The sequence below is a fragment of the Lepidochelys kempii genome, chromosome 25 (genome assembly GCF_965140265.1).
Source record: "Lepidochelys kempii isolate rLepKem1 chromosome 25, rLepKem1.hap2, whole genome shotgun sequence".
Lineage (NCBI taxonomy): Eukaryota > Metazoa > Chordata > Testudines > Cheloniidae > Lepidochelys > Lepidochelys kempii.
The window spans coordinates 14,382,230-14,445,269 of record NC_133280.1 but is presented as its reverse complement, the minus strand read 5'-3'; the positions used below and the strand labels follow the sequence as shown (position 1 = coordinate 14,445,269).

The 63,040-nt window shown below is 55.9% G+C and overlaps 3 protein-coding genes across 4 annotated transcripts; all 3 read left to right on the top strand.

Moving 5' to 3' along the window:
* Positions 1–18,118: 18,118 nt before the first annotated feature.
* Positions 18,119–26,499, top strand: LOC140903145 (uncharacterized). Its single transcript, XM_073323991.1, has 4 exons — positions 18,119–18,588; positions 19,480–19,576; positions 25,091–25,193; positions 25,301–26,499. Exons 1-4 carry the CDS (start codon positions 18,259–18,261, stop codon positions 25,449–25,451), a joined length of 681 nt encoding a protein of 226 aa, XP_073180092.1. The 5' UTR covers positions 18,119–18,258; the 3' UTR covers positions 25,452–26,499.
* Positions 26,500–30,345: 3,846 nt separating this feature from the next.
* On the top strand, positions 30,346–35,513 carry LOC140903202 (uncharacterized). 2 transcript variants are annotated; one of them, XM_073324114.1, is made up of 5 exons: positions 30,346–30,946; positions 33,087–33,171; positions 34,250–34,298; positions 34,396–34,568; positions 35,106–35,513. In XM_073324114.1, exons 1-4 carry the CDS (start codon positions 30,632–30,634, stop codon positions 34,547–34,549), a joined length of 603 nt encoding a protein of 200 aa, XP_073180215.1. In that variant the 5' UTR covers positions 30,346–30,631; the 3' UTR covers positions 34,550–34,568; positions 35,106–35,513. The 2 variants fall into 2 exon arrangements, with proteins under 2 accessions (XP_073180215.1, XP_073180214.1); XM_073324113.1 differs by having other exon boundaries at positions 30,348–30,946; positions 34,396–34,558.
* A 13,490-nt stretch (positions 35,514–49,003) lies between these two features.
* CCDC194 (coiled-coil domain containing 194) lies at positions 49,004–55,868 on the top strand. The gene is made up of 5 exons (XM_073324171.1): positions 49,004–49,359; positions 51,557–51,653; positions 52,332–52,464; positions 53,126–53,255; positions 54,182–55,868. Exons 1-5 carry the CDS (start codon positions 49,030–49,032, stop codon positions 54,203–54,205), a joined length of 714 nt encoding a protein of 237 aa, XP_073180272.1. The 5' UTR covers positions 49,004–49,029; the 3' UTR covers positions 54,206–55,868.
* The last annotated feature ends 7,172 nt before the right edge of the window (positions 55,869–63,040 follow it).

Below are 63,040 nucleotides of genomic sequence, written 5' to 3'. Positions count from 1 at the left end.
AACATCAACCCAAACCAGAGGTGAGCGAACGGCAGTTAGAGCAGAACGAGAACATGCCCAGGCAAGAGATGAAACGGAAATCCAGACGTTTTCAAGCTGCAGGCTCCAGCCCAAGCTCTGCAGTAAGGCCTCCTGTTTTCCTTCTTGCTAGGGGCTAAAACCTCACGTAACTCATCCCCTGAACAATGGGAAGGAGCTGGGCCACAGAGCCACATTGCCAGCCATCCAACAGGCCTTGAACAAACAGCAGTGTTCTTAAAACACCACTAGCCAAGCCACATGGCAGAGTCCAGCTGGGATGACAAGCATCTCGGCTAAACCAAGCATCTGTTCCTCTCTGTGATCATGGAAGAAGGGTGCTTATTTCTGGTTAGAGACTAATGAATCCATGGGCAAGAGTCAGCCCAGGAAAATCTGCTTCCAATCACCCAGCGCTTCATGGCAGCCCCTGCTGCAGTGGGGTTGGCTTGCACCAGGCTCAACTCTAGGACCACGCGTGAGTCCTCATTAGCACATGCTGGTTCTGAGGTTCAGTTCAGGGAGTCACTTGCCAGGCTCCCTGGGGTGATTTATAGTGCTTCCTGGGTCCATTTGGGTCAGACACCAGCATCTTCACACTTCTATAACCGACCCTTCTCAGGCAGCCAGTGGGATTTGACCCCAGGCCTTGTGAAGTTAATAACACAAGCAGCTACCCCTTGAGCTAAAGGACTGTATCACCTAGGAGCAAGTGGTAGCAGGCTCCTAACTCCTGTGAGGGCAAGTGTAGGCCAAAGATCTCCTCTCTCTCTCTCCTTAATACTTAGATAATACATAGTCCCGCCTTGAGTGCAGGGGGCCGGACTAAAAGATCTCTCAAGGTCCCTTCCAGTCCTACAAGTCTATGAGCCATTCTTCCATTTCCATCCCAGAATAAGCACGCACTGGCCCATAAGCACTGTGAGCAAAGATCCTCCCCACTCACAAGCTGGGGTGGGGGGACCCTGGTATTGGGCGGGGCTCCATTTTACCTGGGACACCCACACCCTCCATTTGTTCACAGAAGGCAGATTCACCTTGCCAGAAAACACCATCCCCTCCTAGCATCACCTATGGCAGGGGGCAGTCAACCTTCTCCATCTGGGCACCCCATAGCTGTATGAGGCTGCCCTGTCCCATCTAGCCGGACTCCCACCAAGCAGCACGGACCCACTGACACCTGCTTGCTTCACCCAGGCTGAAACCCCCTGACCTACGGGAAGCCTCTTGGGGTTTTTGTACGCCTGGTGCCTTGCAGAGCCGCTCCCATTGTGAAGCCTAGTTAAGGCTGATTGAAAATACCCCCAAGACAACCCTCTGGGTTTCCAGTCATCATGATTTCAACTGTAGCAGGAAGCCTGCCCTGCATGCTATTAGCTGCTCTCTGTAAAACATCTATAGATCAAAAGTCATTACCAGCCTCTCATTAATCATGTTATTAACGGGCAGATCTCTGCCAGCAGTGAGCTACTCACTCCTCCAAGAATTCCCAGCTCTGTACACTCTATTGTAGATATAGAAGGAAACACGGCTTTCCATGCCCAACCAAAGCCAAGCGTCCAGGCCAATGACTGTTCGTGCTGATGGGTTTTGCAGGGTCTATCTGGAGTCGCTGAGATGGAGAAATGCAGATGAAATGTCTATGAGTTGGGATTGGAGACCGGGCTGCCTGTCGTCCACCCACCTGTCTAGCGTTTGTGCCCTGCGATGTTTTCCCAGTCCTGAGTGCTTGGAAAACTCCCAGCTCTCCTATTCTCTTGTTGCCGTTGGGAGCTCACGCGCCCCTCTCTGCATGGGGAAGTGTCTCCTAAATTCCCGTAGTGCCCGCTCCTTTTGCTGCTCCAGCCTGTGCCCATCTTGTGCCAGCATCTCTGACTCTCCGACAGGGCCCAGAGCTGTGTGCCCTCCACCCTCACTGCACCCCTCCAGGTTCGACACATCTCTGCCGAAATGCATCGTGTGAGATGCTAGGACACATGGGAAGGGGGCACCACAGCCACCGTGTGTGACATCACAATGCATCACAAGGACCACCCAGCCCACCGCTGTGCCAAGGCAGGGCTGCGCCTGGGCCCAGGGCACACTGGGCAGCAAACCACTGCTGAGGGAAGAAGCAGATGGCCAGCTTCGTGAAGCACGTCCTTGCAGCACTGAGCCATCACCTTTCCCAGCAGGCATAGAACCTGGGGGGACAGTCTGGGGGGCCGGTCTCTGCTTGGCTTCGCCCAAGTCCTGGTCAGGATATGGAGGGACATTCCCAGGCTGTTACCAATGTCATCACTTAGTGAAACAATGTCCTGCCTGGACTTTCTGCTGCATCTGCTGGACACATCGTGCTGCTGCCCACTGATATTGTGGGGGACGGAGCCAGGCAGCTTCCCCAGTCGTCACCTCTTAGCCATCTCGTTTCCAAGACCTACATCTCTGGTCTTCCTCTGCATCCCTGAGCCCACCCGCCCTTCCTCTCCTTCAACACCCATTGCTTCTGCCTGCCTCTGGCACTGACCACTCACCAACCTCTCCACGCAGAATAGTTCCTTGAATTGCACTGGTCCAACACACTAACACCGTCCTCCATCCAGTCTGCCCTGGAGTCGCCGCTCCCCTTCCAGGAGGCCTAGAAAGCCTGATCTCTCTCTCTCTCTCCATCCCTAGATCCTTATATAGCTAGCTAGCTGCCTATCTATCTCCTTCAACCCTAGATCCTCACCTGTCTATTGTATCTGAGTGCCTAGTAGTCTACCCTGCAAGGAAGAACATGCCGCTGCCGTGTTCCATGCCATCCTCCCATCTGTAAGTTGTGGGCAAGATCTTCCGAAAAGCTCAGGGGCACCTTTCCAAGGGCTCAGCTCAGGCCAGATTTTTCAAAAGAGCTCGGCTCCCAGCGAGGCCCCTAAAGGAAGAGCCCAGATTTCCCCATGTGCTAAGCACCCACCGTGTTGGACTCTTTGTAAGGATCTGGCTGCTCATTTCGGTGCCTAAAGGGGAGTGAAGCCTTGTGAAAACTGGGCTGAGTGTAGACTGTGAACTCTTAGGGGCAGAGACCTTTTCCTCAGAGCTGTCTCTACGAACCCGGTGCATTCTCTCCCGCAGCTACGAGTGAACATCCGGATGCATCCAGCTGCAAAATTCCACTCCGTCTGGCCAAGGAACGTGGCCCTGCTCCCCTTGCTCGATCTGGACAAACAGTTAAGGAGGAAAACAAACGCTTCCTAGAACATTGTTGAGCTGAGAGACCAGCGACTCCTTAACCTGATCCTCTTGCTTCTTGGCCAAAACAAAAGAACTCTCATTTTTAGCATTGCTCTGTGTTTTATGGAGTTAGTGCTCCCTCCCCACCCGCTGGCTATGTCACAAGACAAGGCTCACAAGCTTCATCTGGGCCAATCCCTAGGGTAAGCTGGACAGAGATGATACTGACCACCCAGGGCAGAAACCTGCAGCCGGGGAGTTGGAATCTTTGTGGCTTTTGGCTTCTCTTGGCTTTAACCAGTGTCAGGAGGGGGTTTTAATGAGTTTGGCTCTGTGGGCGAAGAAACCCCTTCACTTGGGAGACCTGGGTTCAATACCCAGCTACACCAGACTCCCTGTGCAACCTTGGGCAGGTCACTGAGTCTCAGTGCCTCAGTTTCCCCATCTGTGCAATGGCGATAATAGCATTGCTCTGCCCCACAGGGGTGTTGTGAGGATAAACAAGTTACAGACTAGGATACTGCAGTGATGGGGGCCATGCAGAAAACGATGACAGGTAATGAGAAAGCTCATGGGAGAGTCTGACTCGCAAGCAGGGCTGCTGTGTGCTGGGAGGAGGGCGGGATACCTGGCACTACACTCAGGGTCTGGCGGAGTTCAAACAGCTGTCAGGGTTTGACGCTTCTCGTGTATCAGTGATGGACTGTGTGGGCATGGGATGGGGGCGGGAAGACGCAGGCAGGGCTGTGACTGGGGTTGGTGGGTTGGAGTTTTGCGTGATTGTCTTTCCCCCAGCCCCTCAGGCTGGCCTGCTGGGAACCTGGGCAAAAAGAGAAAAAGCTGCAGCTCCCCAGAGCGGGAGGGGAGCACTCGACTGCTGGCTTCTCTCCCCAGCTCTGCCACATTCTCACTGAGCGACCTTCATAAATGTTTTCCTTTTCTGTGCCTCAGTTTCTCATGTAACATAGGGACGATGAAACTGGCCCCACAGAGAGGGCTGGAAGGTTTGCTTCTCTACTGTTTGAAAAGTGCTTTGAGACCCCCCCCCCGCCCTTGGAAGAGGATAGAAAAGAGTGGGGTCTGGATCCCCTCTCTGCTCCTTGAGAGCTGGATGGGGGTGGGGCCCAGGACAGGCCCTGTCCCTTCCTCTCACTAGATTCAAAGCTCTGCCCGCACAAGCCAGGGGCCTTTGAGCTGCCAGCCCTGAGGTGCGAAGCACCTTGCAGAGGCCAGCCAGGTCCCCAGCCGACCCCAGCCCCTGGTTCAGAGGAGCAGGGCGGGGGCAGCACCTTTCCTGGTTAAGGAAGGTGGGATGGTTCCAGCACGGCCCCTGCCCAGGCGAGAGCATGATGGACTCTCCTCGTTGGGCAGGAAGAGCTGGAAAATGGAGGGCGCTGGCGATCAGCGAGTCAACCCAGAGTCCAGCTGGGAGCCTGGTTTTCCCCAAGCCATTACTATCACTACAGAGAATTGCTGACTATGATTGTCAATGATTTGATCAAACCCACTAAGATTGTAGACTCTCTGGAGCAGCCATTCTATACTAATACATAGCTCTTCCCATCCCTATGTCTCCAAGTGCTTTACAAAGGGGGTCAGTATCATTACCCCCCTTGTGCAGGTGGGGAAACCGAGGCACAGAGTGGGGCCACCCAACAGGTCAATGGCAGGAATAAAACCCAGATCTCCTGAACCCCAGTCCAGAGCTCCATCCATTCACTTCATGTCTGTACAGCACCGGGAACACTCAGACACAAGCAGGTTAGGGCCAGATTTTTAAAGGTATTTAGGCATCTAAAGACTTTTCAAAATCTGGCTCTTTGCTACGAGACTCAACCACAGCAGAAAGGGCAAATATTTTTTTTTTTTTTTTGGCAAAGGACTTTAATTGAAACATCATTCTGTTTACCAAAAGAATCTTCCTGAATGTTTCACTCTACCAAATGTCAAGACTAATTCTAGGTTCAAGATTTTACAGAGAACATTCCACTCCCAGTTGCTTTTCAGATGTATTCTTCAGATTTATTTAAATCAAGTTATGTCTTAATATCTTAGCATCCCAAAGGACAAAATCCATTCCCATTTACCAATTTATTTTTGAGAACCCTAAATCATCCCCCATATTTAGATAATAAATAATAATCCCATTAATAAAACACCCTTAGGATGACAAGCCATCCATTTGACCAGAGGATTTTTAAAATTTTCCAGATGTTGAAAATCTGACTCAAAAACTTGACGGTCAGTAAATATTATTTTGCGGGGGAACGGGGGTAGGGTTCAGTTTCACAGCCACACGCTGTTTTATTGCATAACAACAATAAAAAGTTTACTGAAAGGGCTATTTTTAAGCGGCCTTTTAGAAAAGATTTCATGCCAGACAATAACATGGTGTCTTGCTGAAATTCAGAACACAGGACTACTAACTGCAGGCAGGAAGCCAGCTGGGGCATTTTAGTGCAACCTGTTCTTAATTATTATTACTGGGGACGTTGGTCTAGTGATTAAAAGGAAGGAAAATGGGAGCCTGGATTCATGAGTGGCTACTTTGATACATGGGGCTAATGAGCCAGTGGTGACCTGTGCCAAGGAGGCCCGATCCATACCAGCAGAAATGAAGCTTTCATGTAAATAAATAGTTTCAAACTATTTGCTGTAAAGAAATCCTTCTGATGCAGGCTGCCAGCTCAAGTCTCCAACCAGACAGCCTGAAACAATTGCTCTGAGAGGTAGAAGCAAGCTAACATCAGTCATCTCAGCAGGGACATTGATTCTGAAACCTAATGATGATGCCATTGTAACTTTCAGCGTGGTTAACTATGTCTCCGCTGCTCATAGAAGCGCAAACCCTGAGATACCCTAGAGAAGAGCTTGCTCAGAGTACCACTGACTTTCCCAGCCCAACTCTGAACCCTGACTCCAAAGGGTTAGCTACACAAAAAATGCTTCGCCGGCAAAGCCCCCTGGTGAAGACACAGCTTATACCAATAAACAGAGTTCTTTTGCCAGGATAGTTAAGCCCCCACCCTGAACGGCATAACGCTAGAACAGCAAAAAAGGCCTGAACTGCGTCTACACTGGGGCTCCATTGATTCCAGGTGTGCAGGATTGGGCCCTCCCTATGCTGTTTGTACACACACACACATACACACCACTCACTCTCTGTTAATTATTTGCCCCCCTTCCCCATTGTCTCATTCAGCTCACTTGGGTTCCCTGTTGGAATTAAAACAAAGCAAAGCGTTCGACCCATGGGTCAGGCAGGGAGCCATGTATGCAGCAGGGCTCGGGGCTGTGTCTCCTTTTAATTAGGATTAGCAGAGCTTTATGAAGCAACTTTCCATCAGGCTGGGGCAGGATGATGTGCTGCTGGGAAGGGCACCCTGCTCTAGGAACATCGCCCCACAAACCATAGCCCTCCCCAGGCCCCCCGAGTGCCGACACAAAAGTCTGTGCCTGACGTATCTTTCCCAGCACCATGTGGTTTGGGGGGCACTTTGGCTTGAACCTGCCTTCTTTAGAGATTTTTGTTTTTCATAAAAGAAGAAGAAATCCATTTTCCAGCCTAAAAAACCCAACTCGAATGCAGGAACCAATGACCTCCGCAATCAAACAGGCCCAGCTTTGAGCTCCAGAGTGTCTCAGGATACCCGGAAATAATGGCACCCCGAGATGTTCAGAGGGCAGCTTAGAGACTCAGGCTAAGATTTAAAAAAAATTGGGACCCAGATTTTCAAAGGAGACCAGTGATCGAGACACCCAAAAGGGGCCCAGTTTCCAGGAAGTGCCCCGCACCCCTCCCTCTGAAAATCCCCCTACATTAGTTTCATTTGAAAATCTTGGTCTGGGCTCCTAAGTCCATCCAGGGGCAAGTAAATCAGGGGCTTGGTTTCCAAAGGGGCTGTGCTGCCAGGCATTTCGGTGGGAGCAGCTGGTTGCTCAGCCCTGCTGAAAATGAGCCCACTTATTTAGGTGCCTAAATGTGGATCTGGGAGCTGACTGCAGCCCCTACCCCCCACCCTGGTTTTGAAAACTCTAGCCCTCCCTGCCACCCGCGCTTGCTAAAGGAAAGATCCTGAGTGCGGTGCTGTGGGGGTCAGGAAATTGAGTATAACTGGCCCAAGTTATCACCGCCCCAGTGGGTTCCCCTGTGTCCTTTCTGAGATGAGGCGACCCGCACTGGACACGGTAATCAAAGGGTAGGCGCCCCAAGGATTTATACAGTGGCATTATGATACCTTTTGTCTCATTTTCCATCCCTTTCCCAATCGCTTTTTGGACCACTGCTGTGCACTGAGCAGAAGTTTGCAGAGAACTATCCAGAGCAACCCCAAGATCTCTTAGAAACAGCTCACTTAGAACCCATCATTATATCTGCACAAACATCCTTCCTTCCTGCAGACCACTGCACAACAATAGACCACAGAGACATGTCTTCCTGACCCTGCAAGTAGCGGAAACTTGAAGACTTGTACCAGTCACGGTGGTCTGTGGCCCTGTAGAGATTACTGTCACTCTTTCCTTTGCTGAGCTTTGCCTTTAAAGCATCCTGCAGCAGTGAGTTCCATAAGTTAATTATTCCTTTGTGCAATGCTTGTTGTAAGATGGCAGAGCCGCAGTGCAGTTGGAGACACTGGGCTCTGAATGCTGATTCAGAATGCTCCTGTCCCTACCAGTCTTATTTGATTGCACATTAACTTGGGCTGAGATCAAGGGACTGTTACAAAGCGCCCAAGGATGAGCTCTGCATTTTGCTTGAAGAATCAGAGCTAGCAGGGCTGACAGGGAGCTCATGGTTCATCTGACCCTGTTTGATTAGCTGGTTCCCATTGCCCCCAATAGCCCCCAATTGTCAAATCTTGCAGCTCGCCTGGGCAGCTGGTTCTATGGTTACTATAGTCATAGCAACAGGGGGGCAAAGTCTCTCTTGGCAGAAGAGAATGGGACCATTATTGCAACCGCAAGTGTTTAAACTTCATGAGATTTTTAAAAAATGATCATAAATGTGGGGCTCCTTTTACTGGCTGCCTCTTTCTGACTCCCTGGGGTCGCACGCAGCTCACGCCTGCAAGCTTCTCTCTGCAACCACCAGGGCTGGAAACTTACTTTGCTTTGTTAAGCTGCAAGCCAGGCCCATTCACTGTGGCACTCTGTCCACAGCCATGGTGTCTGGGCCACGGGGAGAGGGGGATGAGCCTGAGGCAAGCCCAGCTGACAGAGGTAGGTATTTCAGCTCAGGCTGCAGGGGTTTATGATTTAAGATCCACAAGTCCCAGGGTCGATCCCCGCTGCTGACCCGGCATCAGAAAATAAAAGCCAAGAGTCTGATGACATAGCAAGACGCCGGGAGCAGGGGCTTTAAGAAACCCAACACATGTTGTGAGATTTGCAGGGCCGGCTCTAGGTTATTTGCGACCCCAAGCTCAGGTGGGGCTGGGGCTTGCAGGCGGTGCTTCTCCCAGCGCCTGCAGGGACTTCCCCACCTCCCCCGTCCGGCTGCGCAGAGAAGCCCTGATATAAGGGGGGGCACAAGGCAGCGCAGCCTCTGCTCGACTCACCTTCTCCTCCCCAGGATGCGGCTGGGCCCTGGCAGCTCAGCATCCCGGGGCTGGGGCTTCCCCTTCCCGCTGCACCCTTGCCCCATGTAAGTGGTGCGGCTCCAAGAGCGCAACTGCCCCGAGAAACAAGGATGGCCAGAATGCTGCCCCTGGAAATGTGCCACCCCCAGCACGTGCTTGCTTTGCCAGTGCCTAGAGCCGGTCCTGCGTCTCACGCTCACTCTGTGCTGGTTTAGATGACGGCATGAGGTGATAGTGAATCAAACTCATTGAATTAGTGTATAACAGGGAGCGGAGTCAAGCTTTGGGTTCACATAAACTTACTCCAGTTTGGTTAAATCGGTTTAAACCCCCTGTGCGGGCACCCTCATTTCAGTTTGAAAGCAGCTTATTTCAGTTCCTAATAAACTGAAACTAAACTGAAATGAGCCTGGTTGAAAATGAAATAAGATCATCCAAACAGTCTTCAGCAGCAGTGTAGCTAAAGTGGTTTAAAACCCACGATTCAACTCTGCATGTAGACAAAACTCTCAGACCTGATCACTTTTATCCCCTACCAGATGTAGCCACCGCCACCTAGTGGTGAGGAGACTTTCTCTCTCATTCCTGATCCCCACCATGCCGACCAATCCCCCATCATTTCAAAAAAATTATATATTTTACTCAGAGCACTCCACCCCATCTAACCACAATATTTTGAAATACTTTGGAGGATGGAACAATTATTATTGACTTTGGTTGGGTTCCCCCACCCCACCCCCTCCATTGTGCATTAAAAACTGTCTGCAGGAAAAAAAAAATTAAAAAAAGAAGAGAAAAAGAGAACTTTAGCACACGTACCAGGGAAAAAAAAGGGTTTAAATTTCACCACAACGGAACCAAACATTAAGTGAAATTCCGGACTGCGCCGCTCGCCAGCACAGGACAGGAATGTTGGCTATTTATATCCAATTTAAGAAAAAGCCATTTGTTTTACAACTGGGTTCGTTGGACCTCAGACAGAGTTGGATTTTTTACCCTTCTAAGTGACATGGTTTCTGGCAGCCCCGTGGGCGCGCAAAGGATTCAAAGTTCATTCCTCATGGTAAAAGCCCCTTTCACCCCTGCCAACTAACAGCCCCCTTTAAAAATTTCCTTCTGAGAGACTGGCGGTGACCATATGAAACAGGCCACTTTGCAAAAAAGAGGTTTCTCTCAGTGGATGGCTTGTAGCGGGATCTTAATAAGGTTTATGAGGCGCTGGCCAGGGACACTTTATCAATTCTCTGTCCTGCCACAGACTCCCTGGGAGCCCTTGGCCAAGCCACTTAGCCAGTACCTGCCTCAGTCCCCATGGGGACAACATCCTGCCGTGCCTCACAGGGCTGCTGAGAGGATAAATACTATACAGTAGAACCTCAGAGTGACGAACCCCTCGGGAATGGAGGTTGTTTGTAATCCTGTATATGATGGAATCTCCTTCAAGCCAAGGGGTGCAGCAGCACCCCTAGTTCCAGCACCTCTGTTATCAGTAAGTTTCTGGGCAGCCTGTCCCTGGGTCATCTGGATGCCTGAAGCGTGGTACAAAAGGCCCCTCTGGCCCCCTAAGCCCTGGCCCCATGGACAGCGATGGGAGACTGATGCAGAGGGACGAGTGCCCCTGGCAAAATCACCAGCACCCCTTTCTGTGGCATCTCCCCTTTCCCTCGAGGGCAGTCCAGCAAACGTGTGAGCAGCCCTCTCCGCAGCTGCAAGGGGAGATCAGAGCCAAGCCTCACCGGCTGCTGGTCGTTTTCACTGAGGAGAAGAGGATCACCTTTTCCACGGTACCCAAGTTCCACTTACTCTCCCCGAGATTTGTGCTCCCAGGGGCCAGATTTGGAAAGGGGATTCAGGTGCTTTTGCAGATCCCACTAGGTACCTCTGGGAATCTTTAGGGGCCTAAATCCCTTTGACAATCTGGCCCGTCGGGCCTAGGACACTTTTGAATATGGGATTTTAGGCTCCTCAGTCCCTTAAGGGTTTTTGGAAATGTGACCTCACGGCCCTCAATATTTGTTATCAGATAAAGTCGGGGCTGGGCCGTGGTTATCATCTGTATTATGGTGGTGCCCAGAGGTCCCAACTGAAATCAGGGCCACACTGTGCCAGGTGCTGCACAGACTCCCCCCTCCCCGGGCTGAGAGCAGGCCCCCATGGTGCAGAGCACTGCCCAGACACACAAGCAGGCAGGCCCTGCCCTGGAGAGCTCACAATCAGGGCGTCTCTGGTCACTACCATGCTACAAATGATAATAATTCATATAAAACAAGAGGCAGGGTGGTTCGTCCCTCTTTTGGCAGCTCGGGTACTGCTCTGACCCCCATTCCCAGAGCATCCGAGTCCCTCCCTATCTTTCGAGATACGAACTCCAGAGTTACGGACGGCTCAGTTGACCATTTGGAACCGGACGTACGCAATCAGGCAGCAGCGACAAAAGCCGAGCGAATGCCGCACAGCGCAGCATTGCGTTAAACAGTCACCAGCTAACAAAATAAAGGGAAAGTTTAAAAACAATGTTTGAGCAAGGGAAGGAAACTGCTTCTGTGTTGGTTTTGTTTCAATTAAGATGGCTCGAAGCAGCATTTTTCTTCTGCACAATCAAGTTTCAAAGCTGTGTGAAGTCAATGTTCAGTGGTAAACTTTTGAAAGAACCACCCAGACATTTTGTTCCGCGTTACGAACATGGATGGTGGAATAAACACATGGCAAGGAAAGGGTTAATGCACCAACAATGAAAACTAACGCCCTGGGGCAGCCTCCTCGCCCCCTCCTGGGACTGCGTGGGGACAAAGCCCATGAAGGCAGAGGGGGCGAGCTGGCTAGCGGGACAGGTTGCTCGTGGAACTGGGGACGGGTGCTGGAGCGAGTCAGTTCCCATTCGGCTCGGGTTTCTAATAACCAGGTCGTTTCTATCTGTTTAGCGCACCCCCCTGCTGAGCGCCTACCCTGACCCCCTGCAACACAGCACCCCACCCTGGAGTATTGGGGGCAACCGGCGTGCAAGGGGAGAGCGCCCCCTACTGAGCTCCCTGCCCCCAGCACAGCGCCCCCTAGTGCCACGCTGGTGCATCGTGGAGAGTAAGGCATGTTACAAAGTAGCTACCAGCCTAGAGTTACCAGAGGGTGGAAAACCCCATTCATCCCATAGGATGGGGCCACGGCGGGGACCTCACTCCACAGGCCTCCGAGGGGGAAGCCTGGAGTCTCCCACAGGGCCATGTACACTTCCTCACTGGGACGGCTGCACATTCACCTTGTGTTGTTGAAATGCAGCAGCCATTGGGCAGGCGGATCCCTCAGGAGCTGCCGGGGCTGCCAAAGCAAACACAGGCCGGCCCGGCTCAGCCCGGTGTCCAGTTACCACTAAAATAACCAGGAGGAGAATAACACCCCTGTTCAGATTGCAGGGGGCTGATGCAATTGTGTGTGGGGTGTGCACGTCTGTGCCAGTGTGTCTGAGGGGTGTGTATGTGTGTGTCTGTGTGTGTGATTCCGGGGGTTATTGTACGATCAGGGCCAGGGCCGGCAGGACAGGGCCCCACAGAGACCAGCCTCTCAGCCAGCCAGTCACCACGACTCGCTGCAAAGCCAATGGGACCGTCAGAGACAACGGGCCCAATTCATCACATCGATGAGCCAGAACAGCTACGCCTGCTTCTTGAAAATCTCTGGGCTGCATGGACCAGGATCCAGATGCATCAGCAGAGCTGGAGGGAGGGAGCCCAGACCCAGGAGAGTATGGGGATGCGAGTCAGGATCGAGGGGCATCGGCAGGGCTGTGGCAGGGGTCCCAGAACAACAGCACGTTGCAGGCAAGACAGAGCCGGGGTACAGGAAATATGGACAGGCTCTGGTGTTGCCACAAATATTAATATTGAGCCTCCCTCCTCGTGCACCCCCCTGCTGGGGCTGCTGCACACGGCTCATACTGGGACACCGCGACCCAGCGCCGTGAGAAATGCCGGGGGGAGGGGGGGGGCAGCCACTCTGCACCCGTCTGGCGGCTCTGCTCTGCTCCCTCCCTTCCACTCACTGGCCTGCACGGACCTCTGGTGGCCTTGTGCAGCCCTGCACGGCTCAGACGCAAGAGTCTGCGCTAACTTTTCCCTGCCTTCAAAGCCATCTGGCTGCGGGGTGGGGATATTAAAGATGGAGCCAACCCAGGCACCCACCCACCCCCCCGCCCCAAAGCCTGAAGGTGCCCAGTGTTAGACCCGACACCGCCCTGCGGTTTTGTTTTGCAGAACCAAGCCAAACGCAGCTTTGCTCTCCTCTCACAGGAGCCAGATGCTGCTGAGGGACGAGAGAAGGGCCCTGGTGTTTCAATTCCTGGCACCTCCCCGGGGCAGTCCCCAGACCTGCTGGGATCTGTGCCCCTGCAACTGGGGGATACGCAGAACAATCGCTACCCTTTTCCAGGGCCCTCCTGCTGAGGATCTCAAAGCACCTGTCCAACATGGGTGAGCCGAACCTCGCAGCACTCCCTGGGTAATCAGAACCATTAGCCCCATTCTACGGGACTGGAGGAGGGGGGGAACCACAGCAGACAGAGGGAAAGGAACCGGCCCCAGGCACACAGTGGCAAAGCTGGCAATGGAACCCAGGAGTCCTGGCTCCCAGCTCCTGGTGTTTTAACGCACAGACCACAGTTTCATAGAGTTTCAGGCCAGAAGGGACCATTAGCTCATCTTGTCCGATCTCCTGCATAGCCCCCGACATTAAATGTCACCCTCTTCCCCTGCATGGAGCCCAATAACGTGTTTGACTAACAGCTTCCCAGAAGGCAGCCGGTCTGGATTGGAAGACATTGAGAGATGGAGAACTCACCGCTGCACCCGGTACTGTCCGGTCTTCTTAATGGCTGCCCCCCAGCTACTGACCCTTTGTCCAGAAGGGGAAGAGACAGGAGGGAGCAGCGAGGGGCAAGCAGGGTGGTGGGAGGAAGGGACAGTGGCAGAGAGCAGGATGAACTGTGGGGATGGTCTCTCCAGCCATAGTCCCTGGCTGCAACACACCAGCACATGTCCCACCGTGACTCAGCTGATCCGCCCGGTGGAGCGGGGACCCGGACTGTCAACCAAGGGAGAAACCACCTTGTTTGTTTACGCTGCAGACTCCTTGGGACAGCGATCATCTGGCCCTGTGGCTGTGCGGCACCCAGCCCAACAGGGGCACTGATCTTGGTTCAGGCCTACTGGGATCCCTGGCCCTACAGATTTATCCTAACTGAGTTCAGCTGTGAGACGGGAAGGGAGCATCCCGACAACCTAGAGCGACCAGCGCTGATGGGAAAAGGGGCAAAGTGAAACACAGCAAAGCTGCGTTAGCCTAAGTAACGAGGCCTCCTGCGGGAACTCAGGGACCGCGTTATGATCATGCCTGGTGACGAGGAGACGTGTGGGACCGGAAGTCAGTGAACCAAACTGGGCACGGCAGAAGTTAGCACTAACTGGTGAATAAAACAAAGAGAGGACTGACTAATCTGCCCCCCACCCCTCTTTCGGGGGCCCTTACAAAGAGACTTTGGGGGCAGGAACAGGCAGCCCGACTGAGGGTTCCCAGAGGAGTGGGAGGCTGTCTGGCCTCTGCTCCCAGGATGCTGTGGATCGCAACCGTTCGCACCCCATCGTGAAGCCCCGACTTTGGCCAGCAGCGGGAACACCTGGCCATCACTGCCGTGCCAGCGGAGACTCCAGCCAGAGACAGGTGAGATTCCGCTCTGCCTCCCCTTCCCTTGGAGGTCCTTTCTGCCCCACGATTTTACTTCTCTCCCATCTCTTTCTTGGCTTTTCATCTGATCTCCAGGTCAGCCGTGCCACAGGGCATCAGCGCACCGAGACGAGATGACCCAGCCAACTCTGCCCACCAGAGAGAGGGGTAAAGGAGCAGGACCAGACCCACCCGATGGCATCCCCGACCAGGAGAAAAGCCTGAGCCCAGGGCAACTGCTATTGAGGCCAGCCTGCCAGCCTAGAGAATACACCCGTGATGGACCAGTCGCCCGGAGTCCTGAGAACATCAACAAAAGCTGGATTTCCCCCTCTTTACGGTTCTGTCTCTTCTCCCCCTGTCTGTCTGTCAAAGGCAGGAAGTTAACTATTCCTCACATCGCTAAGCTGAGCAACAGAACTGGCCTGTTCCTTCCCCCCAGGAAAGGTTGTCCAGCAAAATAAGGGATTCTAACCGATATCCTGTTTTCTTGAAGGGACTTGGACAGGTTTGGGTTAAGTTTGTTTCATATCGTTCAGTTTCGCTGTGCTTTATAACTCCTTTTCTCTCCTGTTTTCTACTAACCAATTAACCTCTAAGCCTCAGCATGAGTTTCTTAGTTTGTTTGCCAGGGTACTAAGTGGGCTAGGGACACTGTATACCAAACCTTGCATAATGACAGGTTTCAGAGTAGCAGCCGTGTTAGTCTGTGTTCGCAAAAAGAAAAGGAGGACTTGTGGCACCTTAGAGACTAACCAATTTATTTGAGCATAAGCTTTCGTGAGCTACAGCTCAGCATCCGATGAAGTGAGCTGTAGCTCACGAAAGCTCATGCTCAAATAAATTGGTTAGTCTCTAAGGTGCCACAAGTCCTCCTTTTCTTTTTGTGTATACCAAACCCTGGACCTTCGTTAACACTGTTTCATGCTGGACAGTGACAGGCTCAGGGGAACACCTTGGACTTTTGGGGACCCTTTATTCCATTTAAATTAATACAGCAGGCCTCTAGGTACTTGCAGAGAGAGATTCCCCAACGGAGACTCACCAGTGTGGCTGGGCACAGCATAGCCAGACCTTCCCCTCAGTCACCTCCTTCAGAGCCCTTCAACCCAGGGCTGATCTGGTTCTTCTAGTCACTTGGGCCCACGCCACGTCCTAGCCACAGTCTCACCCCTTCCGGGGCACCAGATTCCGCTGTTCAGGTTTGAACACAAAACGTACCACAGCCGGCTCTGCCGTGCCTCGGGCTGGGACCCTCGCACCAGCTCAAAGGGGCCAGCACTGACTCCAAGAAGCAGTGAATCCCCATAGGTTGAAGACTGAACTCACTCCAGCTTCTTATTGCATCCTCTGCTCCTCTCAGACCCAGGACAGAGACCCGCCCCTCATGCAGCCAAGGCCAGGTCGCTGTACAGGGGCTGCCTGGCCTCCTGCAGCCCCAGCCAGCTGCCCTGAGCAAGAGCCAAGCCCTAATGTACCGACTGCCCCAGCACCCCTGAGCTTCCTCCGGCCAGCTCCACCCTGCCGGACACCCCCAGGTGTAGCAGAGTAGATCTGACAAGGCTCAGGTGCTCCCATTAACCCCTTCTTAGGTCCAGCTCCCATGCCTGCCCTCTCCCGGGGGGGGGCGGGGGGGGGGAAGTTGAACAATCAGTCAGCCCCTTCCCCTGAAAGGGGAAGACACCCTGTGGCAGTACTGTTATTAGTTGTCTAGTGGTGGAGCCAAAGAGCCCCAGCAATGGGCCTGGACCCCACTGCGCTAGGGGCTGTACATGATAATAATCATCAATGCAAAGTCCATTATCTACCAAACATCCTGGCCGCCCCCAGCTCCTGCCAGGCCAACACCGCCAGCAGGCAGGTTGGCCTGTGGGGTTCTCTGCCACATAGCAGCCACATGCCGGGCGCTCCAGAACCAGGGGCAGTTCTAGCGGGTCTGGACCCAGCATTTCTTCCTCATCCACTCCCCCGAGCTGGAGCCCAGCCCCTGCCCATGGATCTGAGCAGGCTGGAGCAGGGGGGCTGGTTTGGGTTTTGGGGGGAGGGGTCTAAAGAGGGGGCTGGCTCAGCAGGGGAGGAGGAATGGCCTGAGGTTATTGTGTTTAGCTGTGGGGGAACCTGGGAATATTGGGGAGGTTTTTTTTTTGAGGGGGGGCGTTGTGTTTAAGAAAGAAAGAAAGAAAGAAAGAAAGAAAGAAAGAAAGAAAGAAAGAAAGAAAGAAAGAAAGAAAACTTTCTGTAACTAACAAAAGAGCCAACCAGCACCGGGCTCCAAGTCCACCAGTCCCTCCGCATCGCTCGGGCTCTCTCCTCTCCGCCCCCCTGGCAAGCAGCTTCTGCAGAGAAACGAAACCTAACAAGGGCGGGGGGGGGGAGGTGAGCAGGACGGAAACTAAAACTGATGAGCCCTGGCCACTTCCAGTGGATGTGGATTGGGGGTTTTTGGGCTGATGGGAAGGGGAACCACTTTCCCATCCTGGGGCAAGAAATGTGTGTTTGCAGTGGGCTGTGGCTGATGGTCACAGCCTCTCTGTGCCTCAGTTCCCCCCCACAAGGAAAGCGGGGATGATCCTCAACTGCCCCCCTCCCTGGGTGGGGGTTGAATTTATCCCAGCTGGTGACCATCTTGAGTGGGCAGCGTGTTATTAATTGATAATGTCCCATTATTGTCATCAGCATCACGCAGGAGGATGAGAATAGAATACAATGTGGCTCAGAAGAGACCCCAGCAGCCCCGGAAGTCCCAGACACAGAGACCCCAGGGGGCTGGTTCCAGGGGGCTGTGTGGCACCAGCTTGGACTGGCGCGGTTCCCAGCAGGGCACTGCATTACCTACCCCAGCAGCGCCTGTTCTGTCTGCATCTCTTTTCTCCCGGGGGAGCTCAGCACACAGACCCCTGCAGCACCTCAGGGCTTCTCACCCACACAGCACGTCCCAGACACCCGCATGCTGCCCTGGGCAGGGCTCCTCTCTCTGTCCCTGCTGCCCGCCCCTAACAGAATGGGGCACAGACCACAGCAGGGCAAAGGCTGGCCACTCCGCCACCAGCCTAGGGGGATGGCACAGTGTGCATGGAACCCGGTGCCAACCCCCCGGGCCGTGTGGGCTGCTGGGCTCTGCCAACGCAGGGGAAGGATCCAGCCGGGTCACAGAGCAGCCCAGGGGCCCCACCGTGTGCAGGAGGCACAAATCCCAGCCCCGGAGTCTGGGGTAGAATCGGAGCCAGCTGCCCTGTGTGGTAGCCCAGAGCGCTAGCCACCATGACCAGCTTCTGCAGCATGCCCCCCTGGTGGCAACTGGGGGAAGAAGTGAGACCAGGAATCAAACCCAGGTCTCCCCCAGGGCTAACCACGGTGCTAGCCCACAGCCCTGACCGGCTTCTGCAGCACCCGGCTACAGGGCCATCAGAACAACGGACGGGGAACTGGGTCTTCAGCCAAATGACGCTGACCTCAGTGCTCCCTAGCGCCCTTTAACAGGAGACCATGTGATTTTCTAGAAAGCCCCATTCTAGGGGGAGTCCTTCCTCCCCAGCCTGGGGAATCTGGAGCTGCACCTCCCACTAAGGAGGAGCACAGCACTGAACACTAGGGGGCCAGAGAAACTCTTTTGCAGGGAGCAGTGACTGGGCTGTCGGCTCAGTGGGGTTGGCACAAGGGCAGCAGCTGCATCCAGAGACACAGCGGTAGGAGAGGAATAAACTGCGGGGAACATTTGTCGCTCAACCTCCACCCATCTGAGTCTCTGGAGCGAGAGCTGATGGGGGTCGTGCCCAGGCCCATCTGTCTAGGGGCTGAACACATGGGCACCAAGAGTAAGAAACTTTGCGTCTGCCTGGTAGGTGCCTCCGTCCTCATATTAGCTGCCATATTAATCACTCTCACTTGCTGTGTGGTCAAGTGCCAGGAGCAGCTGAAGACCTCTGATCTGGATGAGAAACTCGCCAACCTGGAGGAGGACAAGGGGGCCCTGGAAAAGCAGCGGGACGGGGCGAGGGCAGAGGTCACGGCGCTGCGGTCGGAGCTGGCTGGCGCCAATCAGACCCTCTGGGAGACGCGTGGGCGCTGGGACTCCTGCAGGAGCCTGACGGTGGGTGCTTTGAATAGGGCCCAGGAGCCCCAGTCCAGGGTCAGGGTGGCACAGTGCTGGGGGCTGTGCAAAGGTGCTGGGCCCTGCCCTGGGAAGTTCACAGCCTAGGGACCTTTCCAGGCTGCTGCTGGGGTAGTGAATGTGCTTGTCTAACCCATCCCCCCGCCTCTCCCCAGGCACAGTACACAAAGTTTCTTTCACAGGCTCTGCCACCGGTGCTATGCCCCTGACTCCCCCCACAGCCGTTCTGGCCCTGGGCCCCCACACAGTGACATGCATCACCCCCATTGGTCCACTCATGACTGTTTCCTAATCAAGGACTTTGTCCTGTTGCTCTGTGGGGTGGGCTGGGGCCAGGGGCACCGGTCCAGCAGCTCACGTCACTTGCTCCCTGCTGGGGAATTTGAACCCCGCCTTGCAGGGGTGAAAGGCTGCTGCATAGACCCTGGGGGCATCAAGCGGCTTTTGTGACCAACATCATTTCATTGAATTCTCCGTATCTGTGGGGACGTGGGGTTGGGGACAGTGTATGTTTTCTGCCAGGTTTTAAAGAAAGCCATCCACTGAACTGGTGGAAGTCACTGGCTAAGCACCTGGAACCAGAGATGGTTGAAATGCTGAACCAGCTGTTGACATTAGTAGTCATTTCTGGACATGCAGAGGAAATATTTTCTTCTGTTCAGTTTATGCCCCTAGTTCATTCAAAGTTGAGAAAACAGCTGGGAGTTGAAAAAGCAGGAAAACGACACGTGAGGGGATGAGTTCTTAAATCTTAAAGGGCACAGTGGCCAGAAACGATCAGTTTCACACGTGGGTAAGGGCTTTCTGTGTTGCTTGCACACTCAGTGATAATGATTCCTTTTCCTCTCTCTCCCTCCTTTTCCGGCTCAGCATAACCTGCAGAACAACATCACTGCTCTGAGCAACAAAATCACACAGCTGGAAGCCAGAGATGCTGAGCAGGAGGCCAAGGAACAATGGTTACAAGGTGAAATGCCTGTTAGTTCCATGGGAGCTGGATGGCTTGGCAGAGATCCCTTGTGGGGGCTGGAGATGTGATGCAGCAGGGAGCGGGGAGTGCTGACCTGGGAATGTGGCAGGGGAGTTTCACTGGGGATAGGAGACCTGAGAGCCTGTTACCTGAGTCAGGAGGGGGTTGGGGGAGGTAACACCTCTTCCTGGAAACCGTGGAAAGCTGCCCAGGCCTGCGAGTAGCCAGCAGGGAGATGTACGCTAAACGCCTTAAGAGCGACCTGGTGGAGCTGTGCAGGCAGAGGGGGCTGCGCATTGGGAGGTCCACCAAGGAACAGCTGATTGCCCAGTTGGAGGAGAGGGATCGCTTGGATGACCCGATCTCTGCCTCTGAAGGAAGCCGCCCGGTGGACACAGTGTGGGCCCTGGGGCCTGACCGGGCTGGGAGGGGTCAGACTGCTGCCGAGGACATCCCGAGACCCTTCCTAACTATGCCTGGGGAAGGGGTTGGGGGAAGCCCAGCGAATACCGAGGGCCAACCCTGACCTAGGCAGCCAGCGGGGGATCCTCCCGGCGGAGCTCCCGATCCCTGGAGCAGAGGCAGCTAGAATGGGAGAGGGAGATGAAAATGAGGGAGCTGGAGGATCATGAAAAGCAGCATCAGCATGTGTGGGAGGAGAAGGAGAGGCAACATCAGCATGAACTGGAGCTGACCAGGCTGAGGAGCAGTGGGGCCCCGGCTGCGGTGAGTGAGGGGGGACCCAAGACTGCAAGGAGCTTTGGTAAGTGCTTCCTGGCCCAGCGTAAGGAGGGGGAGGACATAGACAGCTTCCTGACAGCCTTTGAGAATGCCTGCGAGATGCACAGGGTTGACCCTGCAGACAGGCTCCGGTTTCTCACCCCCTTACTGGACCCCAAAGCCGTGGAGGTGTACAGCCAATTGACAGGGGTGGAGGCAGGGGACTACGATCAAACAGGCCCTGCTCCGTGAGTTTGGGCTGACCCCCGAGATGTGCCGGAAAAGTTCCAGAGTCAGCATAAAACGCCTGAGGTCACCTACCTACAACTGGTCAACCGGATGCAGGGATATGCCCGCAAGTGGACAGCTGGGGCCCAAGCTAAAGAGGACCTGCTGGACCTAATCGTACTGGAGCAACTGTATGAACAGTGCCCTTCCGACCTGAGGCTGTGGTTGGTGGACAAAAAGCTAGAGAACCCCCAGCACGCAGGGCAGCTGGCCGACGAGTTTGTGAACAGTCGGTCAGGGGGTAGCCGGCAGAAGTCCCAAAAGAACAGGCCCCCCACGATGCAGAGAGAGAGTCACCCTGGGACCTCCCAGCGGGGAAATATGGAGAACCCCCTCCCAAGGGGAATGCCTGGTGTCGGGACCATCCGACCCACTCGAGGGGACCAACGTGACCTGAGCTGCTATCACTGTGGTCAGAGAGGCCACGTACGAACCCAGTGCCCCAGGCTCAGGGACAGACTGAGCAGACCCAACCCACCCAGGGTTAACTGGGTAGGGACCCAGCTGGACAAGGGGCAGATGGCCCAGGCAAGGGGGGCTGCCAGTTTACCATCTGCTCAGGAGGGAAGAGTACCCCAGCCAGCCCCGCCAGAGGGCTGGAGGCTCTGGATTCAGGGTGCTCGGTTTACAGGGTAGGCGCGGGGTTGTCCCTCCGGAGAGAGTGCCTTGTTCCCCTGGAGGTGGATGGGAGGAAGGTCAATGGATACTGGGATACGGGCACGGAGGTGACACTGGTCCGGCCCGCGGTGGTGGCCCAGATCGGGTGGTGCCCAACACCTACCTGACCCTGATGGGGGTGGGCGGGACCCCATTCAAGGTGCTTGTGACAAGGGTACACCTGAAATGGGGGGGCCAAGGAGGGCCCCAAGGACGTGGGGGTACACCACCATTTGCCCACTGAGGTTTTGATGGCGGGGGGAACCTAGAGGACTGGCCAAGCAACCCCCAGACCGCCCTGGTTGTGACCTGTAGCCAGAGCCGGCGAGGGGCACTGCACCCTGACCTTGGGGAGGGTACCACACCAGAGGCGCAGGACCCTACCCTGGTGGGGAGGCAGCGCCAAGGGGCACGGCTCAGAGAGGCTGTGGCCTCAGACCTGGCCAGTGAGAGGGAGCCGGTCCCCATCCCTTCCCCAGCCGCTGAGTTCCAGGCCGAGTTGAGGAAAGACCCCTCCTTGCTGAAGCTCAGGGACCTGGCTGACCTCAGTGTGGTAGGGACCATGAGGAGAGGCTGCCAGGAGAGGTTCCTGTGGGAGAAGGGGTTCCTGTACCGAGAATGGGCTCCCACAAGGGAAGTGGAGTCCTGTGGGATCAGGAGGCAGCTGGGGGTCCCCCAGAAGTATCGCCGCAGGCTCCTGTACCTGGCCCATGACATCCCCCTCGCAGGGCACCAGGGAATCCGGCGCACCCGGCAGAGGTTGCTACAGAACTTTTACTGGCCCGGGGTCTTTACCACGGTCCGGCAGTATTGCCGATCCTGTGACCCCTGTCAGAGGGTGGGGAAGGCCCGGGACAAGGGGAAAGCGGCTTTGAGAGCTTTGCCCATCATAGAGAAACCTTTCCAGAAGGTGGCCATGGACATCGTGGGGCCTCTCAGCAAGACGACCCAGTCGGGGAAGAAATACATTCTGGTGGTGGTAAATTTTGCCACCCGCTACCCCGAGGCAGTGCCCTTAGCTTCCATTGAAGCAGACACCGTGGCCGATGCGCTCCTGACCATTTTCAGCCGAGTGGGGTTCCCCAAGGAAGTCTTGACAGACCAAGGATCCAACTACATGTCGGCCCTGCTCCGGTGCTTGTGGGAGAAATGTGGGGTCCGGCACGACTGGGCCTCAGCTTATCACCCCCTGTCCAATGGGCTGGTGGAGAGGTTCAATGGGACGCTAAAGATGACACTGAAAACCTTTATGAACCAGCACCCGCAGGATTGGGACAAGTACTTACCTCACCTGCTGTTCGCGTACAGGGAGGTACCCCAGGAGTTTACCGGATTTTCACCTTTCGAACTGTTATATGGAAGGAGGGTGAGGGGCCCCCTGGACCTGATGAGAGACGAGTGGGAGGGGAAGGCCACTCCCCATGGAGAGTCAGTGGTGGAGTATGTCCTGATCTTCCGAGAGAGACTGGCTGAACTCATGGGCCTGGCCAGGGAGAATCTGGCCAGAGCCCAGAAGAAGCAGAAGGTCTGGTATGACCGCACGGCGCGGGCCCGTGCCTACGCCACCGGGGATCAGGTGATGGTTCTCACCCCCGTGAGAAAGAACAAACTACAGGCCACCTGGGAGGGCCCTTTCAAGGTTGTCAAGCAGCTCAATGAGGTAAACTACGTGGTGGAGCTGTCGAACCGGGCGCACCACCGCCGGGTGTACCATGTGAATATGATGAAGCTATATTATGCCAGGGGGAATGTGGTGTTGGCTGTGTGCGGACATTGGGAGGAGCAGGGAGATGACCCTTTGGTAAATATATTCCCTGAGACTGGGGCTGGCTCCCCTTGGAAACAATTCCCCTCTCGGATTAGCTAACCCCTGCCCAGCAAGCTGAGGTCAGGGGGGTGCTGCATCCCTACCGACAGCTGTTTTCCAACCAGCCTGGACGCACTAATCTGACTGTCCACCGGGTGCAGACAGGATTGCACCCGCCAATAAGATGCTCCCCCTTCCGAGTCACAGGGAAAACTGCTCAGGACCTGGAAAGAGAGGTCAGGGACATGCTGGCTTTGGGGGTGATCCAGCCATCTGCCAGCCCTTGGGCCTCGCTGGTGGTGCTGGTCCCCAAAAAGGACGGGTCGATCCAGTTCTGTGTGGACTATCAAAAGCTCAATGCCATCACTGTATCGGATGCCTACACCATGCCCAGGCCTGATGAGCTCCTAGACAAGCTGGGAGGAGCTTGATACCTTACCACCACCTTACAAAGGGCTACTGGCAAGTGCCATTGGATGTAGATGCCTGGCTGAAATCAGCCTTTATCACCCCTCTGGGGCTCATCGAGTTCCTGACCCTGCCTTTCAGCCTCAAGGGAGCACCGGCCACCTTCCAGCGCCTGGTGGACCAGCTACTGAGGGGGATGGAGAGTTTTGCCGTGGCGTATATTGATGACATCTGTGTCTTTAGCCAGACCTGGGAGGACCATGTGTCCCAGGTTAGACAAGTGCTGGACCGACTCCAGGGGGCTGGGCTGACTGTAAAAGCGGAGAAGTGCAAGGTGGGGATGGCTGAAGTATCTTACCTGGGCCATCGGGTGGGGAGCGGCCGCCTAAAGCCGGAACCAGCCAAGGTGGAGGTGATCAGAGACTGGCCCGCTCCCCACACCAAAAAGCAGGTCCAAGGCTTTATTGGGATGGCAGGATACTACCGAAGATTTGTGCCCCACTTTAGCGCCATAGCCACCCCCATCACTGAGCTATGCAAGAAGGGGAAGCCAAACAAGGTGGTCTGGACCGAGCAGTGCCAGGAGGCTTTCTGGGTGCTGAAGGAGGCTCTGGTCAGTGGACCAGTTCTGGCAAACCCAGACTTTGACAAGCCCTTTATGGTGTTCACCGACGCCTCAGACAGGGAACTGGGGGCGGTGTTAATGCAGGAGGATGAAAAGGGGGAGAGACACCCCATCGTGTACCTGAGCAAGAAGTTGCTACCCCAGGAGCAACACTACGTGGCCATCGACAAGGAGTGCCTGGCCGTGGTGTGGGCCCTCAAGAAACTAGAGCCCTATTTCTTCGGGCGACACTTCACCGTGTGTACACCGACCACTCTCCCCTGACCAGGCTGCACCAGATGAAAGGAGCCAATGCCAAACTCCTGAGGTGGAGCCTGCTCCTGCAGGATTATGGCATGGACGTGGTCCATGTGAAGGGAAATGCCAACATGATAGCGGATGCGCTGTCCCGGAGAGGGGGCCCTGAACTTCCCCAAGTCACTGGTCAGAGTGACCCCGCTCAGTTCAGTCTCGAAGGGGGGAGAGATGTGACGCAGCAGGGAGGGGGGAGTGCTGACCTGGGGATGTGGCAGGGGAGTTTCACTGGGGATGGGAGACCTGAGAGCCTGTCACCTGAGCCAGGAGGGGGAGGGGGAGGTAACACCTCTGCCCGGGAAACTGGACAAAGGCTGCAGGAGGGAGCCTGCTGGGGGGTTTTGGTTGCAGTCTGGTGCTGGGTGGAGGAATGCAGGGAACCCCAGGGCTGGGGTCTGAGCTCCCTGCCCCGCAGAAGGACTTGACTGAGGGGTCCTGGGTGTACCAACAAGCTCTGTTTTGGATTGTGTTCCTACTGTCCAATAAACCTTCCGTTTTACTGGCTGGCTGAGAGTCGCGGTGAGTCCCAGGAAGAGGGGTGCAGGCCCCGGACGCCCCCACACTCCGTGACAGGAGACACACTGGGTGGGATCTGGGGTGAAGACAGACGGAGAGGCGTGCACGGTGCTAGAGAGTGGGGAATGTTGGGGGTGAAAAGCAGGCCTGGTAACACATTGACACCTGGCTGCTTTCCTTTCTTCTCTTCTTCCAGATGAAAACGGCAGGCTCAGAAAGCAGCTCTCCAGCCAGTCCCAGCAGCTGCAGGATTCCCAGAGGCAGCTGCAGGATTCCCAGCAAGAATTCCAGCAGCAAAGGTAGGACCCGCCAGTCCCAGCCCTATGGGGCTGGGGTGGGACCTGGGTGGGACCCTCCCGCCAGAGCTCTGAGCGAAAGCGCGTTTCCCTTTTGCTTGTTCCCCCAGAGATCAACTTGAAGCTAACATCCGTTGGCTGAACTTGGAGCTCCAAAGCCAGAGGAATCAGCAGTCCGGCGGGGACAGCCTCAGGGGTCACAGTGTCTCTCTCTACCTGGCTCCGCTGGTTCTGTCCCTCATTGGGACCCCTCTCCTTTAAGAGGAGCAGCTTTGTACCGGTATCAAGGAGCCTGGATACAGGCTTGTCCAGAGACCCCTCCTGCTGTCTGACCCCCAGCCTCTCGGTCTCGTCCTGTCACCTCCACCAAGGACAGCTCCAGCCTTCCACCAGCCACCGCGCTCTGTACCTGCTCATCTCTGACCATTCCACATGCTCTCCCCGCTGCAGGTGAGAGAGCCTTCTCCTGTGAGGTCCCGCTGCCTAGCACGGCTTCACTGAACCTTCCGTCTCATTCCAAGTCTCCTCCCAGAGCCCGGCAGCACTGCCAGGTCCCAGCTGAAGTCAGGGCCCCCCTGTGCCAGGCCAGAGACACAGCCCCTGCCCTGAACAGCTCGCAGGCCAAATAGCAGCACAGGGGAAAAAGAAAGATCATTATCTCCTTTTTATAGGTGGAAAACTGAAGCACAAGGCCATTCGTGAGTCTCCCCAGTAGCACATGGAGGAGTCAAGTCTGAGCACCAGCACATAACTCTAAGGCCATGCTTCCTCTCCAGTCCTCCCTTGCCTACATCTCTCCTTTCTTCCTCCCTCTGCTCTTCTCTAGCTCAGCGCAGTGGGTCAGGGGATGGGGACACAGGACTGTCTCTCTCGCTCTCTTTATTTCCATCATCCGTCCCCACTGCCCCAGTGCAGCGGGAGAGTGGAGAACCCCCAGGGGCACACGGTGTACTGCAATAGCGCAGCCAGCTCGCTCCCCTCCAAGACACCCTCAGGAGAACTGGTCTAAGCCACTAGCTTGCTACGACCTCGGCCCTTCCCCGGGTCGTGCAGGGAGACAGGCCCCCCTCCAGCCGGTCCCTGGCAGAAGGATCTCGTTGGCTCCTGCCCAGCACTGGAGGACGATAGGGAAACAGTGAAGAAGATGAAGGGCACAGGGAGGATGGAGCCACTTCACCCAGAGCCAGAGCCCCTGGGATTTCTTGGACTCAGATTATCCCAGACGACAATTGCCCTGAGCGGAGTCAAGCCCCAGCTGGGGTATTTGCTGCTCCCTTAGGGTTTCTGTTTTTCTAATACAATTTTGCCAACCCCAAAGGTTTGTGGTGTCATTTGTCCTCCCACGTCCTGCCCAATCAGAGACACGGGGCTCAGAGTGAGCAGCCCCGGAGCCGTGTTCGTGGCCATTGCACGCCTGACCTGCCTTCAGAGAGCAGGGAAGAGGCAGCTCAAACTTTGCCTCTAGTTTGGAGCACGGGGCAAACCCCTCTCCCTGCTCCTGGGCTGGGGTGATGGGTTCTGCACAGGGCGCTCTTAGGGGAAAGCGCTGTGGGTCCATGCCTAGGGCCCTGCTCCGGGAGTCAGGTGATGGCATCAGACCCAGGACTTTCATATATATGTCAGTTTCTAATCCTCAAGGATGCCAAGAACAGCTCACATGGTGACCCAAGGGTAACCAATGCAGGGACACTGCCTGAGTCTGCAGAGAGCCTGAGTCGATTGGTCTGAATGGGCAGGAGCTAACAAGACAGTGACCAATGCAGCAATCCCGGCCTGCATTTACTGAGAGCCTGAGGTAATTACTTCGAGGGGGTGAGCTACCCCTGCAACTGAGGGATCAGCAAAACACTTATTGCCTTTCTCCAGCACCTTCCACTGGTGATCTCAAAGCACACGTCCAACATGTGTGAACCGAACCTTGTAGCACACCCTGGGTAATCAGAACCATTAGCCCCATTCTACAGGTGGGGAAACCACAGCAGACAGAGGAACATGCCCCAGGCACGCAGTGGCAAAGCTGGCAATGGAACCCAGGAGTCCTAGCTCCCAGGTCCTGGTGCTTTAATGCACAGACCACAGTTTCATAGAGTTTCAGGCCAGAAGGAACCATTAGGTCATGTAGTCTGATCCCTTGCATAGCCCCGACATTAAATGTCACACTCTTCCCCTCTATGGAGCCCAATAACGTGTTTGACTAACACAGCTTCCTGGAAGGCAGCTGGTCTGGATGAGCAACATCAAGAGATGAAAAACCGACCGCTGACCCCGGTACCGTCTGATCTTCTTAACAACCACACCCCAGCTACCGACCCTTTTTTCCCGAAGAGATGGGAGGGAGGTGGGAGGGGTAAGTGGGGCTGTGGGAGGAAAAGGAAGAGAACTGCCCCCAAATTATTCCCAGAGAAGATCTTTTAGAAAATCAGCCAATCTTTATTTAAAAATGGCCAGTGATAGAGAACCACCCCGACTCCTGATAAATGGCTCCAATGGTTAATTATTAATTATCCTCACTGTTAAAAATGTACAGCTTATTCTAGCTAATAGACTTCTAGGTAGAAGAGCATCTCACTGCCTAGCATTGCAGGAACGGCCTTCGAGGGCCATTCAAGGGTGGTCTGGTTCTTCTAGTGACTCAGCTCCTGGCTACATCCTGGCCACACTCTCCTCCCTTCGGGGTACCGGAGATCCAGCATCAAGGTTTGAACACAAAACATACCACAGCTGGGTCTTCTGTTCCTATTTCGCAGGGCTGGGAAACCCCCCAGTGCCTTCCCCAGCGCTCCCTCAAAACATAACTAAAGGAAAGACACCGAGGGGAGGGGATCCACTAGTGCAGTTATACTCGGCCCTCAGGGCTTCAGGAGCCAGTGTTATGCTTATAAGAAGCACACAGAATCTTTGCAAATGGGATAAGGCAATACGCCGCGTTTACTGAGAGTACAACTTAAGCATTACAATCGGCATATGCTTCCATTCATTCACACACACCAAAAGGTTCTGCAGCCAGATCTTATAGTTACCAGTCCTCACTGTTGCTCGGTCAGTTCCAGTGACCAGCTGAAACTGCACACAAGGGAGGAGGAGCTGGGCTCTGTCAAACGCATTCAAAGCTCTGAGGCTGATGCAGAACGAACCCAAAGTCCCATGGCCATACACCCTTCTTTTATAGTGATAAGATCCCATACAAGTCTATGGACCTTGCTGTGTCACCGTGGAGCTGTCAGTCACGAGGTATTCAAGGTTGCTCTGTTTAGCATTATTTTGAATTGTTACTGGGAGGATCTGCAGCTGTTTCTTATCTGGCAATGAGCCAGGACCCTGCTGTGCTAGGGGCTGTACATAATAATAATCATCAATGCAAAGTCCATTATCCACCAAACACCCCTGGCCGCCCCCAGCTCCTGCCAGGCCAGCACAGCCAACAGGTGGGTTGGCCTGTGGGGTTCTCTGCCACGTAGCAGCCACAGGCCAGGCAGTTCTAGCGGGTCTGGACCCAGCGCTTCTTCCCCACCCGCTCTCCCGAGGTGGAGCCCAGCCCCTGCCCGTGGATCCGAGCAAACCCCCCCCACAGGCTGGAGCAGGGGCCTGGCTGGTTTTGGGGGGTGGGGGAGAAGGGCCCAAGGAGTAGGCTGGCAGCTGGCTCAGCAGGGGAGGAAGAAGGACGTTGGGTTATTTATTGTGTTGGGGAGGAGGGATATAAAAAGGCAAAAAGAAAGAAATTTTTCTCTGAACAAAAAAAGAAAAAGCCCCAAAGTTGTGAGCTGCAGGTAAATTAGCCCCTTTCTCAGCCCTTCTGCCCTGCCCCCCCTTCACTCAGGCTCCCCCCTTCGCGCCCCTCCGCTGCCCTGTGTAGCAGCTTCTTCCGAGAAATGAAACCTAGCAGCCGCATGTGTGTGTGAGGGGGGGATTACACCGGTGAGTGGGTGCTGGTGGAAGGGAAGCAGCGACGGCCCTGCAGCCACTTGGGGGGCAGGGGGGGAGTTGGGGTGCTTGGGTTAGTGGGGACCACTCTCCTCCCCCAGCTCCACCCCCTGCCCTGCTGAGCTGCCCCAGCCAGGGTCAGGAGATGGCTCTGCCTGGCAGCCATGGCCTCTCTGTGCCCCAGATCCCCCCCGCCCCATCATGTGAAACAGGGACAAGCTCACCTGCTCCCACCCTGGGTGGGCGGGTGGAATGATGAATTCAGGTTGCGACTGGTGGGCAGCACGTTATCCATTGACAACGGCCCGTTATTATTTTATCATCATGCAGGGAGGTGGAAATAGAATGAAACATGGCTCAAAATAACCCCCAGGAGCCCCAGAGCTGGGGGGGGGTCCTCTAACCCAGAGACCCCCCCAGGGTGCTGCTTCCAGGGGTCTATTCAGCACCAGCTCGAGTTGGCACAGGTCCCAGCAGGGGGAGGACATGGCGCTGCCCCAGGTCCCCCAGTGCCAGAGGCCCCAGCAGCTCCTGTTCTGCCTCCAGCCCAAGTAAAAGCCCCTTTCTCCAGGGGGAGCTCAGCACACAGAGCCCCACCAGCACCTCAGGGCATCTGGCCCACATGGCCCGTCCCAGGCCCGGCAGAGCTCCCCTCTCGGTGCCCCCTGCCCTGCCCCTAACAGCTAAGGAGACAGAACGGGGCACAGACTGCAGCTCCCCTACGCAGCCCGGCAAAGCACCGGCCAGGCCTCCAGCCGAGGGGGATGGAACCCAGTGCCAAGCACCAAGGCTGTCTGGGCTGCAGGGTTTCCAGCCTCTGCCAACTCCGGGCAGGGATCCAGCCGGTCTCCTGCAGGGTTCGAGCAGCCCAGGGGCCTTCCACTGCACAGAAGGCACAACCCAGCCTGGAAGCAGCACTCCCCAGTTCTGCCAGTGGCGGGGGTCCAGAGATCAGGCCCGCGCCCCCTACGTGGCAGAGCACTACCCAGCAGGAGCTCTGGCACGGCAGAGCAGAGCAATGGGAATGGACTTGGAGCCGGGGGTGCCCCCTGGCAGAGAGCTGCTGGCAGCCCAGGGAAGGTGAGGGACAGGGACTCAAATCCAGGTCTCCTGCATGGCAGCCCAGAGCACCACCAGCCGTGACAGCCCTTTGCAGCGCTCCCAGCCTCTCCCAGCCAGCCCCGTTACATCACAGCTGGGCAGAGCACTGGGTCTACGGCCAAAACCCAGCCCAGCCCAGGACTCTCCGACTCCCTCGAACCACATGATCTCCTGAGGAAGTCCATCTGCCCCCAGAACAGGAACTCTGGGGAACGTCCGATATGCTAATGAGGAGCACAACGAGAAACACTAGGGGGCAAAAGCAACTCTTCATTTTGGCAGGGCGAGGCTGCCGGGCTGTCAGCTCAGCAAGATTCACATCGGGTGGCTGCAGCTGCAGAGAAGAAGGAGCCCGATATACTGGGATGAGCACTAGTTGCTGAACCATCCCCCGCCCCCTGTTTTTGGAGAACAAAAGCATGGGGAACCATGGGAAGACATCGTCCTGTATTTTCCTGTTAGTTGCCCTCATCTTAGTGACAACTGGTCTGATTGCCTGTGTGGTCTTTATCTCCTTAGCCCCGACCCGGCTGAGACAGTGCCAGGAGCAGCTGAAGAATGACACCTCAGCTCTGATGGGGAAACTCGCCAATCTGGAGGAGGACAAGGGGGCCCTGGAAAAGCAGCGGGAAGGGGCGAGGGCAGAGGTCACGGCGCTGCGGTCGGAGTTGGCTGGCGCCAATCAGACCCTCTGGGAGACGCGTGGGCGCTGGGACTCCTGCAGGAGCCTGACGGTGGGTGCTCCGGATGTTGTTGCTGTTTAATATTGGCATAGGGTAGCGCCCAGGAGGCCCTGTCCAGGATCAGGGTGGCGCAGTGCTGGGGGCTGTGCAAAGGTACCAGCGCCAGGCCCTGCCCCGGGCAGCGCTCAGCCAGGGGACCATTCCAGGCTGCTCTTCCAAATGCTGCCATGATCTGCCTTGTTGCTTGTCAATACCCATCCCCCAGCACAAGCAGCTTTCTCCAGGGTCCCTCCCCACAGCCCCCAGTGCTGCTCCAGCTCTGGGCTCCCCACACCGTCACATGCATCGCCCCCTTGGTCCACCCTGGAGCTTCCCTCAGCAAGGGATTTGTCCCGTTGCTCTGTGGGGTGGGCTGGGAAGACTCCCACGCAGCTCATTTCACGTGCTCCCCAATGCAGGATTTGCAGGGGTGAGAGGCGGCTGCACTAGCCCTGGGTGTCCCCTCGGTCCCTGGTGGCTTTTTGTTACGGCTCAAATTAATTTCCTTCTCTGCACATGTCTGCGTAAACATGGTGCAGGGACTCAACCCTGTCTGGGGAGCTGCAGCGTGCAGGCTGGCCTGGGGAATGCACTGTCCTGTTCTGTGGAGAGGAGGTGGTCTCTCCCCTCAAGAGAGTGGGGAAGTGACAGCTGGAGGGACAGGGGAGACAGCAGCAGGCAGCATGGAGCCTGCCAGAGACAGAGAGAATCTGAGTCTGGGACGAAACTGGGGGAAGCAGGGGAAGGAGGGAAACCAAGAGGAAGTGAAGAGACGGGATTGAGCGGGACAGACAGACGTGAAGATGAGGACCCCTTTAGTAGTGCAAAGCTGGCTGGTCTAGTCAGTCCGTGTTCGATGGCCTGTTCCTGACCCTCCGTTCCTGTTTGTTCCTGAGCATCAGATCTGGTCGTCTCCTATCATTGATCCAGGCTGTCCTGGAGATCTGGAACGGGAGAACCCGAGGTCCTGCAGGTCCAGTGGGTCTGGTCTAACATGCTGTGACGAAGCGGGACTGTTCTTAATGTTTCCTCTGAATACTGTAGGGGTGCCTCAGTTTCCCCTATGCATTTCTTAAGTCTCTAGGTGGTAGGATAAGGCAGGGGGTGTCATTGTTGCAGAGCAAAGGGCCAGTGTACATAAATGGCTGACACTGTCTCCTGGCAACTGATGGCCTGGGCCCTTCCCCCTTACAAGGTGAGAGCTAAAGGGTTGGAGAACAAAGGAATCAGGTGATCTCCTGGCCCAGGAAAGGGACAAAGCCCAGAGGAGGAGGGGCTGCAGGGGGAGTCGGTTGGGGCTGGCTGGGGACGAGGAGTGAAGTGCAGATGTGGTTGTCTGGCTCACTGCCCCCCAAAATGGACCCGACTGAGGGGTCCTGTTCTCTGCACCTACAAGCTCTGTTTTAGACCATGTTCCTGTTGTCTCATAAACCTCTGTTTTACTGGCTGGCTAAGAGTCACGTCTGACTTTCAAAGTTGGAGTGCAGGACCCCCTGGCTTCCCCAGGACCCCGCCTGGGCGGACTCGCTGTGGGAAGCGCACGGAGGGGCAGAGGACGCAGAATGCTCCGAGGTCAGACCCAGGAAGGTGGAAGCCGTAAGGCTGCTCCCAGAGAGGAGACTTCCCCAGAGTCCTGCCTGGCTTCATAGGGAGCAGCTCCAGAGCCTTGCCGGGGGACTCCAGGACACGTGCACCCCCACATGCCAGCACCACTGGATTCGAGTCCAGTTCTCCACGAGAGGATGAAAGGCTGATTTGGGTGTTAGCCGGGACAGAGCTGGGGAAAGGGAAACCTTGAACTAGGAAAAAATAAGGCACCTATCAGATAATAGCCTGAGAGGCCTGTTCACTGAGGCCTGAAGGCCATGGGCCTGGTGCTGAAGGAGGATCCCTTCCCTGTGAATCCATGCAGAGCAGTGCCCCGGGGCCAGGCTACGGTTATTGCTGGAGGTGCCAGCTTTCAGGCTGTTCATCCATCTCCAGTAATTCCACTCTGCTCCCCGTGGAACAGCAATGAGTAGGTGTCCACAGTCATTAAGCTGCCCTGTGGTGTTTTTCTGAGCTGCAGCCTGCACCGCGCAAGTGGGCAAGGGCTTTCCTGTGTGCGTCACTGTCAGAAATGCTGATTCTTCGCTTTCGTTTTCTCGCTCAGCACGACCTGCAAAACAACATCACTGCCCTGAAGGATGAAATCACCCAGCTGGGAGGCCGAGACACTGAGCAAGGACGGGGACAAGGTAAGACTGCTGCTCTGGGCAGCTCCTGGCTAATGGCCACCAACCCTTTGGGAGGCTTAGGAGAGGTCCTCTCTAAGACAGGGGACGCCTTTCTGGGGTGCACGCATGGAGCTTCCGGGGCCACGGTCATGGAAGTGTGAAGCCCCGTGTGCTGGGCCAAGTCCTCTCAGCCTTGTAACATTACAGGAGTGGCGGCATCAGGACAAACCCTCCAGATTCAATATGACCTGGGCCAGCCTGCTCAGAGCCAGGAGGCCGGGTCACTCCAGGAGGGGGATTTTCTGCTGCCCTGAACTGGGACTTACTTCCCCACTCTTTGTGGGGACGGGGGACTGGTTGGCTCATCAGGTTGGTAATCAGCTCTGGAGCCTTGCACCCCTAGGTCGCTGGTGCCCTAGGTGCTGTTTGCTGACTGGTACGATAAGCTCAGCCTGGTTCAAAGGGGACAAAGGTCTCCAGCCCAAAAACGCCCACAAGAGCCAGCAGCCAGCGGCAGCCCCAGCAGAGAGACCAAGGACTGGGCAGGGCACAGACGCTGAGCTGTCCTTCCTTGTACATTCCAGTGTGTCTATATCCACCTGTTATCTCTTGTCTTCTGCTGAGATTGTTACCTCCATGGGGCAGGGAGCATCTTTTTGTCGTGGGTTTTTACAGCACCTAGCACCGTGGGGCCCTCGCCGATGGCTGGGGGTCCCAGGCGCTGCCGCCATCCAGTAAATTATCATTATCATCAACTGCAGAAGGCCAAAATCTTCTTGGCTGATAAAGGGATGGGGGAGGTGAATAGGCAGGGCCCGATCCTGTGTTTGTATCAGTGTGCTGATGACCAGCCCCTCCAGCACCCAAAACTTTCCTTTGACCCTCAGCCCCATTGACATAGGGGCCTGGCTCATCTGAAATAGAGGCAGGAGGTACAGTGCAGGCAGCTGTCCCCAATGAGGCAGACAGAGGGGTGGGGGTGTCGAGGGAACCCTAGGATGTAGGGATGCGCTCGAAGGGGGGGGGCGCATGCTGGGGGAAAAGCACGCTGCCTTATCTGACTGGCACTGGTGTCTGTGTCCCGTCTGTCGTCTTCCAGGTGAAATAGTCAAGCTCAGACAGCAGCTCCAAGAGGCTCAGCAGCATAGGTGAGACCAGCCCGTCCCTGCCCCATCGGGCTGCGCTGGGGGGGGGGGGGGCAGAGCTCTCTGCTACCATCTCCTTCCCTTTCACTTGTTCTCCCAGTGATAAACTGCAAGCTGCCATCCGGCAGCTGGAACAGCAGCAGCTCCATAGCCAGAAGAATCAGAGCTCTGGTGGGAGCAGCCTCCGGATCCCAATCGTGGCCGGCTACCTGAGCCTGCTGGCTCTGTCCCTCACCAGGGTCCTACTCCTGTGAGAGAAGCAGGTTTGTACAGGTACTGAGGAGCCTGGATGTGGACTCGGTTCAATTCCCCACCCTCCTGCTATCTCACTCCCACGCTCTTAGGCTGCAGGGCCCCATTCTGTCCCCTCCAACTGAGACAGCTCCTGCCTTCAGCCACTACCTCCGCAGCATGAGAGCTTCCTCCTGCCCTGCAGCATGGCCCTGTACCTCTCCGTCCCATTCCAAGCCTCTCCCCAGCTCGGCAGGGCTTGCAGGACTCAGCTGTACCAGGCACGGAGACACAGGCCTGCCCAGTCCACACTGGGAGTAGCCAAGCCAGGCAAAGGAAGGATCCTTACCCCCCCTTTTACAGATGGGGGGGCTGAGGCCCAAGGAGACGGGTGAATCACCCCAGGAACACAGGGCAGAGCCAGGACATTGACCCTAAATCTGCAGAGTACCAGCTCCATGCCATAAACACAAAGCCACCCTCACTCCCCATCTCCCCTCTGCTATTAGGTAGCTCAGTGCAGTGGTTCGGTGGTGGGTAACGCAGGACTCTCTCTGTCCCTTGGGATTTGTGTTTCAGGGCTGACCACGCAGCGGGAGAGTGGAGAATCCCCACGGGAACACGGGGCACTGCATAATGCAGCCAGCTCGCCCCCATCCCCAAAACGCTCACGGGAACTATTCTAAGTCACTAGCTTGCTTGGCATTTCCTCTGGGTCGCGCAGGGAGACGGCTCCTGCCCAGCCCAGCCCTGGCGGAAGGATCTCGGCTCCTGCCCAGCACTGGAAGACGATGGGGAAATGGTGAAGAAGATCCAGAGGGTGAAGAGCACAGGGAGGAAGGCGCCAATTCATCCAGAGCCCCTGGGGTTTCTTGGCTGGAGATTGCCCCAGACGACGGTTGCCCTGAGCGGGGTTAAGCCCCAGCTGGGGTATTTGCTGCGCCCTTAGGGTTTCTATTTTTCTAATAAAATGTTGCCAACCCCAAAGTTTTGTGGTGTCATTTGTCCTCCCACATCCTGCCCGATCAGAGACACGGGGCTCAGAGTGAGCAGCCCCGGAGCCGTGTTCGTGGCCATTGCATGCCTGACCTGCCTTCAGAGAGCAGGGAAGAGGCAGCTGAAACTTTGCTGCTAGTTTGGAGCACGGGGCAAACCCCTCTCCCTGCTCCTGGGCTGGGGTGATGGGTTCGGCACAGGGCGCTCTTAGGGGAAAGCGCTGTGGGCCCATTCCCGCTCCGGGAGCCAGGTGATGGCATCAGACCCGGGGCTTTCATTGAAAACCAATCAGTTTAAAACGTTGGTTTCTAGCCCGCCTGCTTGCCAAGAAAAGCTTAAATACGAGACCCGAGTGTAACCACTGGAGCCCTGCTGCCTGAGTCTGCAGCCAGCCTGAGCCCATCGCTCTGAGAGGGCCCCTTATATCAACGGGGTGCTAACCCCCAGCCCACAGCGGGACCCTGCCAACTCAGCACTGGCTTCTGCGCCTAGCCAGAGAAAAGTCCAGTGAACCCCGCCCCCCCAAGGTGAATACTGGGGGGTCCTACTGCCAGCACTGCAGAGAGGGGACCCCCGCTGCTCCTATGGGGAGGGGGCTTTGCTGTTGCTCCTGGAGCAGGGAGCCCCATGCCTCTGCCCCGCCAGGAGCTGGGGGGGCCCTTTAACGCCGTTGGGTGGCAATGGGGGGGGCAAGCCCGAAGCCAGCTGCCCGGCCCGCTGTCCCCAGAGTTTTGGGGTCCCCCATGAACTCCGGAGCGCCCCCTCTGGCCCTAGGGGTTCGCCGCCGGGCCGGACCAGTCCCACCCCCCTCCCCGCCCCGCGGCAGCCCGGGCAGAGAAACGAAACCGAAACCTGGGAGGGGCGGAACCGAAACCGACCAGCCGGGACTTCCCGGGCCCTGGCGCGTCCCGTCGGGCTGAGGTGAGACCGGGGCGCTGCGGGGCCGGCAGGGGTGAAGGCAGCCCCCCCTTGCACCCCGGGGGCGCTCCCCATCCCCGCGCTGGCGGCCGGCTGGGCTGCCCGGGGCCGCGGCCGGCCTCCTGCCTCCCTGCTCCGGCAGCGGCTGAGCGGGGCTCACACAGTCACGCACAAAAGCCGGAGGGTTCAGCAGCAGCCAGCCCCTGCTCGCCGAGGGTCGCCCCACACCTCTTGGGCGGATATCCCCGGCTCGGGAGCCCCAGCCACCCTGGTGCCTGAAGCCCCGACCACACTCTGCCGAGCTGGCCTGAGCCCCCCGCCCCTCTCCCGTCCCCCCTGCAGAGCTGGTTCTCACTCCCCGGCTGTGGAGAAATTCAGCCCAAATCTACCCACCTGGGTATCTCCATTTCCCCCATCACCACACAGCCATGAATGGATTTAGCCTAGGAGGCAGGGTCAGTATTAGCCCCAGGTGGGATCTAGGACACCCAGAGGTGAAATGACTTTCCCAAGGCTAAACCGGGAGTCTGTGGCAGAGCAGGGAATCAAACCCAGAACACGTGAGCCCACGGCCTGTGCCTTAACCACTAGGCAACCTTCCCACCCAAGGAGGGGGAACCTCCTCTGCCACTTTGAGTGTGTGGGTGGGAGCAGGCACTAGGAGGTGGGGAGCAGGGAGAGATGGGGAAAGGGACGTAGGTGGGAAGCAAGAAGGGGGAAACATCAGGAAGGGGAGCAAGGACTTAGAGACGAGAAAGGGGCGGGGAAAGCAAGAGGAGGGGAGAGGAGAGAGACTCTCCATTGCTTGTCCCTCCCATCCACCTTCTTCCCACAGCCATCAGTGGCCTCAGCTCCCAAACAGGAGCCATCGGCCCTAAGCAGGCGTGAAGCCCAGAGCGAAGGTAATGTCTTTAAACTGGGGTGTTAGTGAAGACAGCTTGTCGCTGAGTGTAATGAGTTTAATATACTGTAATTTCATGACCATGTAATGATGTATTTCATGACTATTTTAATAATGATTACATTGTTCAGATGCCAATGACAGACACACATTCAATAACAGAATATGAAAGATGTGTATAAATAAGCTGAAAATTGCCAGTTTTGGGGGAGGCTGAGTCCTCCCAAACACCCCTCCTCCCTCGCCTTCAAGGCAGGAGGAGGCAGAAAGGAGTGAGCCGTGGGCAGGAGATGCTCTGGGGAGAGGGGGGGCAGAGCAGGGGCAGGAAGAGGTGGAGTGGGGCAGAGTGGGAGGGGGGGCCCTTGGGGAAGGGGGCGGAGCCGGGATGGGGCACCCATCGGTAAAACCAAGAGTCATCACCTATACCTGCATCTGTACCACCCCGATGAGCCTCCCCACTGAGCCCCAACCACCTACCCCTGGACCCCCACCCAAACGAACCCTACCTCCCCTGAACTCAGACCCCCCCACCTGCTGAGCTCCAACCACTTTCACTTGGTCCCCCCTGCAGACTCCCATTGCCCCTGCACCTGGAACCTCCCTGTGCATCCAGATCCCTCACTGAGCTGCCTGCACCCAGACTGCCCCACACAGAACCCTCTTACCCCCCCCACAGAACCCTCTTTCCCCCAGCTGGATCCCTCCACACTAAGTCCCTCTGCACTTGGATCCTGCTGCCAGGCTGAGCCTCCCTGCCCACATCTGGTGTGCCTGGCGCAAAAGGGGCAGGGCCCCAAGGTGTTTCTGTGGCAGGCATGGCCCTTGTGCTATGTCAGGGTCAGGTTCAGCCTCACTGCCAAGTCCCTGTCACCTGCAGGGTGATCTCCCACCTCAGTGGCCTGTGCGCCCCACTGCCATGGCGGAGCTTCCACATTTATTTACCGTAAAAACAAATTGCAGAATTTTAAAATATTATACCCAGAATTTGATGCAGAATTCCCTCAGGAATATGAGGCACTGTACAGCTGTGATGGTGGGACTGTGAAGGGGGTGCGGGACAGTAGGGGCTCTGTGGGTGAGGGAGCTGGGCAGGCAGTATGGTGTGCAGGGTGCTGTGCAGTTGTTGTGGGACGTCAGCAGGAGGGGTCTCTGGGCAGGGGGTGCTGGGCATAGGGATCTGGGGGGGAGGTCTCTGGGTGAGAGGGTGCTGGGCATAGGGATCTGTGGGGGAGGTCTCTGGGTGAGAGGGCGCTGGACATAGGGATCTGGGGGGGGAGGTCTTTGGGCAGGGGGTGCTAGGCATTGGAATCTGGGGGAGGTCTCTGGGCGAGGGGGCGCTGGGCATAAGGGTAGGGCACTGGGCAGGGGGGTCAGTGTGGAAGGGCACGCTGGCAGCACAGGGCTGGGTGGGCCACTGTTCGCGTAGCAGTTTAGGGTTTGTAAACAGAGCCCTTGTGCTGGGCTGTGCCCCATTGCCCCCAACCGGCCCCTCGCTCTGCGGACCGCCCCCCATCACATGCCCTATTTCCCCAATGGGGGCCCACAAAAAGTTAATCCCGCCCTGCTGCTCTGCCCCAATTCGCCCCCAGCCCCACACTTCCTGGGGAGGGCTCGTTAATGAGGGATATGCTAATGTGCGATAGGCTAATGACGAACAAGCAGCGACAAGGATGAATTTATTAATGAGGTGTCTGCTAATCACCATCTTAAATATGTTAATTACTGATGGTAATGAATTTGCATGCAAATACGGACTCATCTGGGCTGTGCTATTAAGGCATATATTAATGAGGGGTATGCTAATGAGGAGGCCGCTAGAAACTCTACAGCACCAAACTGCTCCTTTCCTTTGCAGGGTGTGACCACCCGCCTGGCTCCCGCAGGGCCCTCTGACCCCGATGGGCGATCCCGGGGGTCTCGCCTCGGGCGGCAGGAAGGTCTGGCTCGCCGTGGCCACCGTGGAACTAGCCATCATCCTCATCCTGGTGGCCGGGCTGGGCCACTTTGTGGCTGAGGAGCGCTGGCTGCACAGCAAGGTGCTGGCCCTGCGGGAGGAGATGGCGAGTACCAACCGGACAGTGCAGGAGAAGTGGGAGGGCTGGGACATGTGCAAGAACCACACGGTACGTGCAGCAGCTCCCTCCAGCTGACGGCATCGCAGCGCCTGCTTGCCAACGCGCCAGACTCCTGGGAGCTGGATCTGAGCCCCCCACCCCTGCTTCCCAGGGGCCCTTGTACGCGCCGCAGGGTACAACACAGCCAGGATTCCCTCCTCCCCTTCCTAACCAGTGCCAGGGGCTGCCAGCCCTAGGCAAAGGCCAGGGCCAAACAGCAGCAGGAGGCAGATGGGATGGGAAGGTCCCGTGCTGAGGTTAGCACTGCCTTGCCCCCCCCGCCTCCCCAGCTCTTCTGCTCACAGGAGATGCCAGCCTGAGCAGCACACTGACATGGGGATAAGCCAGGAACAGGGCACCTTGGGGGGGTCGGCAGGAGAGAGACCAGGCTGGAATCCAGCCAGGACGTGGAGTTGTTTGGTAGTCCCCAGCCATCCCAGTGCACGGCCCCCTACGAGTCCAGCCTGAGGCTCCCTCACGCCCTCCATCCTGACCCGCAGCCCCACCTCTGTTTCAGTCCTGGGCATCTAGTGAGCAAAGGCTATTGGCTGCGTGATCCTGTGATCGGGTGACTGCGTCTGGCCGGTCGGCTGTTCCAGTTGGATTCAGATGTCATGCCCCACCCCAGAGGTGGCTGCAGCTCAGCGAGCGGCTGAGTGAGTCCCAGGCAGTTTGGAAAGCGCTTTGAGGATGCAGGGCTCTCTGAAGTCTAAGGTGTTTCTTCTTTCTCTCCTCCTCCAGCACGTCCTGCAGAGGAATGTCACCAACTTGACCCAGGAGGTCACCCAGCTAAACAGCGACATTGCCCAGCAGGAAGTGGAAAAAGGCAGGTTACGAGGTGAGACAGCTGCTGTTCTCAGCCCCTCTGCACAGGCAGAGCCTGCTCCTAGTTCTGCAGGTGCCTGGGGGCTCGTGGGAAAACCTTTCTGCGGGAGGGGGTGCCTCCTTGGTGGGATAAGGCAGGCAGAGACCTCCCTGGGATGTCGCCCAGTGCCAGCATCTCCAAGGATTCCACACACTGGTCCCCTTGCCACTGCTGTGTGCCGGTCACAACCCAGACCGGTCTGAGCTCCAGCACCCCCAGGGCCGCCCTGGGAAAACAGTCCCCTAGCTGTGTCCCTCACCGCAACCCTCTCCTGCCCGGTGAGCTCATGGGAGGACCCATCCAGGGTATACTGCATGGGCCAGGGGCCTGCTCTCGAGACCGGATGGGCTTCACAGGCGGGGGGGGAGCTCCTGGGAACAGGGAATGATAAAGCGGGGAGTGGGCGGCTGATGGGAAGGGAGAGGAGGCCGCAGTGTGGTACAGGCAGCAGGGACAGGTCCCTGATGACTGGTGCTGCAGATTCAGCTAAAGGGAAAGCGCGTGGCGGCCAGTCCGTCCAACAGAACAAAGTGGGCGGCGGGGGCTCGTCAGCACAGCGCGGGGAGCGGCTCAAGGTGCCCATGTGTCCCCAGTGCAGAAGTCTGGCCAATGGACTCGCACAGAGATTGGGCACCATCTGGTGTTTGCGTTGGCAGGGGTGGGGAGAGGAGAGGGTTAATTCTGGCCATCAGGATGGGGAGGGGGCAACTAGCATGATGGCGGTTCTGATCCCAGCTTCCCTCCCACTCCTGTTTTCCAGATGAAATTAGTGCCTGGAAAAACACAGTCCAGCATCTCCAGGAGCAAAAGTAAGGCCCACTTGCCCCCTTGGGCGATCCCTGCACTGCAGTTCTCCCCCAGGGGCTCTTCCCCGGGGACCAGGCCTCACAGTTAAACGCCTGCAGTCCCTGGCTCCCAGGGCTGTGCTCGCCCCATTGCCCTTCTCTGGGCAGCACGCTGTGGAGAGGGAGGGTCTTAAAATGAACAAACAAGCCGATGTTTCCAGGGGGCCAGCATGGAAACGTGGTGCAATGGATGCAAAAGGTTGGGGTGAGTCACCCTTCCCTGGGGGCTCCTGGAGTGGATGAGTGATTGCCCCCCATGACCCCAATTCCCAGGGCAGGGGAGATGCATTGGCAGGCTATGAGGACCACTGAAGGGCTATTTTTCACTCTTCTTTATTTCCCCCCCCCCCCCCCGCAGGGATCAGTACCACAGGGAGGTCACCTGGCTGCAGCAGCAGCTCCAAAGACACCTGGAACTTCGCTCAAGTGTGGGCAGCACCAGGCTCCCCAGCCTCCTGCCTCTGCTGGCAGCCCCCCTCGCTGCGCTGCTCCTCTGAACGGAGCCAGGCAGGGAGCAGTCAGCACCCAGGTATTTAAGGACTGGGTGGGGGCATGATTAGCCAAGGGCTCATTGACAGAGCTGCTGGGGCTGGTTCTGGCCTCTCCTTGGGTGGGGGGAACCCAGAGGGTGTTGATGCCCCGGGCGTCGCTGTATTTACACAGACAGGCCCCAGTTCTCAGCTTAACTGGGGCTTGGGCGAGGCTGATTCCCTCCACTGGAGTCAGTGGGGCCAGATCCCCAGCTGATGTAAATGGGCCCAGCTCCACTGCAGCCAGATCCCAGCCAGCACACTTCGGTTTATGCTAGTGCAGTCACACTGCCGTAAAGAGAATTAGGCCATGTGTGAACAAAGGCCCAGAGCCGCCCAAGTATTCAGGCACTGAAATCAGTGGGAATCAGGAACCTAAATACTTTTCAGAGCAGCAGCCGTGTTAGTCTATATTCGCAAAAAGAAAAGGAGGACTTGTGGCACCTTAGAGACTAACCAATTTATTTGAGCATGAGCTTTCGTGAGCTACAGCTCACTTCACCGGATGCATAAAAGTGGAAAATGCAGTGAGGATGTTTTTATACACACAGGCCATGAAAAAATGGGTGTTTATCACTTCAAAAGGTTTTCTCTCCCCCCACCCCACTCTCCTGCTGGTAATAGCTTATCTAAAGTGATCACTCTCCTTACAATAAGAAAAGGAGGACTTGTGGCACCTTAGAGACTAACCAATTTATTTGAGCATAAGCTTCATCCGATGAAGTGAGCTGTAGCTCACGAAAGCTCATGCTCAAATAAATTGGTTAGTCTCTAAGGTGCCACAAGTCCTCCTTTTCTTTGTGCAAATACAGACTAACACGGCTGTTACTCTGAAACCTCTCCTTACAATGTGTATGATAATCAAGGTGGGCCATTTCCAGCACAAATAGGTTGTAGATCCTTGAGGATGCGTTGGAGAGGTTTTAGTTGGGGGCTGAAGGTGACGGCTAGTGGCGTTCTGTTATTTTCTTTGTTGGGCCTGTCCTGTAGTAGGTGACTTCTGCGTATGTCAGCCATAAAAATGTTGGCGTACTGTGGGGCCATGCAGGTACCCATAGCAGTGCCGCTGATTTGAAGGTATACATTGTCTCCAAATGTGAAATAGTTATGGGTGAGGACAAAGTCACAAAGTTCAGCCACCAGGTTTGCTGTGACATTATCGGATATAGTGTTCCTGACGGCTTGTAGTCCATCTTTGTGTGGAATGTTGATGTAGAGGGGTTCTACATCCATAGTGGCCAGGATGGTATTTTCAGGAAGATCACCGATGGATTGTAGTTTCCTTAGGAAGTCAGTGGTGTCTCGAAGATAGCTGGGAGTGCTGGTAGCGTAGGGCCTGAGGAGGGAGTCTACATAGCCAGACAATCCTGCTGTCAGGGTGCCAACGCCTGAGATGATGGGGCGCCCAGGATTTCCAGGTGTATGGATCTTGGGTAGTAGATAGAATATCCCAGGTCTGGGTTCCACGGGTGTGTCTGTGAGGATTTGATCTTGTGCTTTTTCAGGGAGTTTCTTGAGCAAATTGTTTCTTTTGGTAACCCTCAGTGGGATCAGAGGGTAATGGCTTGTAGAAAGTAGTGTTGGAGAGCTGCCGAGTAGCCTCTTGTTCATATTCCGACCTAACCATGATGACAACAGCACCTCCTTTGTCAGGTGGGCCAACATTTTTATGGCTGACTTAGAACAACGCTTCCTCAGCTCTCGTCCCCTAACACCCATACTCTACTTGCGCTATTGATGACATCTTCATCATCTGGACCCATGGAAAAGAAGCCCTTGAGGAATTCCACCATGATTTCAACAATTTCCATCCCACCATCAACCTCAGTCTGGACCAGTCCACACAAGAGATCCACTTCCTGGACACTACGGTGCTAATAAGCGATGGTCACATAAACACCACCCTATACCGGAAACCTACTGACCGCTATTCCTACCTACATGCCTGCAGCTTTCACCCAGACCACACCACACGATCCATAGTCTACAGCCAAGCTCTACGATACAACCGCATTTGCTCCAACCACTCAGACAGAGACAAACACCTACAAGATCTCTGTCAAGCTTTCTTACAACTACAATACCCACCTGCTGAAGTGAAGAAACAGACTGACAGAGCCAGAAGAGTACCCAGAAGTTACATACTACAGGACAGGCCCAACAAAGAAAATAACAGAACGCCACTAGCCATCACCTTCAGCCCCCAACTAAAACCTCTCCAACGCATCATCAAGGATCTACAACCTATCCTGAAGGATGACCCATCACTCTCACAAATCTTGGGAGACAGGCCAGTCCTTGCTTACAGACAGCCCCCCAACCTGAAGCAAATACTCACCAGCAACCACACACCACACAACAGAACCACTAACCCAGGAACCTATCCTTGCAACAAAGCCCGTTGCCAACTGTGCCCACATATCTATTCAGGGGACACCATCACAGGGCCTAATCACATCAGCCACACTATCAGAGGCTCGTTCATCTGCACATCCACCAATGTGATATATGCCATCATGTGCCAGCAATGCCCCTCTGCCATGTACATTGGTCAAACTTATCAGTCTCTACGTAAAAGAATAAATGGACACAAATCAGATGTCAAGAATTATAACATTCATAAACCAGTCGGAGAACACTTCAATCTCTCTGGTTACACGATTACAGACATGAAAGTTGCGATATTACAACAGAAACCTTCAAAACCAGAGTCCAGCGAGAAACTGCTGAATTGGAATTCATTTGCAAATTGGATACAGTTAACTTAGGCTTGAATAGAGACTGGGAGTGGCTAAGTCATTATGCAAGGTAACCTATTTCCCCTTGTTTTTTCCTACCCCCCCCCCCCCGACGTTCTTGTTAAACCCTGGATTTGTGCTGGAAATGGCCCACCTTGATTATCATACACATTGTAAGGAAAGTGATCACTTTAGATAAGCTATTACCAACAGAGAGTGGGGTGGGGGGAGAAAACCTTTTGAAGTGATAAACACCCATTTTTTCGTGGTCTGTGTGTATAAAAACATCCTCACTGCATTTTCCACTTTTATGCATCAGATGAAGTGAGCTGGAGCTCACGAAAGCTTATGCTCAAATAAATTGGTTAGTCCCTAAGGTGCCACAAGTCCTCCTTTTCTTTTTGCTAAATACTTTTGTAGATCTGAGCCAGCCAGCATAGCCTAGAGCCCCAGGGATTCACTGGCAACATGATCCCAACCTGACAACCCTTTATTTGATTGGTCTGTTTCAGGACTGAGTCCCCCAGCTGGGAGATCAGGAATCTCACAGGGAGTATACAACCCTGGATCCTGTGGCCCGCACATGCTCCTCCTCCATGTGATCTGTACTGAGTGATCAATGGGACTCGAAGCTGACTCTTCCCTGGCATGCATGTGGAGGAAGCCTCGTCTCCTGACAGAGGACCGTTTACTGAGGGAGGGGGGCTGTGACGGACGAGAGGGACGCAGTGACGGGTCCATGGATGGAGATAACCCTGCAGTTTAGACACATCACCCAAAGCCCCAGATGACAGTTGCAGCAAGTTGGGCCTGACACATCCTGCTTGGGTAGGAAATACCCATGGACCGCAGACATTTTTTCAGAGGTGGCCATTGATTTGGGGTGACCGGTTTTGGGGTGCCCCCGGCCCCCACATGAGGCACACCCAGTCTGGGGCCCAGCACCAGGATCACCCACTCTCACACTTAGGGGAAGGCGAGGGAAATTAAAGTGACTGTAACAAACCAGCCCTCGGCTGGGAGAACATTTGCAGAATAAATGGGCTTTGCTGTTCACCACCATGTGTCCCACTCCCATTCTGCGCAGGGGTCAGTTTTGAGGGGTCTGGATTTGCCATACTGGGGCCTGCTGGGAGCACAGGAAGCAGAGTGTCGGAGCTACAGGGTGGTAGGGATGGAAGCTCCTTGTGTGGAACGGGAAATACCAGCCCTCTCCAGCCACAGCCTCCGTCTGAGTCTTGTTCTGCGCCCTAGGATGGCCCACAGATCCCTGAGCGACGCTGCTCTCTGCCTGCTTGGCAGGCAGATGAGACAAACCGTTATCTGCCACGGGCTGCAGTGCACCTCACTCGGAAGGGCTGGGAGGGAGGAAAGATGCACCGCCCCAAGGATCCTTCCCCTTGTCAGCACCCAGGCCTGGCCAGTGCCAGAGGCAGGATACAGGAATGGCTGGACCAGGGCACTGAGCCAGTGTCTGCAGTGGTGAGGATGTTTCACCAACCAGCTGGCCTCCCCCCACTGTAATTATCTCTTCCTGAGGCGCCAGCCGACTTGCACACGGAGGAAAAGCCTCTCTTGATTCTGCCTCCTTCCAGGGCAGAGGCCAGCCCTAGGTTTTGTCTGCAACTGAAATCCATGGTTCCCTTAATCAAGCGGAGGGGTTGGGCCGAGCATAGAATCATAGAATATCAGGGTTAGAAGGGACCCCAGAAGGTCATCTAGTCCAACCCCCTGCTCGAAGCAGGACCAATTCCCAGTTAAATCTGGGGATTGTTATGAGCAAGCCATAACAGCCTGATATTTAAAGAGAGAGGATTCTCTATGCCATGCAAGAGCACTGGTCAACTCCATCAAGTGTCCAGTCTCTGCCTGTGTCCAATTTCTGATACTTCTGAGAAAGGCAAATAACCCCCAGAACACATCTGATTCCATGTGCCTGGGGAGGCATCCTTCCTCACTCCTGTAGGTGACTGGCTAAAGCCCTGGAGCATGAAATTTGATCTTAATGTAAAGCTGCAAGAGTTATGAGCATGTTGCAATGTAGGCAGTCTTGTCCTTCCCACCACAGACCATGAAGGAAGGGATGAACTGGAAGATTCATAGATTCTAAGGCCAGAAGGGACCACTACAAACATTTACCTGAATTAAAAGCATATATCGTAAAATATCAAATCTCACTTTAAAGACTCCAGATGAAAAGCAGCTCAACTTCCACATCCACTCAATTCTTAGTCTATATCAGAGGTTCTCAAACTGTGGGTCAGGACCCCAAAGTGGGTCCCAACCCCATTTTTATGGGGTCACCAGTGCTGACTTAGGCTTGCTGGGACCCAGAGCTGAAACCCAAAACTTCAGCCCTTGATGGCAGGGATCAGGTTACAGCGCCCCCTCTCCCTCAGAGCAGTGGGGCTCAGGCTTTGGCCTCCCCTCACCTGGGGCAGTGGGGCTTGGGTGGGCTCCGACATCAATTCCGCACCCTCCAGGGTCATGTAGTAATTTTGGTTGTCAGAAGGGGGTCACGGTGCAATGAAGTTTGAGAAGCCTGGTCTATATGATGAAATCAGCAAAGGTGCCAGTTGCTATGTATATGGTTGTCCACTCAGAAGTGATCTTAGACTATCAGCTCAGTTCATGTAGGACTCTGAGACATTAGATGATAACCATATTCAACTATTACCGCGTTAGCTGGATTTGAACCAACTACTTTGAGGAGATGCCAAAATTAGATCAGTGGTAATCACCAGAGAACACCTGCAGATCACTAAAGGAAGTTGCAGAGAGCCACAAAATAGCTGCACTGAATTGTGATGTTTAGCAAATAATGCAGTACCTGTACATGATGTTGTTGCATTACACATTGATGTAACAACTTAACTCGGCAACATAAGCCTCTTTTCTTACTCTCCATTCTCAAATGCTAGGAAGGAGAGGGTTTTCCCCTCTCTTCCCATCCTACACCACCTGATAGCTACCAGCTACGAATAATCTCATGTGACTTGAGCATCACAAGTCGACTATCATATGCTAAGACATCCAGTCTTCCCAGTTCTCAATACATAACTCATTATATTACAGTCTATAGTCCAAAGACCAAAATACAAGAGCTGGGTTCTATTCCTACCCCTGCCACAGACTTCTTGTGTGCAGCTGCAATTCATCCCCCCAGCCGCACCCAAACTCTTCCCCCTGCCACGGAACAAAAGCTCCTGCCCTGCAGAGCTCTCTGCAGCTGGGGCCAGCAGGAAAGGGACAAGAAAGGCAGCCCGAGGACAGGGGAAGCAGTCTGACCCCTTGCTGGTTCCAGTGGGTCTGGCTGTTGGGTGGTCGCATGACCCAGGAATTTGGCACCGGGTGGAGTGCCAGGTGGAGACACCAGAGCCAAGTCTCCCCTGCACATCCTGCAACATCCAGAAGGGAGGGAATCTTAATGGAGAGGAAGGATTGTCCAGTGGTTAGTGTATGGGCTTGGGAAGCTGCACTCGGGGTTTCTATTCTTGGCTCTAGGCGGGAGCTGTTAGAGCACGGGGACTGGGAAGCAGGACTCCTGGGTTCTATTCCCAGCTCTGCCGCTGTGTGACCTTGGGTGAACCACTTCCCTGCTCTGTGCCTCAGTGTCCCCCTCTATCAATACAGCGATGCCTGCCTGCCAGGAGAGCTAGTGCCTCCAGTGGTTGCTGCTCTCCCCCCAGAGGTGGCTGAATTTTGGTCTGGGAAGCGCAGATGCAAAGTCTGAACTCAGGAACCGAGGCTGGCCTCTTTCCCTCCCCTCCCCGTCTCGGAGCACTCGTGATTGCTGTAGAAACTCCTGAATGAAAACAGGTGGTGCTCCGCAGACGGGGGCGTTCTCAGCCACAAGCCACCGAACAGGCCAGTCACCCCACAGGAGAGCGAGCGCCGCTTCCTGCCCTGCTTAGCCCCACAGATTGACCCACCTGGGCCACTGGCTCAGCCGGGGTCTCGGCTTTTAATTCCTCCCGACGATTGGAACCAAAGAATCTGACGCTGGCTAGAGGCTGTACACGTGTCTACCAGCCAGCTCTGCAGCTGCCCTTCGGTCCTGACCCACGGTCCCCTCCACTAGCCCAGCCCTGGGCACCCCCTGGCTTTGCCGGTGCCCCCCAATCCCAATTCACAGCCCCCTGCTATTCCAGCCCTGAGCTCTCCCAGCTCTCTGTAAGGGAAGGGCCATGGAGACTCAGCCCTTGGCTCCCCACAGCCTACGGGCAGCCAGCCCCCTCCCCTTTAGACCCCCCCCAAACAAGTCCCAGTTGAGGGGTTCCCTCCAGGCTTAAGAAGCTGAGGCAGCTTTTCCAGGCTCAAGGTTCCCCTCCTGCTTAATTCAGGGGATTTTAACCCCTTCCTCTGCAAGCCCCCCCCCTCTTTGGGGAGCCCAGAGCCCCCCGGGGCCCTCTCTAGCCTGTGACAGACAATTCTATAATGGTCCCTGGTCCGTGACCTGCGGAAACCAGAGGCAGGAGCTTTTTTGGTCAAGGAAGCCCACACGTAGTAATTAAAGTGACACAGGCAGTGACCTGGCTGCTGGTTCCCAGCACACGGCGGCAGCAGCTGCAGGCGGCAGGTCGCGGCACGGGGACCATGGACCCCGCGGTGGCCAAAGCCACCCTGAAGGTGCTGGGGCTGTGCGTGGTCCTGCTCTTCCTGGTCGCCGCGGTGACGGTCTCCGTGGCGGTGATGATGTGGCACTCGGAGGCAGCACAGAAGCTGCAGGGTTGCCGGGAGAGGGCAGCCAATGAGACCTCGGCTTTGGGGGGCCGCGTGGCCGAGCTGGAGCGGGATGTGGCCGAGCTCACGGGGCAGCTGCAGGAGGATGCCCAGAAGGAGAAGCAGCTTCGGAGGCAGCTGGGCCAGGTCAAGGATGAGGGCAGGAAACTCAATGCCACCTTGCTGTCCTGCCTGGAGCATGAGGTATGAGCCGGGGGGGGGGAAGTGGGGGGAGTCCAGGGAGCCCAGGATTTAGCGTAATGCTGGGCTCCCTAACTGGCCCCCTATAGATTCTCCAAGGGGCATCTGACAGGCTGAGTGCCCAGCTGTGGCCGTGAGGCTGTAGGAGATGCCCTGGCCTGGGGGTGGGTCTGGGTATTATCTCACTTGTAACCCAGCCAGCTGGCGCAGCGTCCTCCCATGCTAATGGTTTTCTCAGCTGGTGGGTCTCAGATGCTTCTCAATGTTCAGCTTGCAAACTGGGCAGGGCCTCGGGCTGAGCTGGGGGGCGGTTTGAGGGGTTCGCTGGCATCCTTAGAGGCCCTGGTCTCCCCAGGAGGGATGGCATCCGGCAAGCAAGGAGACCAGAGCTCCTGGTATCTGGGCTCTGCAAAAGACCCCAGGGCATTAAAAAGGCCAGCGAAAAGTGTTGACACTGATGCAGACCCAGTGCTGTCCCCAGGAATCCCGGATCTCACAGCCTGGAATGCATGGGAGCAGGAGGGATATGGGGTGCTGGGGTACTCCCTCTGTTAGGAGAGGAAGTGGCCCCAAGGGGCCACCAGTGCAGCTGGTGGGTTGGCTCTGGTTGGGGTATGACAGACGTTTACGGGGGTAACAGCCACACCACATCGGGGACGGAGGCATCTGTCCCTGTCTGACCATCCCCTCAAACGAGGGATGCCAGGGCTCCTGCCCCAGTCCCAGGGAGCCCCATTGCTGAGATCCCAGTAACCCACATGACTTCCCTCCATCCCTGCTGTGGGATAACTGGGCCCAGGAGTTGCTGAGGGTCTTTCACCCAGCATGGCTGTTTCCTGAGCGAACAGGACTGAGCCCTGGGGCGTGACCAGCAGCTGCTCCCGGGGCCCTGCTCAGGACAGGCCCTGCCCTCAGCTGCAGCTGAGAGCCCCTAGGATGGTGCTAGGCAGAGGTTGGAGCAGGAGTCCTGCAGCTATTCCTAGCTGAGACACAGACCAGAGCCATTTGGGACACGTATAATTAGGTGTCTCAAGGCAGCAGTGGGGGTTAGATCCTGGTCTCTCGCAGCCTGTTCTTTCCGGCAAGTTATTATTAGCTCCAGCTCCCAGCTGGGAAAGGGCCGGTCCCAAGGGGCAACCAGCCCCACCCCCATCTCCTTGCTCTCAGACTGGACTGGTCCAAAGGGCTGGCTTTGGACGCTTCCTGCTAAACAATGGGCTGCTCTAGGCAATGAAGGGTCTGGAAAAAAATCACTCCTGCTTCCAGTTGTTCTCCCAGCCCCACTTCCTGTCCAGCTGCTGGAGGCGCAGGGGACGCACCCAAGGGCCTGGGGTCGGTGCATACTTGGGGTGGATTCCATTTCTTCTAACCCCCTGGAAGGGTGAGGCCACCCCCCATGTGCGCTGACCGCACCCTGCATCCCCTTCAGAACTCGTCGGAATGCAGTTGTTCAAACAATAGGTGGGTCCACTGGGGGCACATTGGCCCTCCAGGCCACACCCCGAGTTCAGTCCCCCTCTCCCCCGGCCCAAAATTACCCAGGCTTTGTAAAGGAAACACAAACTCTCACAGGTTTTACCCCAGTGTCAGGAGGGCCCAGCTCTCCTGCTTAAGAGCCTCTGTCTGTTTCCCTGTATCTCACGCCTGGACTTTGTCCTTCTCCACAGGCTTTTCCAGCTGGGCCTGTGCAGTCCCTCCCCCTGCCTGGAGAGCTTGCTCCCTCCCTGCAATCTCCTGCAACTTCCCTCCTTTATTGCAATTTCCTGCTCTTTTTAGCCTGGGAGCCCCTGATCCAACTGGTGTAGCCCCAGGCTCTCCAGCCCATGGGCAAGCCACCCTGTTACACCCCCTATAAAAAACCCTTCTGCCTTAAATCATCACAGACCAGTGGGACAACCTGCCCTGCCACCGGGGAGCACGGCTCTGCTGACCCCATGGGGTCACACGTCTCCCCTGCACCACAGCGGACCTGGCCCCGAGAACAGCTTGGTTAAAGATTCGCCACCGGATGGGAGCTGGGTCGCGCCACGTTCAGCGCGCACGCTGCCCCCCGAGGGCTCGATTTCCAAGCAGCCTCGAGCTGGGGAACCTGGTGTGGACCCCTGTTTCGGGAGCGCAATGGCCACCCCTCTCCCTGCCCAGCCAGCCGTTTCTAAGCCCTGTGCCTGCTTCTTTCCCTTCTAACCGTATTGCCCCACAGAGCACACTCTCCGCCAACGTGACAGCCCTGCGGAATGAGCTCGCGGCCATTCAGCTGGAGGGCACCGAGATGGACACCAGAAACATCGCCTTGCAAGGTGGGGGGGAGGCAGGGGCATCTGGTGTGAGGGACGTGTGGTAGGGGGCAGGAGAATCCCCACCCCCACCCCGCCGCCAGGCTCCACTGCTGAGCAGGGTGAGCGTCTGCCCCATGGCGTCGGGCCCATCCCACCGTGGGATGCTCTTGTGCCATTGCCAGGCAGCGCCCTGCATGGGTCCGGCTGCACTGGGAAATCCTGGCAGGGCCCCACATGGCAGCTCTACCCCAGCCTCATGGGAACCGGCCTCAGTCCACTATCCACCCTATCTGCCCTTCACTGAGCAGCCACAGTTGGGCTGGGCCCTTTCCATACAGTCGAACCCCACCTCCGTTGGAGCAAGCCGGGTGAGCGCCCGATCCCGCTAGCACTGTTCCCTTTAAGCTGGGCGCGTGCACACAGATCCTAAACCCCGCGCACACGGCAAAACACCGCACACACAAAAATTTGCACAGAAGCACAAAAATTTGCACAAAAGAAATTTTTTGTGCACATGGCCTGTCAAAAATTAGAGGAAACATTGCCCGCTAGCCCCATCCCCCGGGGGGGGTCCTGCGGCTGTGAGCATGGCCACTCCCGGGCCCAGGGCTTGCAGGTCAGGCTCTGAGGGGAGGCGGCACACAAAGGGGGAAGACGGCTCCTGGGGTGTGAGCCCCGCTCTCTGCCTTCCTCCTGCAGCGCAGCTGACCCAGTGGCAAGGGAAAGCCACGGAGCAGGCGCAGCGGCTGGCGGAGGCCCTGCAGCAGCTCCAGGCGTCGGAGGCGCGGCGAGGGCGGTGCGAGGCCCAGCAGCGTGAGCTCCAGCGCAGCATGTAAGGAACTGGACAACGGCCTGGCCCCCCACTTCCGGCTCCCAGCCAGTCGTATCCTGGGGAGGTATTAGCTCCAAGGCAATCCTATCATCAGGGAGCATTAACATCTGGCTCACAGCCAATCATATCCTGGCCAAGCATTAACCCCTACCTCCCAGCCAATTGTATCACCAGAGAGCATTAACCACCTGGCTAACAGCCAATCATATCCTGGCCAAGCATTAACCCTACCTCCTAGCCAATCATATCGTCCCTGTCTATTGACCCTGATTCCATCATAGCCTCCTGGGGCGTTATGCCCAGCCCGCCAGCCAATCAAATCCCCAGCCATCACCACCTGACTCCAACCCAGCCCCGTCCCTCTTGCTCCCAGCCCGCCACCTCCACTGGGGCCATTAACCCCTGGCTCTCAGCCAATCACAGTCTCGGGAATTGTTCCCCCCCCACTCCTAGCCAAGCGACCCCTTGGCAACGCTGAGGTTCCTCCTGCTGCCTGGCCTCCCCATTCCTGCTGCAGGGGCCTGGAGGCTGGAGTCCCCCCATCGCTTGTGGGGGGACGGGGGCGGGACACGCTGGGGCTGCTGGCTCTTTGGGAAGGGGCATGGTATAGCCAGTGGGTTTGGCTGGAACGTCCTGACCTATCTGGGCTTTCCCATCGCAGGCGGGACTACAGGGCCGAAATCGACTCCCTCCAGCGGCGGCTGAGCTCCCGAGCCACCAGGCGCAGGTGCCCCCCATTCTGGTATTTTGTGTGGGTGATGGCAAGCACTTCTTGCTTTATTTTCTTGCTCGTAAGTCCCATGGAAATGACAGACTGAAAAAACAGCATGCGTGTGGGGGGGAGGGCTGGGCGGAGGGGGTCGGCAAGGAGGAGTCACCCCCTTGGTCACCAGGGGTATTGCTGGCACTCAGCCCCATGCCCAGTTCCACTCTTGTGTGCTGAAAACAGCTTTCCTCGCACGGCTGGACAGCAGAGCTGGGCTTGGTACACATAGGCTGCACACACCTGCACACACACACACAGACACACACACACGTGCAAACATACTCACGCTCACACAAACACAAACACGTGAATGCATGTATACTCATGGACACATCCGTGCACATAGGCCCAAGCATGGACACACACACATGTGCCTACTCACGGACACATCCATGCCTGCACACACACCCAAACAGGTGTGCGTGCACACACACACATGGGTTTTGGACACACACAGCTCTAAGGACACCCTGCCTTTTCACTGCTGCCCGCACTTTATCCTAATGGCCTCTCCCTTGTGCGCATAAAGCCACTAACTTCTTCCTGCAAATCAAGACCCATTGCCACGACACCAAGGAGAAATTGGCCCAGTAGCGATGGCTTGAAGGGCAGATGGGGAGGGTGTCCGTGTAGATGAACAGCTAGAGTCATATCTTCTTCAGCTGGCTCCCAGTGGCACAGCTCCGTTGACCTCGCTACGCCAACGTACATGAGCCAAGGACATGGGCCTTTATGTGCAGAGACCCTTCGCATGGTGCTTCGACTGTACGAACAGGCACTGCCTTGCGCAATGGGCTTTTGCTGCTGATTTCACTTTGAGTACTTACTGCTGTGTATTACCATTAACCCTCTGCGTGAATGATAGAAACAGCCTGGAGTGCAGACATGTATATAGCGTGTGTGGATAGATGTGAATGACTTACGATTCCATATATGTTCACTCTTGTGCAGGAAGGCTTGAAATCTTATGTCTGAGGCATCTAGAGGAAGCCAGGCTTAAAGGAGATGACAGGGCTCGTGAGCGACCATTTACGATCCCCCCCCTTCTACAGAGTGGGACACGCTGCAGCTCCACACCAGAGACAGCTGCAATGACCCGAAAACAGCTCCATCCCGCCCCAGAAGCCAGCAGCCTCCTCCTGCAACAGTAACAGCCATAAACAGATTGAAAAGACACTGAGTCCGCTGGATCCTACTAGGCCGAGGCATCCCAAGGGATGCTGGGAAATCTGTCACTGTATGGTTCAGAGTCTGCGGCGTGGACTTCTCTCTCTCTCTGTGTCCTGGCTCCATTCTGTCTCCCTCTCCCTGCTCCTCCCTTCCCTCCTTTGCGCCATGCTTCTGCTTGGGGTCTACTGAGCTCTGTACAGCGTGTGCCTGCATCTAAACTGCCTGGTGTATAATCTACTCACCATGAGGAAATCAGACCACCTGGTGCTAATTTCCCCTCTGGGCCTGGACTCACCCATGGGGGAGTCTAACCAGCATTTAACAGTCTGTGTTTGTATGCAGATCTGCTCATTAATATTCAAAAAGTAGCTGCCTGACAGGTCTCATTAGTGACACCAGCACCACGCCAAGGACCAGGTATCCCTGCAGTCCCTTTGGCCTCCAAGAACATAAGAACGGCCAGGCTGGGTCAGACCAAAGGTCCATCTAGCCCAGTGTCCTGTCTTCCAATAGTGGCCAGTGCCAGGTGCCCCAGAGGGGATGAACAGAACAGGGAATCATCAAGTGACCCATCCCCTGTGGCCCAGTCCCAGCTTCTGGCAAACAGGCTAGCATTTCAGAGAAGATGCTAATTCTGCCCCACACCTCCATGCAATCCTTTGGTTAGCAGGTGTTAACGCGAGTTAAGATTTGGCCCTGTCTCCACAGGGATCTTTCACCCACCACTGAAATCTACCTGCCTCTGGGGAAGAACTTAGCAATTGTTAACGCGAGTTAAGATTTGGCCCTGTCTCCACAGGGATCTTTCACCCACTACTGAAATCTACCCACCTCTGGGGAAGAACTTAGCAATTGTTAACGCGAGTTAAGATTTGGCCTTGTCTCCACAGGGATCTTTCACCCACCACTGAAATCTACCCGCCTCTGGGGAAGAACTTAGCAATTGTTTAACCGCACCCAGCCAGGCAGCATCACCACAGCAGGGTTTGGGACAGGAATAAATTCCCCAGCACAAACGACAGAGAACATTAGGGAAGCTGAATTCGATGCTTCAAGACGGGAATAGGCCAGGGTGCCTGGGTGAGGATTAGAAATGTTGTTCTAGGACTACGCCTGATTTTGAGCTGGGAGGCGGGATCCCCAGCTCCTGTGGACGTTCCCATGCTAGCTGTGCTCGAGCAAAACCAGCAGAGTGTCCTCCACAGCTTGGGCTAGCTGCTCTGAGTACAAGCCCACCTCAACCCCAGGCATGTACTCGGATGGTAGTCTGAGCCCCCACCCACATGGGCACCCTGCTAGTTGTAGGGGCTAGCACCTGGGAACCGCTACGCCCGCTGGAATCACACCTCCCTGCTCAAATGTAGACGTACTCTCTGTCTCCTCTGAAAGCTGCTATTTCCTGCCGCTCAATAGAACATTAGTCCAACCCTGACTTGAGGCATAGCCACGGGTAACTAAATTCCACTCTTTCAGTAGTTTATAAGAGTCATTTCTATCAATATTAAATACTTCTATTTTTACTGCATGGGCCAGATTTCTCTGCAGGGGCAGAGTAATGAATAGCCCTTGGAACACTGGTTACTTAGCTAGATCTGTAGAAATGCCGTTTAGTAGCTAAAAACCAAGAAGCAAAGAATTGTGCTGTTCTGTCTCGGGTAACTCTGCCCCAGTATCTGCACACATTTTACTCATACAGGTCATATACATATGCATTTAGTGCACTGGTCTTGGGTGGCGACTACTTTGGGAAGGACGTTGTTTGCCCATTGGAAGCCAGTTTGGTAACAAAGGCAGATTGGTTACCCAGAACGTCGCCATGTGTGAAGCAAATTCCAGCTTCCCCCCCCCCCCCCCCAAGGTCTTTCTCTCCTGCCTGTCCCAGCCCTGAGGCCACAAGGTTAAACAGTTGGCCAGGTGGATGGCTGGATTTTAATGTTTGCTCTCTCAGTGCTAAAGCCACTGTGAATTTTCCTCTGTTAAAGCAAAGGGCTCTTCGAGTCAGGAGAGCGACTCTGCACAAATAAAGTCCCAGGGATTCCTGATCCAACCAGCTCAGTTTATGACCTGCAAGGATATTTCTAATGCCACTGGGTGCTGCTAATCCAGCCTCATGCTCCCTGCCTTCCAAGGCACCAGCAGGATTAAAAACTCTGCCATGGGGAGTTCAGCTACCACTTGTGTTAGTGGCACTGGTCAGGATAGGCGCCATTTCGCCCACCCGTAGCTGCGTTGGCTCCCAGGGGACTGGCAGGGTGACAATGCAGCAGGACAGACCATGGAGAGCAGAGATGAGGGGTAGGCAGATGTTGTTGTTACAGAGTCATTTATCGGATTCTGCCCACACTTGAAACCAAACACAAAAGGTTTCCCGGAAAAGTCACAGATTTTTCTGCCCCTGCTATAGCAGCTTCCTGTGCAGAGGGCAAGTGGTTAGTGTTTGCATAAGAGCTTCTGGCGTGCAGCCTGCAAAATCCATCAGAGAACTACGCCAACAGCACTGAATTCTGAGACTCACAAAGCAACGGACAGGCAGAGTCCAATCCGGGTGAAAGTGTCCCAGCTGGTCCACACACCTATGCAATATGGATGCACACATACAAACGTTGTCCCATGCATGTGCTCAGACCCACCACGCGTGAGCACTAATAACACTTCCATGAACAGGCTAAGATGGGGCTGCTCGACTCTCATGCTTCAGGCCATCAGCTGATCACAGCAAGCGTCAGGAGGGAATTCTTCTCCTGCGTGTACAGCGCTGACTAGACATGCCGAGGGCACTTGCACCTGTTTGTGATGCATCAGACATTAGGCCAAGATGGTAAATCCAGTGTCCTTGTGTGCACATAAACACATTCGTAGACACCCACATATATGCAGTTATCCATATACACATCCTTGCACACTCATGCATATACACATCCCAGGCACACGCCATTATGCATGTGCACACACACGCTCCACGCTGCCCTGCCTTGTCCTACAGAGGTTTTTAAACCCTGCCGATCCTCTCCTCTCAGCATTCACAGTATGCGGGAGCCCTGTTTAGACTTCACAGCCCTGGAGATTCCGCCCAGAGAGGCAAACACACCATGAGATTCACTTTCATGGCTGGGTTTCAACCTGCTTTTCCCTGTTTGTAATTGAATCTTCTTTGAAGATTGCTCTTTGCTGGCAGAGTTTCACAGGCAGCACTGACCAGGTTGTGGAGCAGGTGCTGGGCTGGGGCTCGGGAGATTTGAATTCAGTTCCCAGCTTGGACACAGACTCCTCGGGTAAGTCCCTGCAACTCCAAGCCCCAGCTGCCCCATGGGGATATTGATTCTTCTTTTCTCCCCCCTTTGCCTGTTCAGGCTGTGTGGGCAAGTGTTAGGGTCGGGTCCGTGCAGTGTCAGGCCCGATGCCCCTGTGGGGGTATTAGGTGCTATCCCAATGCAAATAATATCCGAGAAGAAGGTGATTTTCACCGAGTTGTCCACTGCCTGCCACTGCCCATCCCCCTCTACTCCACTGATGGCTCCCACTTGCATGTGCAAGATCGGGCCCTGCTGAAAAAGGTCCTATGGATGCACAAGCCGAGTCCTTCCCTCCCGTTGCTGGAGCTGCTCCCCTCCAGGCCTGCAGATGGCCCTGGCTCCCTGGGTTAGGATGGGGAGTCACAGGCCTCAAGGTAGGAGGAAAACTGCCTGCTGGCTTCATGGCCCAAGGGTCTGGCGGTGCTCCCTAGAACCCTCACGCAGGCTGCACAGCTAAACCACGAGGGGGAGCTGCAAGCTCGCAGGCCCGGCAACCCAGAGAGACTTATTGCTCGGAAAAAAGAACAGGAGGACTTGTGGCACCTTAGAGACTAACACATTTATTTGAGCATAAGCTTTCGTGAGCTACAGCTCACTTCATCGGACACATTCAGTGGAAAATACAGTGGGGAGATTTATATACACAGAGAACATGAAACAATGGGTGTTACCATACACACTGTAACCAGAGTGATCAGGTAAGGTGAGCTATTACCAGCGGGGGGAGACACCTTTTGTGGTGATAATCAAGGTGGACCATTTCAAGCGGTTGACAAGAACGTCTGAGGAACAGTGGGTGGGGGGAATAAACATGGGGAAATAGTTTTACTTTGTGTAATGACCCATCCACTCCCAGTCTTTATACAAAGTAAAACCACTGAATGCATCCGATGAAGTGAGCTGTAGCTCACGAAAGCTCATGCTCAAATAAATGTGTTAGTCTCTAAGGTGCCACAAGTCCTCCTTTTCTTTTTGCGGATACAGACTAACACGGCTGCTACCCTGAAACCTGTCATTACTGCTCTGAGTCACCAGTGGGAAGGGAGGGTTTTAGCTCAAGCCCAGGCCACTTCATCCACAGGCTCAGCTCACAGCAGCCTCGCCAGATCCCAGGGGGAATCGATCCTGCAAGAACAGGGGAGAGGATGGGATTCACGCTCCACCAGCTTTGCAACCCTTCTCGAAGATATTCCATGAATAATGCACCAACTCCAAGGGGGAGCCCCCTACGGAGCCACCCGCCCCATTCCCTGCAACGCAGCGCCCCCTTGCACCACACTGGGGCCAGCACTGATTCCAAAGGGAGCATGCCTCCTGCTAAACCACCTGCCCCATTCCCTGCAAGACAAGACCCCCTTGTGCCACACTAGGTGCCTGGGGTCAGCACCGACGCTGAACTGCCATGGGCACTTTCTGCTGCTCCCTTGGCCCCCCATCCCAGGCCTAGCTGGGTCTCACCCCGGGTCACTGCGAAGAGTGGAGCCCCAGGAGTGATGCTGGGAGTCCGGCTGAGCTGTGTGGAACTACCAGGCCGGCCCCGCTCCCAGCCTGGGACAGAATGACCCAGACAATGGCGAGCGGGGAGCCAGTCTCCTGTCCCAAGGGGGCTGGGCGGGAGGTGACTCACAGCTGCTATTCCCAGTTCAGGAAGGAAGCAGCAGTAGCCGGCTGACACTGGCCTCAGCAATTACAGACACTTAGCAGCCCCCAGTCAGCCCCGCTGCCTCTGGGAAGATGCAGAGAAGGGAAACCAAGATTGCTGCTGTAGATCAATGCCCGGCACGGAGCCCCCCATGCACACGCACTGCTACCCCAGGGCAGCCATGCCAGTCGCCCCAGGCAGACATCTCTCCGCACGCCCCGAGTCGCCCCTGGCCCATTCGCTCCAGGTCCGTGCTGTGCCCCTGTGGGCTCTCTAGGGCTGCAGAGGTGTACGCGAGGGCCCCATGCAGGAGACCTCAGAACGAAGTCCCACCAGCCCAGCTTCGTCCACCAAGGCTCCCCCCAGCCGTGGGCAACCCCAGCTGTGACTCACATCCCGCGCTATCGCTAGGCAGGGTGAATTGGTGTCAGGACCTGCGCTCTGCCCGGCCCACCAGACCTGAGACACCCCCTGCCCGGCCCAAGCCCAGGGCCTCAGAGGCAGCTCCTATAAGTCTGGTGTGCCCCAGCCCCCACTACAGAGAACCGCCTCCAGCTGGGGCAGGAATGGGATCCGAACGGTTGCATGGTAATTTGGTAGCACCCTGCTTGTGAACGGCCAGCCCCAGAGACCCAGCTACACCCCCCCACCCCAAATGCGGTGCCGTGGTCTCGCCGCACCACCCAGCCCTGCCCCATAGTGGGCACGCTGCCCTATGCGCCTCACAGCCCCAACCCTAGCTCCTTTCACTCTATCTTCACCCCCTTCCCCCACCCCACTGGGAGAAGCAGCCCTGGCCCGAGCCTGGCCTCCCACGGCGCCCCTGTCTGGGCCATGCAGCGTCACACGCCCTCGGTCCTCCACGCTCTCCTTGTAGGAACCTGAGACCCGACCGGAGAAGGGCCCTCTCATCTCCTTCAGCCAGGCTACAGCAGGGATCTTTCCTCCCAGTGTGACTCCAACTGGCGGCCTCCTCGCCGCGGACTCTGGATAAGCCAGGAGACCCAGGGCCCGATGCCTACTGCTGTCCAGAACTTCCACTGGCTTCCCGAGAGCACACGGTGCAGCCATACCCCGCCCCGTTCCTTCCCTCCAGCCTCCTCACACTGCGACTGGACGCCAGCATCCCGACCTTCCTGGAACTGCGTAGCCCTCCCGTTCCCACTCCTTCGTTCCGTCCACACCTCCCCGCTCCCTCCACCGAGCTTGCAACAGCCTCCCCGTATGACCTCCCCACTGCGGGGTCACAAGCTGCCTCCGCTGCATCACCTGCCATGGGGGGCAGCCAGCCTCCCTGAACCTCTCTGCCTCCGAATGTCCATGTCCCCCCGCAAATCCCAGCTGCAAAGATCCCCTTCCCCCTGGCTTAGGCCTCCCCCGCTCCAATCTGCTCTCTCACTTCACCTCTGGGCACAGTCTGTAGGGGGGACGCTCTGTACAGAACCAAGCGGGTCCCTGTGTATTTAATGCAAATGGTGCTGCTTTCCTAGCCGGTTGCAGGTGCCTCATTGCACATTTCCCTGCACTGAAAAGCCCCTTCCTGCCCCGTCCCCAGCCACTCAGCCCCTCCTGCTATCCCCACTCACCTCCCTGCCTCACCCATGTCTCAGCCACACCACCAGGCACCCGGCTCCCAGCTCCACTTTCTGTGCCCACAAGGACGCGGGCCGTAGAGTCCATCCTGGCAAGGAGGCCTGGGGTGGCTCGCTTGGCTTGGGGCTGTGTCGCCATTTGCAGTAGGCCTGGCTCGAGGGGAATCTATTCCTAGAATGGGAACGGGGGGAAACACCACAAACCCAGATCTGTTTTCAGCCAGGTCCCAAGACTGTGAAATCTGGCAGGATTTGGCAGCAGTGGAATTAGCCTCTGGCCTAAAGTATCCCCAGAGCTCTCCTACGCTCTGACAGCTTTTCCCCGGGCCAGGGAGGGAGCTGGCAGACCCTCGTAAAGAGCGAGGATTTCGATGCGCCAAGATACAATCCAAGCTCTTTCCTCCATTGTCCCGGTGCATCAGTGAGTTACACAAGTGGGCGGTTGGTACCAAATAGCCTCAGAACCCCCCAGGAAAGCTTCTCTCTGACCCAGCACTGGGTCCCCATGACCCCGAGCCCCTAGGATTAGCCAGAGAGCTGTAAATTGGACGATGGCTTGTAATTCTCTTTCCCAGCTCGCTGGTTCTCTCCAATGTGTGAGCTCTCTCTTCGTTTTCCAGGTAGGATGCATGGTACCCCTCCCCCAGAGCATGGCACATTATCTCCCTGGCCTGTGCGGCTATCGCCTGCTGCAAACACCTGCACTAGCAAACATCTATGGCATGAGCTGGCAACATCTGAATGAAAGCCTCCCTGCTGGCAACATCTGCACCATGAGAAACATCTGCATTATGTCCTGCCTGTGGGAACAGACCTGTGCTACCTGGTGAGAACATCAGTGGTGCAAGCTCCCTGCTGGAAACCCCTTTGCTACCTGACTGGAGAGAGCCAAGAGAAGAGGCCGGGCCGGTGCCTCCTGGCTTAGCCAGCGGAGAAGCCCCCCTGGTATCTTTAAAGGCCCAAGTTCCTGGAATCCTGACCCGGCTCTTCGGAGAGCAGATTCTGCCAGCTGTCCGTGATCAGGTTCTCCTTGTTCCCCTGAATTGCTAGTGGCTCTCCAGACGCGATGGGGGGTTGGCTCCATGCACCTTCTGCCCAGTCCAGGCATCTGGAGTTTGCAAACAGCCCCTATTACATTCACAAGATGCTGGGGCATGGAACTGAAGTCGGAAGCAGGAATAACAGGCTGTTCTCCCCAAACCATCTGCCAGCTGAGAATGGCGAGAGTACAGTATTGCCCCTGCCATACCCCCTCCCACCCCACAGGTGTGCTCCTTGCTCTGGGGCAGGGGTGGCAGAGAAGCCAGCTAGTGACTCCCCCATGCTGGGAGCCTCTCAGCTTGGCCAGATCCAGAGTAGTGTAAAGGGGCCAGAACAGGTGACATAATGGGGTCCTATTATTCTCACAGGCCTGATTTCTGCCCCTTGTTTGGTCATGTACACCAATGCCCCATTTACATGTGACTCTGGAGCGTGCCCTGTGAGTGAAGTGCCACCTTCTGATAGCAGGGGTCCTGTGGGGCCCTCCCCCAGCTCCAGCCCAGTCCGGACGTCTACATTGCAGTTTTATAGCCCAGCAGTCTGAGCCCCCATCAGCTGACCTGGGCCAGCAGCGGGTGTTTAACTGCAGTGTAGACACATGCTCCGTGTCAGCCCCTAGATCTTCTCCTCAGCCATTTCTCAGGGAGGTTTCCCAGCAAACCCCTTGAAAAACAAGCCAGTTTCACTTCACATGACTTCGTTTCAGTTTCAGCCTGTGTCAGTTTCCCCTTCCTGAGTTCTGGGTTCAAGCAAACGCAGGTCGCACAGCAAGGTCGCACAGCAAGGCTCAAAGCCAGGCACAGAACCCAGGAGTCCTGAGTCTCACCCCTTGCCACACAACTAGAATGCAAGTGGGTGAGAAGAGCCAGACCCATTTGCTCCACTGCATCCTGCCCATCGCCCTTGAAGGTTCCGGGAGTGCGCTGGCCCAGGGGGCTGAAGGGAGATGAGAAGAGTGGCCCGTGGAACAAGATGCAACCATGTCCAAGATGTCTAGTCCCAGCTCCGATCAGCCCCCAACGCCAGCCTCCAGCACCCACTTGTTACATTTTCTAACAAGCCACTTCATGCT

Coding starts and splice junctions, on each gene's coding strand:
- LOC140903145 (XM_073323991.1), top strand. CDS start 18,259: ATGGGGGTCGTGCCCAGGCCCATCTGTCTAGGGGCTGAACACATGGGC. Junction 19,577..25,090: donor CAAGGAACAATGGTTACAAG/GTGAAATGCCTG, acceptor CTCTTCTTCCAG/ATGAAAACGGCAGGCTCAGA. Junction 25,194..25,300: donor CAAGAATTCCAGCAGCAAAG/GTAGGACCCGCC, acceptor TTGTTCCCCCAG/AGATCAACTTGAAGCTAACA.
- LOC140903202 (XM_073324114.1), top strand. CDS start 30,632: ATGGGGAACCATGGGAAGACATCGTCCTGTATTTTCCTGTTAGTTGCC. Junction 30,947..33,086: donor ACTCCTGCAGGAGCCTGACG/GTGGGTGCTCCG, acceptor TTTCTCGCTCAG/CACGACCTGCAAAACAACAT. Junction 33,172..34,249: donor TGAGCAAGGACGGGGACAAG/GTAAGACTGCTG, acceptor GTCGTCTTCCAG/GTGAAATAGTCAAGCTCAGA.
- CCDC194 (XM_073324171.1), top strand. CDS start 49,030: ATGGACCCCGCGGTGGCCAAAGCCACCCTGAAGGTGCTGGGGCTGTGC. Junction 51,654..52,331: donor CAGAAACATCGCCTTGCAAG/GTGGGGGGGAGG, acceptor TTCCTCCTGCAG/CGCAGCTGACCCAGTGGCAA. Junction 52,465..53,125: donor CGTGAGCTCCAGCGCAGCAT/GTAAGGAACTGG, acceptor TTCCCATCGCAG/GCGGGACTACAGGGCCGAAA.